The sequence below is a fragment of the Rhinatrema bivittatum genome, chromosome 16 (genome assembly GCF_901001135.1).
Source record: "Rhinatrema bivittatum chromosome 16, aRhiBiv1.1, whole genome shotgun sequence".
Classification (NCBI taxonomy): domain Eukaryota; kingdom Metazoa; phylum Chordata; class Amphibia; order Gymnophiona; family Rhinatrematidae; genus Rhinatrema; species Rhinatrema bivittatum.
In genome coordinates, this window is record NC_042630.1 from 14,445,961 (window position 1) to 14,517,735 (window position 71,775).

The 71,775-nt window shown below is 46.3% G+C and overlaps 1 protein-coding gene across 2 annotated transcripts; it reads right to left on the minus strand.

The window, feature by feature from the left end:
- Positions 1-1,104: 1,104 nt before the first annotated feature.
- On the minus strand, positions 1,105-46,505 carry GAL3ST4 (galactose-3-O-sulfotransferase 4). 2 transcript variants are annotated; one of them, XM_029580568.1, is made up of 5 exons: positions 46,025-46,505; positions 33,273-33,413; positions 10,418-10,531; positions 6,569-6,884; positions 1,105-2,634 (listed from the first exon to the last, which is right to left on the minus strand). In XM_029580568.1, the coding sequence occupies exons 3-5, from the start codon at positions 10,522-10,524 to the stop codon at positions 1,696-1,698; spliced, it is 1,362 nt and encodes a 453-aa protein (XP_029436428.1). In that variant the 5' UTR covers positions 10,525-10,531; positions 33,273-33,413; positions 46,025-46,505; the 3' UTR covers positions 1,105-1,695. The 2 variants fall into 2 exon arrangements, with proteins under 2 accessions (XP_029436428.1, XP_029436427.1); XM_029580567.1 differs by lacking the exon at positions 33,273-33,413.
- Between the last annotated feature and the right edge of the window lie 25,270 nt (positions 46,506-71,775).

A 71,775-nucleotide genomic window follows, 5' to 3' on the forward strand; every position in this document is an offset into this window, starting at 1 on the left:
TGGAGTTACCTACTCCTGTTTTAGTGAATCAGGACAAAGTCACCCAGCAATTTGCAGGCGATATCTTGTTATTGAGAAAAATTCATTTGTGGCTAGCTATCTTCAAGACTGTTTTATTAATAAGTCTGGAACATGGTGCAGATTCCACTCTTGCTGGGCACCTGGCAGTGCCACATGGAAGATGTGAGGAGAAAGCCAGAGATCAATGACAGCCTATGGCAGGGATCCCCAAAGTCAGTCATTGAAGGCCACAACACAGGTTTTGAAAATTTCTTCCATGAATATGCATGAGATCTATTTGCATGCACTGCCTCCTCTGTATGCAAAGAAATCTCGTGCATATTCACTGTTTGAAAAACCCAACTGGGTTTGGTCCTCGAGGACAGCACCGCACCAGAAGGCAAGCTGGGTAGATTATTCAGGGTCTTGAGGACCTTCCTGCTATCATCTTTTGTTTTCTACCTGTGGATCTTAGGATTTGAACCTAGCATCTTCTGACTCCAAAGGAGGGCCCCTTCCCATGGCTGAGCTCACAAGAGAATCTGATCGGCTTTAGCCAAGATGCTCACATCCTTCCCCCTTATCACTACACCTAATCACAGCCAAGAACACTATTTTAATAACTGAAACATTTGGATCAGACTTGGTCTTCTGACCATGGGAAAATACAATTCTGAAACATTACATTTCCTTTTGGCTTTCTTCTATAATGCATTAGTTGTATTTAAAGGAGGAACTTTTTTTCTCCTTGGTGCTCTGTTATTTATTAAGGGGGTAATTTTCAAAGGAGTTAAGCGCATAAATGTAACTACTATTGTAGCAATTTTCAAAAGCCATTTACTCACGTAAAGTGCACTTATGCGAATAAATCCTATGGACGATTCAATGGCATATATTGTAGCAATTTTCAAAAGCCCACTTACTCGAGTAAAGTGCATTTACATGCGTAAAACCCAGATTTACGCATGTAAATGCTTTTTAAAATCCGCCCCTAAGTATGGCAATGATCAGAATGGGGCATAAAGAGCAGCAATCTACCTTAGATATGATATAGCTGGCAGTTGTGCTGAAAAAACCTTGGATTTCCTTAAACATAATCCCATATGATGTAATCCCATATCATTTTAATAACACAATATTATAGATATGTACATTTTCACACACAGAAAAGAAATGTGTTTTGCAAGGTTCATTGTAGAGCAGTTCAGGGGGATCCCCCATCCTTGCCAATGTCTGCATGCCAGCTGGATCACATCTGTAGTTCCCCATCACAAGAAAATAGATTCAGTAACACAGAGAAAGAGAGGTCCCAGTGTTTCCTCAATTCTGGAGCATGCAATGCTCTCCCTCCACCAAGACTCTAAACTGCGCTGTATGCCTGCTCCCATTTGAGCAACAATTCAGTCTGCTACACATCTGGCTGCCAATGGAAGAGACCTGCAAAACTGCAGCTCTTAAATCCTTTAAGCTTGTTAAAGACTAAAGGCATCCTTTCCCCAATACAGCCATTCTCAAGTAAGTATTCCCAGCCACAGGTTTCACATTTTTAAAGGGTATATAGTCTCTAGATAATTTTCTGCTGTGTTCTGGGCCTGGTTTCTAATTGACAAACATCTCTGAAGTTAGATTCCCTCTGAATTCAGCTCAGTATGTGTCTCATAGTGACTATTCATCTTTTCTCCAAAGCATTTTTGATTACCTCACTGTTCTGTTATATCTGTCACTGGACTCCTGGTTTGCCTGAGGCAACGTAATTTGCCCTTCACTGCCACTCTTCCCTTGCCCCTTACTGTGTAATAACATTGTCTGATTTAGCAGCAGCTTTCCATCTGAGTTAGGCGTCATGGAAATATTGGTCAGAGGGAATTGCTTGGCATTCAACAAGTCCTTGTACTGCAGCTCTGGAGTCACCATGCGTAGGCATCTCTCTTTAGCCAAGGGGTCAAGATCTGGTTTTAGGACCCAACCCAAGATCTTTGCCTGCCCAGACTGAAAGGGTCTAATACTATCATCCTGAATGTTGTTGGCCTCTACTGGTTTGTCTCCCTGCACGCATTCCTTCATCAATTCCTTCTGCCGTTTCTGCAGCAGGAGCACTTTCTCCTTCATCTGTTCCCAACCAAGCTGTTCCACCTTTTGCCAGAATGTCCTGTTAAAGTGTGTGTAGAGGTACCAGTCTAATGCATTCCACTCTTTCAACTTCTCCACTGCTTGTGGGCTCAGAGCTTGCACACTGTCTTTGCTCCTAAAGTTCAACTTAAAGGCCACCACATCATCCAGCTCCCAGCACAGGGCTTCTTTTAGCAGTACCATGGACTCATCAAAGTATTCTGTTAACAGGATAAGTTGGAAAGTCCTTTCTATAGTATCTACGGCTCTCCTTGCATACATAATGTTAAACTCAGCATTGTTGTTAAAGCCAAAGTCAAACCAGAGCAGGTTGCGGGCATAGTGATTGTACGGCTCAGAGAGGATGTAGAACTTGAGTGGGTTATTAATGAAGGCCTCAAAGCTTGGCGCCTTCTTAAAGGCGGATGAGTAGGCTCTGTAGTATGTAAAGGAGGACTCGGCCATCGCCACTGGATTCCTCAGAATGGAAAAGAAGAACGAATACTCTGGCATCACCTTTTTCACCTGGAAAAGCAAAAGATGCAAGAAGTGGATTGTTGAATGAAGCTTTAAGGAAAATGGATATACTATCTAAAACATGTGAGGTGAGACTTAGGATGTGTATCCATCAGGGTTGGATTAAGACATGTTGAGGCCCTGTCAAGTTTAAGAGGCCCCATAGCATTACCCAAAAAAGTAAAACTTGAAATGTAATACATTTTTGGTCCCTCATAAACTGAAATTTAAACTTGAAATTTAGTACATTTTTATAGCATAGGCCCCTCATAATCTGAGGCCCTAAGGAAGTGTATAACTTAGGTAGTTTGTGCCTGAATCCAGCACCTAGTATTCCTTCATCCCTTTCTTATAAGGATACTGAAATAATAACCATAGAAAGAATTGCTGACCCAAGTTGATGGAAGGAGGACCAAAGAATGGGCAAGGCTTAAAACCAAGGAGGCATAAACATGGTTTTGTTTGCTAAGTGATGTGTGGCTCCAGTGATACCCATGGTGCCCTCCTGATGCACCACCATAGGACAGGTCTCTCTGCTGGTGCCACAGAGTTCACAATTAGTAAACATAGCCATGCAATCGAGAGAGGAGGCAAAGGAGGAAAGAAGGGAGATTTTATGGCACAAACGGAGATTCTGTAGCCATGACTGTGAAATCATGGCCACTGCCACCCTTTGATTAGGATGCTGAAGCCACGTACAAAGCAGCAAATATGGCATCCAAGATTTTTTATAATACTGTGTTAAAAATGAAACTGAATGATGTGATTGTATCAATCGTTGCTCGTTTTGTGACCTTGACCGATTTTATTATTGACTGATCTATATTTCATTTTCTATTGACCCCTAAGATCATAAAATATACAAATAAATAGAAAGGTTTAATAGAAATTGAACATGTCATAAACATATGTACTGTATATGTGTGTGTGCATATTATTAAGCTACAGGGTTACATTCATGTTTTTTATATTGAATGAATAGCTAGATTTTCCTGCAGATAAACAGGCTGAATTAGCCATGCTATCTGGGGATATCCCTCCAGGGGCAGATAGGAGGAGTTTCTCAAAGATGACAGAGCTTTGCTCTGTGTGCGGCTGCACATCCTTTCCCACGCGGCTCCATTTTCTCCTCAGTTTGTTCTTTCCATGCTGCAAGCTGCACGAGGAAGTTTTCTTCTCTCTTCAGAGAGCCCATTGTGTTAAAAAAAAAAAAAAGAAGAAGAAGAAGGAAAATCCCTCCGAGATCCCCTGGCTTTAAATTCTGCCAGTGCAGTAAGATTATATCTGCCATCGACAGGCATAATTACTGTTATTTATGCCTCAGCCCGGACCAGGACCAGGCAGCATGCCCCAGGGTCCAGTGCCAATGCACCGCCAAAATTGCCCGGCTGCATTAGGGGAACATTGGCTTCCCTGGATCTCAGCCCGTTGTTGTAACCACTAGGCCACTCTGTTTGCAATGATAAGCCTATGTTAGGAGAGAAAGCATAATAGAGAAGAGCAGTGGGTTTGTGTGGAGAGGGAAATCCAGCTGTTTCCAAAGGAACTGAAATGTGCTTTTGTTTGTAAAGCATTCTGGAGGCCGCACCTTCAAAAGTTAGTCTAGAGGGTGGCTGCTAAAATGGTCAGTGGTCTTTGTTCTAAGACTTAAAGAACTAAATGTACACCCTAGAGGAAGGGTGAGTTAGAGGAGATATGATAGAGACATTTAAATACCTCCAAGGTTTCCATGCACAGGAGGCAGGCTTCTTTCAAAGGAAAGGAGACACTGGAACAAGGGAAGGGTGGACTGAGGAGCAATATAAGGAAATATTTCTTTACCGAGAGGATAGTGGATATATAGAACAGCCGCCCATTGGAGATAATGGAAACAGGTATAGTATCTGGATTCAAGAAAACATGGGATAAATATGGGGATCTCTGAGGGAATGGTAGGAATTGTACAGCTGAACAGTTGTGTGGATGGGCAGATTGGATAGGCCGTGTGGTCTTTATCTGCCATCATGTTTCTGTGCTTTTGTTTCTGAGACTTTTTTTTTCTTGTTTGGACTCTTGCACATTCAGTACACATTGCCCACCACTAAGAGGACAATTTTTTAAGCCATTTACTTGGGTAAAAGGACCTTGGGCCTGGATGAAAATGTCCCTTTTTGCCTGAATAAAAGTAAGCATGATCTTCTGTGGCATGCAGACTACTAGCTGGACCGCGAGGAGGCGTTCTTTTAGTGTTCCTATGTGTTGGGGGCCGTGTTTAGGTCAGGAGAGGAAAATAACACGTTGCCATAACATTTTCATAAGTAAATGCACCATTGCCTTTCACCTTAGCCACCCGTGACAAAGAGCAGGTGCAAAGCATGTGGCCACTTTTAGCCCTTGTGCTTTGTGGCTGATCTCAAGGAGAAAGCATTCACGTGCATTAGAGTACCCATGCTGCAGGTGTCTGTGCACTGAAGGAGTCCTCGGAGTACTTAAAAGCAGCCCTCTCAGCAGTTGCTCCTCTGTGAATGTGGTGTCCCACCAAAGATATGAAAGCAGTGGTCTCTGCAGCTGCTCATTTGGAATGGGCAGAAGCCGCACTCTGAGCGAGAACACCAGGCTACAGCTCATGGATCATTCTGGAAAACGATGTTGGATGCTACAAGGCCCACCGAAGCATATTAGCCTCATTTGATGGGTTCGGGAGAAGTGGGGTAAGGAGCCCCTGCAATAAGAAGAGGGGAGCGATGACTAGGAGGAGATAGAGAGGGGGAGCTGCAGATCAAATCTAGGACTCTTAACATTGGATAGGTTACAAGGCTAAAGAAAGTGCATGACACTGCCAGGAGAGCAGAATCGCTTCCTGTCACCCCCTAGGGATAAAGTTTATTTTTGCCTCCATTGTAGCCCCCTAACAGGCTGATACAGAACGGTAGCCCCCATATGGCTGCGGGTTTTAGGCTCTATTATTACCCCTTATGCTGAAAGGGGTAATAGCGCGTGGAAAACACGCGGCCAATCACCCCGAAACTAATAGCGCTCATCACATGCAAATGCATGTTGATGAGCCTGTTAGTTATTTCCCCGGAATACTCAAGTAAAATGTGTGGCCAAGCACCGGGTAAGTGTACAGGAAAAAACTGCTTTTCTGTACACCCTCTGACTTAATACATAACGCCCCAAAAATAAACCCCCCCCCCCCAAAAAGTTCTTTAAAAAAAATCTGGCTGCCTGCTGGCGGGTTCGAAAACAGATGCTCAGTTTTGCCGGCGTCCGTTTTCCGAACCTGTGACTGTCAGTGGGTTCGAAAACGGACGCTCAGTTTTGCCGGCGTCCGTTTTCCGAACCCGTGGCTGTCAGTGGGCTCGAAAACAGACGCTCAATTTTGCCGGCGTCCGTTTTCCGAACCCGTGGCTGTCAGGGTTCGAAAACAGACGCTCAATTTTGCCGGCGTCCGTTTTCCGAACCCGTGGCTGTCAGCGGGCTCGAAAACAGACGCTCAATTTTGCCGGCGTCCGTTTTCCGAACCCGTGGCTGTCAGCGGGTTCGAAAACAGACGCTCAATTTTGCCGGCGTCCGTTTTCCGAACCCGTGGCTGTCAGCGGGTTCGAAAACGGACGCTCAATTTTGCCGGCGTCCGTTTTCCGAACCCGTGGCTGTCAGCGGGTTCGAAAACAGACGCCGGTAAAATTAAGCATCGGTTGTTGGACCCGTTGACAGCCGCTGCTTCCGCTAATGAGGCGCTAGGGACGCACTTGTGTCCCTAATGCCTCCTTATTAGCACGGGCCCTAATTTAAATACAGAATCATGCACCCGGGGGAGGTGCCTGGGCGTGTGTTGGGAGAGTGGGCGCTCAACATGGAGCGCCGGCTCTCCCGCAGGTTTTTTTGATTGGCCTGTAAGTTAGAAAAGAAATCAGAGCATATTGGACATCACTGTGATGGGGCAGGTTGCACCAGCACATACCTCGGGCAAGTTGAACCTCATATGGTGACAGAGGATATGGTATTTCTGCTTTGTCGCTAGGCTAAAGCCTTTCACATTTTTGGAGTGGAACAGATTCGGGTATCTGAACTGATAATTGATGGGTAGGGCAAAGGTGAGGTTGTGGTTGTCACCGAACCGATGGAGGATGTTCAGGATGGTGCTGCTGGCTGTCTTGTGCGTCTTGAGGAAGACAATGTGTTGCTTTGGCTGGCAGTTTTTCACATGTGATACCGCTCTCTCCTCCTGTAAGCTCCAAGTGGCAAACTTGAATCCATCCCGAGGCACTGGAGTGGTTCTGAAAGCAACCAATATGAGATAGTTTTGTTTAATGTTTTCATAGGAGAGGAGGTGACCAGAGCCGTTTCTGACACCAGCTGATTCTGTCAACTGGAACCATGCACAGGTCTTTCAAGGTTTTCAAAATATATCAGAAATAAAAATCACCAAACAAGTTGTATTTTAGTAATCAGCTTTCAAGAACCAAGGCCTGGGATCTGTTCATCTGAGAGGTTCATAGCAGATTACACCCATAATATTCACCTGGCCAAAGAAGTTACCAGAACATAGACTAAGATAGAAATAAAAACCATAGGTCCATTAGTCTGTCCATTTTTTCTTTCTGCAGTCATAAAGGGCCCAACCAATCTCTCCAGCTTTGTTTTAATTTCCAGTGCTTACCCAGGCTTTCTTGTTTTCTGATACTGCTTTTTGCCTCCCTAGGGTACGGAGGATACATATCTTTGGAAGTGGAGAGAATTACACTTTATCAGCTGTGACAGAGTCCTGCAAGGCAGGTATGTGAGTGAAAGGTTGTGGGAGGCTTTGTTCCCAGGAGTAGAAAGCCAAATGGAGGGACAACTGGGAGTACGTCTTAAGGTTGCTGACAATTAAGGCAACCTTCACAGTTCCCATTTCCATGTCATTGCTCAAGGATGATACCTTGTTGCTGGATGCAGGGCCAGTGAGTGCAGAGTTCTGGAAGGAAGTAATTGTGCACAGCCACCCACCTGAAGGCCAGTTGTTGCAATTGTTCAAAAAGCCCACCCCAAACCAAAGAGGTAACACAACCCTATGGAGGAGCATGTTGCTAACATACAGGCCGATACAGTAAAGCGTGGCCGCGGTTACCCTGCTTCTAACCCGCTTCTAACTCACAATTTGGCCGCGTAAGTCCAACCCGCGATTCACTATCCTTTTTAACTCATCCTTACCGCTTCTTTAAATCAACGGGTAACCCTCTCCGCCCGCAGCATGTATATGAGATGTAAACGCTCCGATTAGCTATTCCCTCCCATACAGCAATGTGCGCCCCGATTATCTCCTTTTTAACCTGTAGTTTTGCCGCGCGTTTAACCTGCTAACTTACCGCCTACCCTTACCCCTGCGTTAGTGTGGAGCGTCAGGTCAGAGAGATGAAATTTCATGGGCAAACGACCCCCTCACCCCCCGGGACCCTTACCCTGGTGTTAGTGTGGTGTGACAGCAATAGGCAGGCTCCGGTCAAAATCCCCCCCTCCCGAAGCAAGGCCCAGGGCGAAAATCGACATGTCATTAAAACAAAAGTAAATAAAGTGTAATAAAAGTAAACTTACTGCATGTGAATTTTCTTTGAACAGTCCTCTCTCTCTCTCCTCCTCCCGAGGCGCGTACTGCGGCTCCCCTGCCTCCCAGGGGGCAGCCGGCGGCGAAAGCGGCGGGCGAAAACGTACGGGCGAAAGCGAATGCATGTCCGTACGCGGCGGAAGCCGGCGGGCGTGCATTCATTCACTCTCCTTCACCGGCGGGCGTGCATGCATCCATCCAGCGGAGGGAGCCGGTGGCGAAAGCGGCTTCCAGCAGCCCCCGCCGGCGAAGGTGAATGAATGCGCGCCTGTGCGTGCAATTTGGTCGCTCAAGGCGTGACGTCACGACGTTTGGCGTCATGGTGTGTGACGTCGGCATTCGCTAATGCACTGCCTTGAGCGCCCAAATTGCATTCATTCACCTTCGCCAGCGGGGGCTGCTAGAAGCTGCTTTGGCTCCCCTGCCCCCGCCGGCAAAGGTGAACGAATGCACGCCTGTGCGTGCAATTTGGGCGCTCAAGGCAGTGCATTAGTGAACGCCGACGTCACACGCCGTGACGTCAAATGTCGTGACGTCACGCCTTGAGCTCCCAAATTGCACGCACTGGCGTGCATTCGTTCACCGCCGGCGGGGGCTGCAGGAAGCCGCTTTCGCCACCAGCTCCCTCCGCTGGATGAATACACGCCTGCCGGCGAAGGTGAGTGAATGAATGCACGCCCGCCGGCTCCCGCCGCGTACGGGCGTGCATTCATTCACTTTCGCCCGTACGCTTTTGCCCGCCCGGGAGGAGGAGAGAGAGAGAGGACTGTTCAAAGAAAATTCACATGCAGTAAGTTTACTTTTATTACTCTTATTACACTTTATTCACTTTTGTTTTAATTTTCGCGCTGCCTTGCTTCGGGAGGGGGGGAGAGGACTCGCAATCCCCCCTGGTACCTGTCATTTCAAACGTCATTTGAAATGACATTTGATGATCATCTCCTCTACAGAAATGCTGAACACATGTCCCACACACAATACATTATATTTCTTCAAATAGATATCTTTCTATAACTCCAGCTCATCTAATGTTTCTAAATGTCCACTCTACAATCACCCATTGTAAAGACTGTTTCCGGATCCTTTGATCTATACCAAATTAGTGAATCGCTTGTTGCTAAGTTATATTTATCTGTCACTGATTTCCCTTCCCTTATTAGGCATGTCTCAACTGTATAACATGATTATCATTGGTTTACTTGTTTTGTTTTTAATTGGTATATGTAATGTTTCCTCTTAATTTCATTTGATTGTAAAGCCTGTTGCTGATTTATTGTTCCTTGTAAACCGAGGTGATGTTCTTAACGTGCCACGGTATATAAAAAAAAATCACTAAATAAATAAATAAATAAATAAATACATTTGAAATGACAGGTACCAACGCACCCAGGATACTGTATAGGCGCTGTATAAAGTGCTCTATACAGTAAAATGGATTGCGCGGGCCTAACGCTTCATGAACGCTTCTTGGACGCGGCTTGCATTTGCAAGCTATTTAAATACAGTATCGAGCGGTAGGTGATCCGAACTGTGCGTGCGGCAAACGTGGGTGCGCCCGGCACTAACGCACCTCTTCCTACCGCTGCTTACTGTATCGGCCTGATAGACCAGGAGTTTGCAAAGCAGGCCATCTGCAAAAGGTTGCTAAGGTGAAGTTCTGAGGATTGGTATGGATCAGAGCTCCATACCTCCTGAATCCAGGTGGTTCTAATACTTAGGGAGTAGAAATCCAGCTGGAAAAGAGCAAGGGGGTGGGAGTCAGAAGCAGGGAAGGTAGCTGTTGTTAGGAAATGCAGTAGGAAACGCTAGGTCATTTATTTATTTTTTTTAATGAAGGCCTGACCCAGTTAAAAGAGCTCAAGAAAGACAACCAGCCCCACCTCATCAGGGACCAGATATTGTTCCAGTGTTTTAACCCAGTGAGGGGTAGGGGTTTTATTTTTACTGCCTTCTGTTTCTGTTTACCCTAATAAGAAATGTTTAGAGCACTATTAAAGGAAGAGGGGCAGTCTGCTTCCATAATACTGAAAAAAAAAGAAAGAAACAATGCCACGAACACTATCCAGAAGTGTGATACTGATTGCCAGGGAACCCACAGAGTGGCCAGAGGACACAGCTTTCAACCTGGGTGGAGCTGGTTATCAGGAAGTTTGGGAAGGATGCATTTTTGGTCCTTGAGACCCTTGTTAGTTTCTCAGAGTGCAGGATCTGCTGTGGCTACATTACCTCTTCTGGGAGTTAATACCAAGAATCTGTAGTGTGAAGCCAATGGTCATACACACAGCCACAGCTATGCAGAGCATCTGGATATGGCAACATGACAGCACCCTCATTCTGCGGCTGAGAAGAACCAAAAGAAACACAATTAAACCCCAGCCCTCCATCATGATAGGTAAGCACAGCTGTCATCCTCCCAAGACAGCCAGTAAGTGCGCTCCTGCTAAACCCAGCAAATCTTCCCATTTCTTTCATATACCTGATTGTAGGACATCAACCTTTCAAGAGCTTACTGCCCTCCTCATGTTTCCTGGAGAATCAATAGGAGCGCGCAGCGCCCATAGGTGATGTGGCGAGTGCTGTGGGACAAGCAACTTGGGGGGGGACGGGACGGGACGGGACATTGTCACACAGCAGAGCACATGGCCTATTCTTGTTCCACTCTCCCCTCAACACCATCGTAAAGAACTCGATGGAGGACTAGTGATTGAAATGGCCCCTTTCATCCTGTCCACCCAGACATGCCTTTTGGCCCCTTGCAAAATGGCCGAGCAGAGCTTGGCTAGACATTGTAGCATAAGGGGAGCCCACCCCCCTCACTCTCTTCCCCTTTAGCAGGTGTAAGAGATCCCAACCACTGTCCCTATTTATTCCTAAACATTCAATATTCTGCCTTTTTCTTGAGATAGTCTCAAGGCAGATTACAATAAGAAGTAAAGGGCATTAAGTGCATTGCATACGGTGAGTCAGGCCAATGCAATTATGAGTGCCCGCTTTCCTATGCATGCCCAGCCACCTCTCCTAGGCAAACAATGTATTATTTAAATGAAGGGTCACGCTAAAAAGGATGCACTAGTGACAAATTGTGTATCTCTAGCATGTCCTTGCCATCGGGTGCCCAGGAGAAGTGGCTGTTTATAGTTTATTACTTTTTTTTATATACCGACGTATCAGAAAATCCATCACATCGGTTTACAATGAGTAAACATAAAACAGTGAATATAAGACACTCAATAAATATTATTAAACAGTTAAGCGAACAATGTATAATTCTAAAACGGTATTAAAATTAACAAAGCAATATAAAATAAGTGCTAATGTCAATAAAATACATTAATTTAAGCTAAGAACAATAAAACGAGCATCTGTTTCCCAAACCCGCTCATAGCCATGGGTTAGGAAAACCGGCACTCAATTAATGGGCATCCATTTCTCTAACCTGACTGTAGGCAACACATTTTTTTCATGCTGCTTCCTGTGGTTCCTCCTACTTAATACTGGGACAGTATTAAGTAGGAGGAACCACAGAAAAGCAATATTTTGGGCTTATTTGTGGGTTGGTTTTTTTTAAACGGCTTGGAGCACGTAAAAGTTAACGCCAGCCCTGGGGCTGGCGTTAAGCTTTCCCTGTTAAAATGTGTGCATTGTGCGCACAGTGATATTTTGCATCGGGGGTAATAGCTAACAGCCTCACATACATGTATTTACATGTGATGAGCACTATTAGCTATGCTTTGGTTTGGACGCATGTTTTGGACACACTAATCGCCTTATTGCATTGGGTGTTAAGACGCATACAAGAGCTCACTAGCCTGTATGCTAGGCTCAGCTCATGATATAGCATCGGCCTGAAAGTGTAGAGAAAAAGTTCATGGAATAGGAATCTTGGATGAAGGAGTATCTGTAAGTAAAAGAGAGGTGTTACATATTATACAATTATATCATTGTGCAAGAAAGAGTATGGTAATTTGGCACCTAAAGGTGTTCTTGTGCAAAAAGGAAAGTTTAATTATCCGGGGCCTGAGGTGCCAGTTGGCTGCTGGCTTTTTAATTACAACCAGAGAGGTGGCGGCTGAAACACTACCAAGGAGTCCTGGAGTCAGCAGAAACATTTTCATTTCCCATCGATAGCAGGCTGAATTAGCCATGCTGTCTGGGGGAGCGTCGCAACCGGGTCAGAAGGCGGAGTTTTCTCAGTTAGTACAGAGGTTTGAACTCTGTACGGCTGCGCGGTGAGGTTCCCGCACGATCGCTGTTTTACCTCAGTCTCTTTTTTTCCGCGAGCAGGACTGCACGCGACGTGTTTCTCCTCATCTCTGAAGGAAGTTTTTCACTTTTTCAAATTTTTTTTCCCTTTTCTTGGCAGCGATGGCTCCTAAGCCATCTGGTTTTAAATACTGCCAATGCGGGAAAATTACATCTTAAAACTATCCCAATTAGCAGCCAGTTGGGCTTCTTTCTTTTTCTTCCCTTTCATTGAGATATTTAACTATTTTTAATTAGAGCTGCTTGCTGTTGTATTTGTGTCTGCCTCTGCCCTGCTTCATCATTCTCTTCACCATCTCCTTGGCATTCCCTCTAGCTCTAGGATGGAAGGCATGGTCGCCATGTGCCTGGCAGTATTCCAAACCTCTTTTTTAACATCCTTCAGAACCCCTGTAATGACTACAACTAGGGCCTACAAAAGGCTGCATCTAAGCATTGGCCAATGAACTCATTAGATGGGTCCAGTAGCCCCCTCCTTCTCCGACATGCCATATAATCAGTTACCACTGTCAGTCTCCTATCTATTAAACAGACATCTCTTTTACTTAAAAATATGGTCTTCCAAGCTTCAAATTGGAGCAGTTTAATGGACGTGTTTGCAGTCAACAGAAGTAGCGAGCCAGAAGCCCTGGTTCTTAAGATGTATCAAGCTCCTTAGGTAAACCCATATGAGGGTTTAGGGTTTAATTATTGTCAGGCAATGGTAAATTGACCGGCTGTTTATAAATGCAAATTGACTAAGGTTAAGTAAAGCGTATGCTAACCCCAGCAGCACAAGCTAGAGTCTTTCAGGACTCTTTTACTTCCTCTTTTGGTCTTATTCTGTGGTCTCTTTTCTTTCCATCAAATATACCTTGTTTCCTGTGTTTTCTAACTTTAGACACATACACCCTGTTTTGTTTTTTTATTTTTCCATTTCCCTGAGTTCATGTTTTAGTTCTTCATGTTATACTCTTGCAGCACATGTACCAGTATGACCCCCTCACCCCACCCTACACAGATTGTTGAAGATCTGCTATTCAGCTGTCCATGCTGTATTCATGCTGTATATGTGCCAGGGTGACGTCATTCCACCCCGCACAGGGCTCTGATGAATATCCGCTCGCTGTGCTGTATGCTTGCTTTACGTGAAACACTGTAATGCCTACATGGGACTCTGATGAGAGGACAGCACAGCACTCTTTCTGAATTACTTGAATTTGTGGTGGTGGGAGTGATGGTTACATAGGTGAAACTTTAAAAACATTTTCAATGTAGTTCTTTCCCCAAGACTTAAAATATAATCCATTAAAAAAAAAGTCAAATATAATCCATTAATAATTTTGTTCACTACCTCACTAACTGAAATACTTGTTTTTAATTTAAAAAAATTGCTAATGCTGGTGTTTTAACACCCTAGAAAGGGGAAGGGAGAGGATGAAACAGTCTCCAGGGTTTGCCGTCTGTGCGTCCCGTGATTCTGCAGCTGCCTCGGTGAATAAGTTCATTGGAATCTCATCTGTCACCGAATGTTTCCCAACTCATCTGTCCGTACAGTACAGGATGTGCACAAGACAGGATGGTTTATTTTTTTTTCTCTCTCCCTCTTTCCTCCTGTCTGTCTCATTCTCTCCTCCTCTTGCACTGCCTCTTGCCCTCTCTTCCCTTCATGTTTTCTTTCTCTTTTCCTCCTTTTTCCTTTTATTGTCTCACTCGTATGTTTCTCTGCCTCTTTGTCTTTATTTTTTCTCAGTCTCTTTTTATTTTTTTCGTGAGCTAGCAGTTTCCTCCTCTCCCTTTTCACTTCCAGCTCCAGGCATCTTCTTTGTGAGCTGTCAAACCCCTCACAGTTCCCTTTCTTCTATCTTGTTTTTTCCTTTTTGTTTGATGGGCAAAAGAAAAAGTAAGATTTGTTCTTACTCTGCAGAGCCTCCAATGGATACTTTTGTCCCACTAGCTATCCCACTGGGCTTGAGAATCCAAGGAAGACCTGCAAATGCTGGGCTTTAAGGGCCCAAGGAGGTGGCAGATCTAGGGTAGGGTTGACCTTAGCAAGAGGTTCAGTGTATCTGCGATCGTATGCCGTGGGTTGAAGAGTTGCTATACCAACATCAGTTTTTCCTCCTAGTTCACTGGGCATACATGCCATTTCTTTCATCATTGATCCATAGGATATCATCTTGGTGGAGACACAGAGGGCTGTTACTTGCACATATGGTACCCTTTCAAAATGTCTGTCTCAGCTGTGTCTGTTTACTGAGGAGATGGCCCAAAATCTTAAAGAAGAGGATGTAAAGCTAGGTGATCAAGACGGTAAGCTGCTAAATATGGAAGGCCAGATTTTAACCTTCTAGGGTGTCTTTTATCAAGGACAATTTTGTTTTAGAGAATGAGATGTTTTGGAAAATATTATAAGAAATCAGAATCTATTAATTTTCCCTAAGTCTAAGCTTTTTTGATATCAGAAGTTGTTAAAAAAAAAAAAAAGTGATTTAAGTCCTGAATGATTCTCCTGAGGTGGTTTTCTCTTACTAGATTCAGAAGAATTAGACTTGGCCACTTTAACATCTGTGAACAGTTTGGACAACTCAACCATCATAGAATCACAGCACAAAACACGAACACTGTGCGAGTCCGTAATGGACATGGTCCTCAGACACTCGGGGCATTTTCTAAACCCGGTTGCCATCGAAAAAGAGGGCAGGCGCGCGGTCGGTGACTGTTGGGCACCGAGAGGTATGCTGCCGGGAAGCGACCGCAAAAAACAAGCATCAGAGGGAACGGAGCGCGATGGGGGACCCCAGTGTGGGTGATTTTAAAGAAGGCAAACTTCAAATATTTGCGTGAGGAAAGTTGTGAGAAATTTCTCACAGAGCTCCTAACCGTGAGACAACTTGCTGCGCGGAAAAAAAGAGACTGAAGGGGGACCTCTGGTGGCCGCAGGTTAGTGCCCTGCTGGGCATGCCCAGTAGGGGCCAGTCAAAGTTCTAAAAACTCTGACAAAAGTGTTCCGTGACGGCTCCATCTGATGATGTCACCCATATGTGGGGACTAACATCCTGCTGTCCTGGGAGAACACCTATTACAGGTAAGCAACTCTGTTCTTTCAGAGAAAGCAATGTTGCTTACCTGTGATGGTGCTCTCTAAAGACGGCAGATCGCTAGTCACTGGAACCCAGCTGCCTTCCCCTGGGGAGTTCTGTTCCTTCTATAAAATTAGCTAGATGGGACCTGAGAGCGGTGGGAAGTTCCACTCGATACCTCTCACCGTCATATTTTACTTATTTATTTGCTTTTATATTCCGACATTCGTTGGTGTACATCACATCGGTTCACATTATAACAGGGTAATAGTATGACGGAAGGGTCGTACTATTTTTACATTGTAACATTAACATATGCGTAGGAACATTTTTACAATGGAACACAATGGAACACAGAGACATTACTTTGTACATTGCAACAGTTATGTATTACTTTATACATAGTGACCTTTATACATTACTTATTTATTTTATTTATTTAAAATTTTTATATACCGGCATTCATGTTGCAAACACATCATGCCGGTTTACATATAACAGGGGTGTACAGTGAACAATTCAATAACCTAATTAATAACCTAATTAATAACCTACTTAATAACATAGCAACCTTTATACGTTAATTAAACATAGTAACCTTTATACAATGAGGCTTTCTTGAGGTGTCTGTGAGACAGAGGAGGGGGGGGAGGGAAGAGGAGTTAGGTCGCAAGTTGGTAGGCTTTCTGGAACAGCCATGTTTTCAGTTGTTTTTTGAATGTTTGGAGGGAAGGTTCCAGTCTGAGGTGAGAGGGTAGCTGGTTCCAGAGGGTTGAACCAGCTACTGAGAAGGAGCGTTGTCTAGTAGAAGTCAGGTGAGCAAGTTTTGTATGTGGAATGATCAGGAGGCCTGTGTTTTGGGAGCGCAGGCATTTCTGGCTATGATGTAGTTGGGGAGGGTTTTTAGTCCATTTGATTTTTTGATCCCTTGGTGTGACAGATCCCTTGGTGTGACAGATGGCCACATCTGTAACACCAAGTGACATCTGTGACAGATGTCACAGGTGATGACATCTGTGACAGATGTCACAGGTGATGACATCTGTGACAGATGTCACAGGTGATGACATCTGTGACAGATGTCACAGGTGATGACATCTGTGACAGATGTCACAGGTGATGACACCTGTGACAGATGTCACAGGTGATGACACCTGTGACATCTGTGATGACACCTGTGACAGATGATCCCTTGGTGTGACAGATGGCCAGCTGTCTTCAGAGAACACTTGTTAAAGGTAAGCAACCTCGCTTTCTGAAGGTTGCAGGCCATAAAACTTGGGGAGGGCAATTATCAAAGTCATTTTTGTTTTGTCTGCAGAAATAGGGTGGGGGGTAAAAGTACCCAAGTCAGACATAGCATATATTCTTTTACCCAGGGCAGGGTCGGGGTGAGGAAGAATACATGCGGGGATTTCATTTTGCATCTGTTACAAAGTACCCGCTTGCCTGTGGCTGCTCATATTTTGAAGGAGAAACTCCCACAGACAGTTTACCTTTCATAGAGTTTATGGGCTCTACAAAATCTAGTTTTGTTCCACATGTGAAGAATGCATTTTGTCGTCTGGATGTGGGGAACCCGTCCAGTGGCTGTGCCCTGTCATCTTATGGTCTCACCACATGAGCCAATCTGGCTGGTGAGGTATACAAGAGGGGCTTTGTGATATCTCCAGCAAGGGAAATTTGTAGCTTGGGAGGCAGGAGTTTGTGAATATGAAAGCTCCTGTGCTATGTCATGTAGGTGCAATCTTTGTATCAGGCTGACAGGTGGTGTCTAAGGCTGTGAGGGATCCTGCATGAAACAGAATGGAATGCTTTTTCTTTTCACATTTTCTGGACCAGAGGTTATCAGATGAGGGGCTAGCCACCATTTAACAGGGTCAGCTCCACATCCTGAGCTTTGTGGCCATCTTCTCCCTACAGTAACTTAGAGCTGTTAGAAAGTGAGTTTAACCAGTAAAACCACCTGCTAAGGGTGGTTTGAAGTCAAGTGCAGGTGACTGGGAAAAATGTTTCTTTCCACACAGTGGCTTTTATCACCAGGGGGAGGCTCTGGGCTGACTTCACTAACAGGGCCTGTCTTGCTCTCTTTCTCTCTGTATCTTTATATTATGAACATGGATGCAGCCCTGCAGTCTCTGAAATTACAGCTTTCATTTAAGGCCTGCCCCAGAAGCTAGCCTTACAACAATAAGAGCAGTCAGACGGAGGTGGGAGGCAGGTAGCAGTGGGGTAGGGTAAAGTACGCCTTCTCGATTTCTCAGAAATATCTCTATGCAGTCCCTCCCTCAGCAGCTGAAATGCCAGAGCCATCTGCACAGCGCCAAAAGCAACGGGGTTACTCAGGTCTTCAGCATCGTTTCCCAGGCTCTCCGCCTCACTCTGGAATTTGAACTCTTCTGACGGGTCCATGCCCCCCTTAGCCTTCCCTTCCTCAGTCTTATTCAAGGCCTTGCAGTTGGGGAAGTGAACTCACATCTCATAATTTGGGACTCCAGTCATTTCATTCTTTATCTTGTTGGTGCATTTAGATGTCACCTTTTGAGTTTGTGCAGTATAGTTAAGTTTTGAAATGCCAGGATGGCGTTCCAGGAGTGCCTGCCAACTGCTCAAGGAACTGAGAACCCCAGAAGTCTCTGTAACCCTTACGAGCCTGTCAGCCCTCCTGTAGCAGAAACAGGTTGGGGGGGGGAGAGGGTTAGCCAAACAGATACTTGACAGGTGAAAGTTAAGGTTGCATCTGTCAGCGAAGTAGCAGAGGCTTATTTGTGCACTTTTCACCTCAGCCGGCTTTCCCTCACATCGCAAGGATTGGTGTATGAGGGCTCATTTACTTTCTTTGCAAAAGCACGGACTGCTTTTCCATCTGCCCTCCCCCCAGCACCTTCCTCTGCCCCCCCCCCCCCCCAAAGTGTTTCTGGCGCTTTGCCTGTCGCTCTGACTTACAGGACTGGGAGCAGACTTTGCAGCCGAATCTTCAACATTCATCACCAGCCTCTCCCCTCTTGTTTTTCCTCCCAAAGGTCTTGGAAAGGAGCCGGCATTTCTAAGAAGCTTGAGAGCACTCAGCATCGCATAAATAGAAGGATTAAAGAGAACAAAACTACCCGCAGTGTAAACTCCACCTCCCATCATTGGTGAATAGCAACATTAGGCAGCTTTGGACCAGAGAAAGACTACTGAGACCATTAGCAGATGATGGAGGAACTCATGAGGCCACTGCAACAAGGGTCTCCTGTAAGTTCCTCATACTCCAGGGCCCCAGCATGTGTACATCCTACAGATTTGCTTCTGAAACAGCCAGACAGGAGGAGGACCTGGGAGAAATTAATCCACAGCTGAGAGATCAAGTGAGATATTAAATTTTTATGACCAGAAATATATCTCTGAGAGTTATCCACATCCATCAGTGCAGTAGGATATCTATTGCTTCAAGCAGAAAACTCCAACAAAACCTATTTGAGCCTACTGTGAGGAAGGAGGTTGAATAAGGAAAGTTGAATTTTTATAAAGTTCTTTTAAATTCAGTTGTTAAAATTAATAGTCATCATTTTTCCGACTTGCACCTAGGATGTCAGCCCTTGAGCTCTCTGACTGTTTTGACTTTGTTCTGGGGCATCTGACTTGGCTCATTGCTAGATATCTCTATGCAGAACCCATTGATGCAGGAACTGCCATCTAAATTATGAACCCTCCAGTAATGTAGATGGTATGATCAGAGATCTCAAAGACATCAAACAGAGGCTACAGAAAATAAAAAGGCATTTCTACTGATCATTGTGGTCAAAGTTACCTTAGGTATCCAAGCCATAATACTTCCCAGGTCTGTTTATGCTTTGCTTTCTGTAACAGCATGCTCACTTTTTTATTCCTTAATCTCTCCAAAGTCTTAAGATAAATCTTGATCCTTGTCTGCATCAAGCCAAGTATTTGCTGCTTCTCTTGAGCTGCTTTTCCTCCTGGAGCCCCAGCAAGGTCTTCAAACAAGAAGTCTGTCATTCATTAACAACTACAGGATGACGGGGAGCTTAGAAATGCCTTAGCAGATGGGAGATGTCTGGCTGCAGCTACAGCTAAGGAAGTGATTGTGTGCACTAACAGGTAATTTCATTGCTCTTTAAAATGAACTCTGAACTCTCTGGGGAGGCCTGGAGTGTGTAGCTTTTGCATTTCACAGCCATTATGGGCAATTAATGAGCACATAATCTCTGATAATATTTTTGCATGGAGAAGTGGATACGTTGATGCAGATGGCACTTTTCAGCTCATGAAACCCAATGGCACAAAATCCCCTTCCAAGAAATGCAGTGTGGCAGATGAAGAATCACAAAGCTATTGAACTTAGATCTTCCAGAGCTACAAAGTCCCAATGCCATGTGGGGTGCAGGGATTTGGATCATATTGAGGTTATCAAACAATACTGCACATTTAGTGCTGTGTACTAATAGGTTGTGAGCATTCTCATGCTATAAAAGGCAGCGGCATCCCATACCATGTATGGATGATGCTAGGATATGATTAGATGACATTGCAGATGACAGCAGAGAAAGACTAATTGGCCTATCCAGGCCTTTCAGTTTTTCTGTTGTGTACTACTAAAGATATGACCCAACTGCCACCTATAGAAATATGACTGTGAGATATCACTCTACATCTCAAGTTTTGCTTATTTCCAGTTTATGAAAAAGACTGACAAGATTAATCGTGAATTATCCATCAGACCACCTTCTCCGCTCCATTCCCTCCCCACTACTTAAGTATTTTATTTATTTATTTATTTGAATTTCTATACCGATATTAGTAGGGACATCATATCGGTTTACATCAAAAACATAAAGATTGGAAATTACATAAAACAGGGTGGTGGGGAGGGGGAGATAGGAACTGTGAGAACGTAGATTAGGAAGTACATAGGAATCAGGCTACTCAGAAAAAATGAGAGCCACAACAGTTCATATTAAGCATAAAATTTGAAAAACAAAGGAACTTTGTACAAAGGTTCAGGGTGAGTTTGCATGAGAGGGTTCAGATATGTTTGCATGGAAGTGAATGGGGTGATATTATTCTTGGTAGGCATGTTTGAATAGCCAGGTTTTCAAATTGGCTCTGAATTTAGAGGTGCAAGTCTCGAGCCTGAGATTGGGGGATAGAGAATTCCAGAGAGTGGGTCCAGCAATAGAAAGGGCTCGTTCCCTTGTGGAGGTAAGGTGTGCTTTTTTTTAGTGAGGGTACATGAAGGGTTCCATTGCTGGAGGCTCTGGTGGATTTGTTAGATCGTAAGGGGCAGAATGGTTCGACGAGCCAGTTTGAATTGTGTGTGTGTATAGCTATGTGGGTCAATGTTAGGGTTTGCCATTCTAGGTTAGACCAAAGGTCCATAAAGCCTAGTATACTATTTCCAACAGTGGCCAATCCAGGTCACAAGTACCTTGCAGGATCCCAAGGAGTAGATAGATTCCATGCTGCTTATTCCAGGGATAAGAAGTGGATTTCTGAAACTCCACCTTAAAAATAGTTTATGGACTTTTCCTCCAGCTACACTAACAGCTTTCACCACATCCTCTGGCAATGAATTCCAGAGCTTAATTATGCATTCAGTAAAAAAATATTTTCTCTAATTTGTTTTAAATATATTGCTTAGTAACTTCATTGTGTGTCCCCTGGTCTTTGCACTCTTTGAAAGAGTAAACAACTGATTAGCGTACACTCGGTCCATTCCACTCATTATTTTATAGACCTCTTGTTGCGGTCTCGGTCGCCACGCTGGCGCCCGAGGCCTTACCTTCCTCCCGGGTCCCGGGGTGCTGCCGCGTTCCGCGGTCTCAGGACCCCGGCCGCCGCTTTCCGCCGCCGTTTGACTCTCCGCGGGCCTGCAGGGCCTCCGGGCGCCATGCGCCGACTCTCACGCTGCCGCTGGCGTGCCCTCACGGCCAGTCCCGCCCCCAGGCGCGCGCGCGCGACTGTCCCCCGCTTTTAAAGGGACCAGCGCGGGAAAACCCGGCTCCTCCCTTCTTTGACGTCAGATGCTGCAGGGCTATTTAAGCCCTGCAGTCCCTTCCCTTCTTTGCCTTGCAACGAGGTTCACTACTTCCTGTAGTTCTCAGTTGCGTTCCTGGATTACCTGTTACCCGCCTGACTCTGCTCGCCTGACTCCGCTTTGCCTGCTGCCTGCCTTGACCTCGGATCGCCTGACTCCGCCTGCCTGCTGCCTGCCTTGACCTCGGATTGCCTGACTTCGCCTGCCTGCTACCTGCCTTGACTCCGGTTCGTAGTTTCGACCTGCTTGTCTTCAGCCTGCCTTGACCTCGGTCCGTGATCCCGTCTTCTGCTTGCTCGCTGCCTGCCCAGACTCCAGACCGGACTCCACTCCTGGGTTTCTTCGTTCTCACCTAAGTCCCAGCGGTCCGGGTCCCTACGGGCTTCTCCTGGGGGGATCTCGGACTTCCAGGGCGAAGTCTCCTAAGTCCTAGCAACCCGGGCTCTCACAGCTCCTCTGGAGGAGTCTCGGGTTTCCAGGTGAAGACCCTCTTGCCCAGTGGGAGTTCTGCCTACCGACTGTTCCCTCGGTCCGGTCGGCCCAAGGATCCACATCCGGGTTTTCGCCAGCACAACAGTTTGCAAGGCCATGGATCCGGCAGACCTCGCCGGGCTACAGGCCATTCCGGGTTTGGCCCAGCGGTTGGTGCAGCAACAACAAGTCCTAGATTCCCTGGCTGCTACAGTAGAGCGGCTGGCGTCTCGCATGGATACCGAGCCCCCCGCGCCCGTTCCAGTACCGGCACCTGTTCCTGCACCACTGGTAACTCTTCAGACCCCTACGCAGCTCCCAGCGCCCTCTCGCTATGCCGGGGATGCCAAAGCGTGTCGAGGGTTTTTAAATCAATGTTATGTGCGCTTTGCACTACTGCCTAACCAGTTTCCTACTGATGGTACCAAGGTGGCGTACATTTTTGCCCTTCTGGACGGACGGGCCCTGAATTGGGCTTCCCCCATGTGGGAGAACAACGATCCTGCACTGGGGGACTTGAATCGCTTTGTGGAAGAGTTCAAAGCGGCCTTCGATGAGCCAGCACGACAGGCTTCCGCTACCTCAGAGTTACTTCAGCTCCGGCAAGGGTCACGGACTTTGGCAGACTACGCATTGGAGTTTCGCACCCTTGCCCACGAGGTAGGCTGGCAGGATGAGGCTCTCCGGGGTGTGTTCCTGGAGGGCTTAGCCGGTCGTATTAAGGATGAACTAGCAGCTCGGGACCTGCCGGAGACCCTGAGTTCCCTGATTGACTTAGCGGGTCGAATTGATCGGCGTTTGCAGCAGAGGGCGAAAGAGGGGCGCCCCTTCCGACGTCCGACGTCCGTGATTCCCAGGTCCTCGAATTCGAGTTCGAGTTCGGGGTCGCGAGGAACTACCTCTCCACCTGGAACTGCCGCCGACGAGCCCATGCAAGTGGGTCGTTCGTCTTTGTCTCCCGAAGAAAGGCAGCGACGCCGGGACTTGAGACTGTGCCTGTACTGTGGAGGAAAGGGCCACTACCTTGCCCAGTGTAAAGAACGGGCGGAAAACTCCCGCGCCTAGGTGTAAAGGAGGAGTGTCCCCTAGGCTGCCTTAGTCCTGCTCCTCAATGTACTATGCCAGTAACCCTGGAGTATCCAGGTGGTTCTTTCCTCACGCAAGCCCTTGTTGACTCAGGGGCTGGAGGCAACTTCATTACTAAAGACTTGGTGCAACAGTTGAATCTCCCTACGCGACCTAGGACTCCTGCCTTGCGGATAACCTCTATTCAGGGTACTCCGTTATCAGGGTGCATCTCCACCGAGATCGTCCCGTTAATTTTGCAGACGGGTTTGTTACACACTGAAGAGATTTCCTTGCTAGTATTGGAGAGAGCAGTACATCCGGTGGTTCTCGGGTTACCCTGGCTTCAGAAACACTCTCCTGTGATTCGCTGGAAAGATTTTCAGATTACCCAGTGGAGTTCGGAGTGTTTGAAATCCTGCCTCCAAGTGAAAAGATTCCAACGGATTCCGCTGGCCCACACCGTACCGGTATTACCGGCTCCGTATGCTGACTTTCAGGATGTTTTTTCCAAGGAAAAAGCGGAATTGTTACCGCAACACCGACCTTTTGACTGTGCAATAGAGTTGCTTCCGGGTACTACTCCCCCACGGGGACGAGTTTATCCCTTGTCTCAGCCAGAGACCCAGGCCATGTCCGAATATATCACTGAGAATCTGGCTAAAGGCTTCATACGCCCTTCCAAGTCCCCCGCCGGAGCAGGTTTCTTTTTTGTTGCCAAAAAAGACGGAGGCTTGCGGCCTTGCATTGATTACCGTGGGCTCAATGCTATCACCAAGAAGAACCGGTACCCGCTTCCTCTCATTCCGGAGCTGTTGGACAGACTCCAAGGAGCCCAAGTCTTCACGAAATTGGATCTCCGCGGCGCTTATAATCTGGTTCGAATCCGTCCCGGGGACGAATGGAAGACGGCGTTCAACACCCGGGACGGCCATTATGAATATCTAGTAATGCCGTTTGGACTGTGCAACGCTCCCGCTGTTTTTCAGCACTTAATGAATGAGATTCTGCGTGACTTATTGCATTCCTGCGTGATCGTCTATTTGGATGACGTTCTCATACACTCTCCGGATCTTGCCTCCCATCGGCAACATGTGAGACAAGTACTCCAGATCTTACGAGACCACCATTTGTATGCCAAGTTCGAAAAATGTCTCTTTGAACAAGAGTCGTTACCCTTCCTCGGGTTTATAGTGTCTTCTACAGGTTTCCGGATGGACCCCAGCAAGGTAACCGCCATCAGGAAGTGGCCCCGACCTGAGGGGTTGAAAGCATTACAACGCTTTTTGGGGTTTGCTAACTTCTATAGACACTTTATTCCTCAGTACTCCCGCTTGGTGGCTCCTTTAACCGCACTAACTCGGAAAGGGGCAAACACTCGCTTCTGGCCCGAGGGAGCTTGTGAGGCTTTCGAACTATTAAAGGAGGCGTTCCTCCAGGACACCTGTTTACGCCACCCAGATCCAACACGGCCATTCTTTGTTGAGGTCGATGCCTCTAACATTGCTGTGGGAGCGGTCCTCTCACAAGTCTCTAACTCCGGACATCTCCTACCCTGCTCCTATTTTTCTAAGAAGTTCTCCTCTGCCGAGTGCAATTACGGTATTGGGGATAAGGAGTTGCTGGCGGTCAAACTCGCGCTGGAGGAATGGAGACAGTGGTTGGAGGGCTCCCTCCATCCGGTTACAATTTATACAGATCACAAGAACCTGGAATTCCTTAACCAGGCCCAACGTCTCAATCCTCGACAAGCACGATGGTCCCTTTTCTTTAACCGTTTTAATTTCATTCTGAAGTACCGACCCGCGTTGAAGAATATACGGGCTGACGCACTCTCCCGTTATGAACTTCAGGAGGAGAAGGAAGACCTCCCACAACACATCATAGATCCCGCTAAAATCCAGTTAGCTAGCACCACAGTTTCCACTCTTGGACGAGTGGTGGTTTCCTACAAAGACCGCAGAAGGGTGTTAGCTTGGGCCCATGACTCGCTTTCAGGGGGTCACGCCGGCAGGGAGAGGACGCTCGACCTGCTTAGTCGCTATTATTGGTGGCCTCGAATGCGACAAGATGTCCGAGTATATGTTGACTCATGCCCAGTTTGTGCCCGGCAAAAACCGCCTAGTGGTCGGCCCTGGGGCCTCCTGCAGCCGCTGCCTATTCCCGCGGAACCATGGTCCCACATAGCCACGGACTTTGTAGTGGATCTGCCCCCCTCGGAAGGCAATACGGTGATTTGGGTAACTGTAGACCGTTTTTCCAAGATGATTCGCCTGGTACCCTTGCCTAAGCTGCCCTCTGCACCTGAACTCGCACTCCTCTTCACTACCCACGTCTTCCGGGCTCACGGTCTACCACAGAGTATCGTATCGGATCGAGGGCCGCAGTTCACGGCTCGTTTTTGGCGTGCCCTTTGCAGGAAATTTGGGGTCCAATTAAACTTATCCACAGCCTTTCACCCCCAGACTAATGGTCAGACAGAGCGCACGAACCGCACTCTTAAAACCTTCCTTCGCAGTTTTATCTCCGAAAAAGGAAGTAACTGGACTTCTCTCCTGCCTTGGGCAGAATTCGCCTACAACAACCATACCCATGCTGCCACTGGACAAACCCCTTTCCAGATTGTGTATGGACGTCACCCAAGGCCTCCTTTGCCGCTTCCGATTTCCATTCCATCACCTGCTGCCTTAACCACAGCACGGCAAGTACATCATCTCTGGAAGAGGATTCAACTCAAACTGACCACCGCAGCAAAAAGGTCCCAGCAGTATACCAACCGTCATCGACGACCAGCGCCAGTTTTTCTGCCAGGTACCAAGGTGTGGTTAAGCACTCGGAACCTCCAACTACCTAACCGCTCTCGTAAGTTGGCCCCTCGATACTGCGGGCCTTTTCAGGTTGCGGAGCGTATTGGTACCGTTTCCTACAGACTTCGCCTTCCGTCTTCACTTCGCATCCACAACGTGTTCCACGTATCTTTGCTGAAACCGGTGGTACTGTCCCGGTACCATCATCCTTCCACGGATGCGCTATCCTCCCCTACATCTTCAGAGACTACGTATCAGGTACGAGAAGTCCTGGACGTTCGCTTCCATGCCCGTCGCTGGGAATACCTACTGGCATGGGAGGGGTGTGGCTCCGAGGAAGACTCTTGGGAGCCAGCCCGGAACATCTTGGACAAATCATTGCTCACTCAATTTCATCTGGACCATCCTGGGAAACCTGGCCCTCGGCGGAGGGGGCGTAAGAAGGGGGGTACTGTTGCGGTCTCGGTCGCCACGCTGGCGCCCGAGGCCTTACCTTCCTCCCGGGTCCCGGGGTGCTGCCGCGTTCCGCGGTCTCAGGACCCCGGCCGCCGCTTTCCGCCGCCGTTTTACTCTCCGCGGGCCTGCAGGGCCTCCGGGCGCCATGCGCCGACTCTCACGCTGCCGCTGGCGTGCCCTCACGGCCAGTCCCGCCCCCAAGCGCGCGCGCGCGACTGTCCCCCGCTTTTAAAGGGACCAGCGCGGGAAAACCCGGCTCCTCCCTTCTTTGACGTCAGACGCTGCAGGGCTATTTAAGCCCTGCAGTCCCTTCCCTTCTTTGCCTTGCAACGAGGTTCACTACTTCCTGTAGTTCTCAGTTGCGTTCCTGGATTACCTGTTACCCGCCTGACTCTGCTCGCCTGACTCCGCTTTGCCTGCTGCCTGCCTTGACCTCGGATCGCCTGACTCCGCCTGCCTGCTGCCTGCCTTGACCTCGGATTGCCTGACTTCGCCTGCCTGCTACCTGCCTTGACTCCGGTTCGTAGTTTCGACCTGCTTGTCTTCAGCCTGCCTTGACCTCGGTCCGTGATCCCGTCTTCTGCTTGCTCGCTGCCTGCCCAGACTCCAGACCGGACTCCACTCCTGGGTTTCTTCGTTCTCACCTAAGTCCCAGCGGTCCGGGTCCCTACGGGCTTCTCCTGGGGGGATCTCGGACTTCCAGGGCGAAGTCTCCTAAGTCCTAGCAACCCGGGCTCTCACAGCTCCTCTGGAGGAGTCTCGGGTTTCCAGGTGAAGACCCTCTTGCCCAGTGGGAGTTCTGCCTACCGACTGTTCCCTCGGTCCGGTCAGCCCAAGGATCCACATCCGGGTTTTCGCCAGCACAACACCTCTGTCAATTCTCTCCTCAGCTGTCTCTTCTCCTGGCTGAAGAATCCTAACCTCTTTAGCCTTTCCTCATAGGTAGGGACCTTAAGAACATAAGAACATGCCATACTGGATCAGACCAAGGGTCCATCAAGCCCAGCATCCTGTTTCCAACAGTGGTCAATCCAGGCCATAAGAACCTGGCAAGTACCCAAAAACTAAGTCTATTTCATGTTACTGTTGCTAGTAATAGCAGTGGCTATTTTCTAAGTCAACTTAATTAATAGCAGATAATGGACTTCTCCTCCAAGAACTTATCCAATCCTTTTTTAAACACAGCTATACTAACTGCACTAACCACATCCTCTGGCAACAAATTCCAGAGTTTAATTGTGCGTTGAGTGAAAAAGAACTTTCTCCGATTAGTTTTAAATGTGCCCCATGCTAACTTCATGGAGTGCCCCCTAGTCTTTCTATTATCCGAAAGAGTAAATAACCGATTCACATCTACCTGTTCTAGACCTCTCATGATTTTAAACACCTCTATCATATCCCCCTCAGCCGTCTCTTCTCCAAGCTGAAAAGTCCTAACCTCTTTAGTCTTTCCTCATAGGGGAGTTGTTCCATTCCCCTTATTATTTTGGTCACCCTTCTCTGTACCTTCTCCATCGCAATTATATATCGCTACCTGGATGTCCCTTTGCCACCCTAAACTTAATATGACCAAACCTTCTTCCCCCTTCCCTCTTTTTCTGCCTCTGTAGATGGTATTCTCATCCTCCCAATTCCCTCAGCCTGTAACCTTGGGGTCATCTTTGAAGCCTCTCTCTTCTTCATTACGCACATTCAAAACACTGCTAAAGCATGTCATTTCTTCCTCTATAACATCACTAAAATCCATCCCTTTCTTTCTGAGCACACTAACAAAACAGTCAAATACTCTTTTATCATCTCACTGGACCATCTTTCTCCACTGTAATCTATTCAAAATTCAGCTTCACAACCTACCTTCCTTCAATGCTGCTATGATCATGTGACCCTTCTCAAGTCACTACATTGGTTCCTATCCACATCCACATACAATTCAAGCTTTTCTTACTCACCTATGAATGTATTCATTCTGCAGCTTTCTTCTTTCTTCCTATACCCTTCCTCATGAACCTTTGTTGAGCAAGTCCCTGTAATTTGTGCCTGTGTCTTCCACCACCAACTCCCTACTCTGCACTTTCCAACTTGTTATGCTGTAAGCCTGATGTAGACTCCCTGAGTTGGTGCATTATGCCCCTTCTCTGGCTGAATTCAAATTAAGTGTAAAAGCTTAAATCCTAAGCACTTCTCTACAAGTAAATATGCTTCCCATAGATTCTTGTTGGTTATGTATGTTTGTCTATACTAGACTGTAAGCTCCATGGAGCAGGAACTGCCTCTTTTCTGTGTCTGTACAGTGCTATGTATGTCTAGTAGTGTTTTAGAAATGAGAAATGAGCAGTAGTAATAGTTATGAAAGATAGTATTTCCAGGATCATAGTACTCCCTAATGCCATGCTGGAGTAACTCGGAAGTTATGCTTTCTGATGTCAGACCACACTACGCTTGAGCTACTGCCTGAAGGTTTGGCCAAGACTAACAAACAGCTATTTAAAAAAAAAAAAAAAAAGCAACAAAAAGACATTCCCATTTAGCGATCCAGTAAAAGTCCATCCAGTGTTTTCTAAACATCACCCTGTGTGACACACTAAATTGTATAACATCAGGAGTTGGGTGCAGCACAGATTAATTACTTCAAGGCCTCCTAACACCTACCCTACTGCTATGTTGAGTTGTAGCAGTTCTGGAGCTGAGCAAGACATGCTGGAAACCAACCCAGAGCCTCCAAGAAGCGCAGCCGTGCTCTCCCTTGAGTGAACCAGATAGACCCATAGAAAACTTAGCACGAATCTCCAGCACAACGTTTAATGCTGCATTCTGGAAGATCTGTGTATGGGTGAGACATGAGTGAAACTCTGGCGGAGGATGTAGCATATATTGGTCTAAAATTCTGTGAAGTAGCTTGCAAATTCTGGAATGCAGTGGAACTGGGAGGAATTTCAGACAGGGGCCCTGTGGCCTACCTTACTTCCCCACTGCTAAGGATCCTCTGTGCCAGCATCAGCCTCATTTTTTTCTTGTTTCTTTTGGCTTGGTATTTTCTTCTCTCACTTTCACCTAGGGATTCTACCCCTCTTTTAACAGACGGTCCCACTGTTCCTAGTCTGGTCATTTCAGCAGTGTTCCTGAGGCCAGGAGCTATGCACCAGGATGCCTTCCAGGACCTTTTGTTATGGGCTCTAAATCCAACCACCAGGTGATGCTCTTAACAAGAAGCCATCCTGTGGATCTGGCAGCTCATTCTGGCATGGAATAATATCCCAATGACTAAGAAACAGAGTCCAACCCTAGAAACCTGTCTCCCAATCCCATCTTCTCCACTGACTTTACTGAATGACCTTGAAAGAGCTCCTAGAAATTGCTGGCTGACAATGTCAACAGGCTTACCTCTGCATGCTCTCGTATCACAGACTCTGTTCTCTGGCTTTGCTGTCTCTGTCCTCTGCTGGCAAGGACCCTCTGTGCCTGTCTCACGGCTTGAATTCTAATCTTGTATTTACCCACCACCACCTTTCTGGAAAGATTGTTCCATTCACCCACCACCCTGTGAATTTCCAGACTGTCCACTTTGGGACAAAGTCTGTGCATACTTTCATTTTAAAACCTGCAGACTTTGCCCCTGGCTTTTTATTTTTTGTGGGAGTAGATTTTTGACAGAAAATAACATGCACAGACTTGTATAAATAAAATATCTGCAAAATATTTCCCAGTCCTGCACCAATCTTATGTACCCTCCCGGGAATGATCTCCCTTGATTGAGGCCCGAAGTATGTGCGTTGTGGAATATCGACTGGCCTCAAATTCTCCTCCCCCATCTTTTTACTTTCCTCGTTTTCTTTCTTCACTTTATCCCTCCTTCAGTCGCATATTTGAAAAAAGAAAAACACAATGTCAAATGATATCCAGATGTTTGTCTGTAAGAGGAACTGCTGCAGCCAGACCAGGGCATGATGTACATCCCTGTTTTTTGGGGTTTTTTTTAAGGCTGTGGAGAACTGCTAGCTAATCCCAGCAAGCGCTGGCTGGCAGCCTTCAAATAGGGATTACATGGAGCGGTGACAGGGTCGTGATTGGGGAGGAACCATGCCTGCTCCTCAAAACAATGCGGAAAATCACAGAGATCCCCGTCACAAATTGTCTTGCTTGTTTCAAGCGTAAAACATCCTACAGTAGAAAGAGACAAACGCAGTACAGTAGATGCACATCTCGTCTCATGCATATTCGCTGTGGCTATTCTGAAAACCAGACTTGCTAAGGACTCCTCTAGGGCCCAGTTGGGAGCCAAACCTATTGCCTCGCTTTTTCTCGTCTAAATGTTTCTTTACAATATGTGAGCCATCTGTATTTCTTGTTCTTGTCTCTCCATCCGTTCTACCTCTGTTTCATACTGAGGGCAGGTATCCTTCCCCACAGTAAGTCAGATGACTGTGCTTGCTAGTCATGGAGCTTTCCAGCATCCCTCTAGTTGAGTTCTCTGGGAAGGCCATGGTGGAGAGTTAGCCCGTTGTGCACAGAGCCATGGCATTTCATACTGCTCAGGAATGCCAGAAATCTGGTAGGGGTATTTGCATGGGCCTGTCCCTGGCCCCCTTCCCTACTAGGATAATTTAAAAGAATTATTTGTAGCTCTGGGGAAAAAGAAGACATTGTTTGCTTTAATGTTTTCCACGTTCTTTCAATAGAGTCCAGTGGCACACCAAAATCCATCCTGTTTTTATATCTGAAATACAAAACCTAAGTTCCTGATTTTTGGCTGAAGGAGAAGAGACAAGTGGATTGTCTCATTCCATCTAGTGTCCAGACAGCAGGGGAGAGAGTTCAGCAGTCACTGTAACCCCATTTGGTAAGACACCTGAGAAATTTCCACTTGCACATCTGAGTCATTAATCTTTACAGAGCTGAAAGGACCTTTATTCAGAAGAATGAAATCCAACTCTGGAAATCGGGCCAGTTCTTGAGACAGGAGAGGACTGTAATGCTTGGCACCTAAGGATCTTCGGGTTGAATTTCTTTCAAGTGTGCGTCTTTATTCCACTGCTGTCAATTCCCAGCAGAGCACTAAAGGCTCTTGCCTATTTTGTGTCTACGGGGAAAAATCTCCTAGTCAAGATCTACTTTTGATATAGCATAGTTACAAAAGGTTGAAGAGAGAGTAAATCAGAGGCTGAAAACTCAGGTGTGGCAGAGAGCAGAGCACATGAGTAGGGGGGGGAAGAGAGGAGGGGAAGAATGGTGAGCCAGCTGGTTGGGCTGTAATTATGTGCAATTTGAAAAGTAACAGCCACTCAATCAAGCAAGCACATTAAAATGATTATTATTTTTTAAGATGCACTTTAAAATGCAGCCCAGTTAATAGCTGATGAGACATTATGTTAGGACTCATCTCAGAAGGAGACCGGGGAATAGCAGGGACCTTTGGTTTACCTCTCTTACTGTCTGACACGCCTGTGCCCCATGTACAGAGTCAAAGGAAGCTATGTTAAGAATCATAAGGGAACACTGGGCGAGACATGATGGGGTAAAATTACATAAGAACAGAACATAAGAACCACCAGCTGGGTCAGACCGAGGGTCCATTGAGCCCAGCACCCTGTCTACAACAATGGCCAATCTGGGTCACAGGTACTTGGCATGATCCCAAAGAGCAGACAGACAGCTTCGAAGGCTTAGTCAAGATCTGCAAGTGGAAAAAGACTTGACCAGCTTAAGTGGATTTTCAGACACCTGAACAGCAGAATTCTGGCATGCATCTGTACATGCGAAGGGAAGGGAGAGAGCTTAGAGGCCTGTTTGTAAGGTGCATATCTGCATTTAAGTTTCAAAAATATCCACATGTACTTTGCACCTTCATTTCCAGTTTAAAGTACGCATGATAGAGTTTGAAGATAAGAGTGTCTTGTGGGGGTTATCTTGCAAGTTAGATACTTATCCATCATTGGCAGAATGATTATCCCCATATTAGCTGGATTGCAAATTAAACTGTTATGTGCAGTTTTGAAAAAAAATATATAAAATTTAGCTTATACGGTTTTGTTCCACTTGCTTTCCATCTGATTCTTATCATCCAAGCAGATATCAGTTCTTTTATAAACAAGAGGGAGCTACAGGGAGGCAATGGGTTAAAGAAGGCGAGAAGGATACACAATGAAGTGCCTCTTGAAATCTTATTTGAGGATTAGATAGCAAACAGATGGCCTCTTGGCTTTCCCTTCCCATTCCATGGGAGAAAAGTATGAATCACTAAGAACTCCAACCAGCACCAAGGGAGGGATGCTGTAATTAACACCACTGGGACAACCCCCACTTCCCTCCCAGATAGATCTCAAAAGAAGAAAACAGGTTCTCAGGATTGCACAAAAATCCTCTATCCACAGTCATCTGGAATGCTCCCTTATCTGTTAGAGTTGTTTGAGGGGAGGGGAAGCCCCTTTCACAAGCCTCTTTCCAAGGTCTTTACCCCCCCCCATCCCGACCCTCCCCCCTTTATCTCTGGAATTGATTCATAAATAAATTAAACAATCTCGCAAGCAGAACAGCCTGTGGCATTGTCCAGTTGTCTAATGTAAATTTTTCATGAATTACGGAACCCAGGAGATTGAACTGTATTTCTGGAGAAGAGGGCAGGGTGGATTCTGCAGCATCTATTCAACTTTCAGAAACATTTTAGCACAGATATAATTGCTCCAGTTTATCTTTTGAAGGGAGATGACCTCCTGTCTCACTGCTGAGTCCTTCTACATTAACCCCCCCCCCCCACCACCACCCCAAAAAAAAGAAACTTACTTTACCAGTAACACTTGTTTATTTTTTTTAACTGCAGGCGTAAACCTTGGGTGATAGCAGGTATGTAACTCCTTTACATCCAAGCATATGCACCAGAACAGACAAAAGAACAAAATAAATGGATGGCTGGGTAAATTTGTTACCTTGAGAATTCCAGAAACACCAGAATCCTTTGAGCCTCAACAAGGTAGAGCTCTCTTATCACTTCCTATGCTACCGTCCTGCCATCCAGTGCAGAGTTGCGAAGAGACAGAAAATATCCAAAAGAAAATTCTGTCGCATAGCTGAGAAAACAGCAAAAAAGAGAACACAGATTATGGCTTCCTTCAGTGGGACACTTTGCCTCTCTGCAGCTTTCTCAGGAGCTAAATCAGAAGGAACAGCCCAGAGATTAGTACTCAGTCCAGTGGATATGATTGATAATCACAGCTCCCTATTATGGAAAACCAGTGTTCCCTGTATGTACCCGGATCAGTCCAGATTCCTGGGTTTTGCCTCCCTGCCAGCAGATGGAGACAGAGAAACTTTCACTGACACTGTACATAACCCTGTGTGCCACCTGCAGTCCCTCCGTAATTCTCTGTCTCCAGCAGATGGAGGTGGTGCAAAACCTGTGGTTCTGAACCCAAGGCAAGCGAAGGCAGTTCTTCAGTGGATTTGTTCTCCCAGGGGGTTGCCAGGTCCTGGTGGGACCATCCCCCTGGTCACAGATTCAAGGACGAGCAGGAGTTGGGAACCCCAAAATTTGTTCATCAGGTCGCCGGGGGGACAGCTGGCTCACCAGCTCTCCCCCTTCAGCAAGGGTTTCAAGCAACCTTTGTCACTTCTTCAGGGAAGTATTTTGAGTTCTACCTTGTTTTCTGCCTTACTTCTTCTTAGTAAAGTTTTACCAAAAAAAAAAAAAGCAGAGTGGAGGCTGTTTTCCTGGCTGCTGGCCCGGTCGCGTTCTCAGCAGGAAGCAATGCGTTGTTTAAAAAAAAATATATATTTTCCTGCTCCTGTTTCTCGGCGCTCTCCCTTCCCTCCCCACATTCGTTTCCAGCGCCTGCCCCGCAGCCCACATCGGCAGCTCCATACCTCGTGCGAGCTGTTGTCTTCAAGCTTCACGCAGGCTGGCCAATGTACCCACTGCTTCCCCAGGGGGAGGGATCTTTGAGGGACGCGGCAGCAGTGCGGTAGCTCGGCCTGGGACGGTCGCCAGCTGCGAAGGAGCATCAGGCCGACCCATTCCCTCTCAGTGTGGGAATGGCAGCCATTTTGGGAGCTTTTCGTGCAGCGGAGGAAAAAGCAGTCGGGGATGGGGATCTCCCGCTCGCACTTTCTTCTGCTGATTGCGACCCTGAAGAGGCCCGGGGGGGCCTCAAGGAACCCATCTGAAGACGATTCTGACTCCCAGGATCTTGGGGGTCCTTCAGGTTTTCCCCCAACTTGTACTCCTAATGCACCAGGCCTTCTTGGCCAGTAGGGCCAATAAGTGGAGGGCTGCCCGGCGCAGAAATATCTGGCAGACGGTCTAAGAAAGCGCCCAGGGGGATGGTTCTGCCAGTGGCTACCAGGATTCGTAAGGTGAAAGCACCAGTGGTCCGGGGAGTCATGCAGGATGTCTCCTCGGAAGAGTCAGACCAAGGAGATGATCCTCAAGAGGTTCCTCCTCCGTCAGATAGTCCAGACCAGGTGGATGAGCCTGGCCTACTTCCTTCAGTGTGAGGAATTGGCTCCTCTGATCCCATACATCCTAGCGGAGTTAGGCATAGTGGATCTGCTAGCAGAGCCGAGCCAGGACACGGTGGATCTGGTCATGGCGGGCTTATGGGGTCCAGCCAAAACATTTCCCTTTCATGAAATGGTGAAGCAGTTGATGGCCCGGGAATGGGATACTCCTGAGACAGGGCTCAAGGTCAGCAGGGCAGTGGCCAAACTGTACCCCTTGCCTGAAGATATTCTGGAGCTGCTGAAGATCCCTAAGGTGGATGCATCCATCTCAGCGGTCACAAAGCGCATCACCAGACCCGTGGTGGGTGCAGCGGCTTTGAAAGATCTGCAAGATCGGAAGCTGGAAGTGCATCTTAAGAAAATTTTTGAGGTCTCTGCTCTGGGCATTTGAGCACCGGTTTGCAGCAGTTTTATTCTCCATATAAGGAAAGGCTGAAGAGGTTAGGGCTGTTCAGCTTGGAGAAGAGACGACTGAGGGGAGATATGATAGAGGTCTTTAAGATCATGAGAGGTCTTGAACAAGTAGACGTGAATTGGTTATTTACACTTTCGAATAATAGAAGGACTGGGGGGCATTCCATGAAGTTAGCAAGTAGCACATTTAAGACTAATCGGAGAAAATTATTTTTCACGCAACGCACAATAAAGCTCTGGAATTTGTTGCCAGAGGATATGGTTAGTGCAGTTAGTGTTGCTGGGTTCAAAAAAGATTTGGATAAGTTCTTGGAGGAGAAGTCCATTAATTGCTATTAATCAAGTTTACTTAGGGAATAGCCACAGCTATTAATTGCATCAGTAGCATGGGATCTTCTTAGTGTTTGGGTAATTGCCAGGTTCTTGTGGCCTGGTTTGGCCTCTGTTGGAAAAAGGATGCTGGGCTTGATGGACCCTTGGTCTGACCCAACATGGCAATTTCTTATGTTCTTATGTCCAAGCCTCAGATGGGTGCAACAGTTGCAAAGTGCCAGGGATCTGGAGCCCCAAGAAGCGAAGCAAGCAGAACACTTGGAGCTGCGGTGGCCTATGGTGCGGATGCTTTGTAATATCTTATTCATACTTCTTTCAGGACAATGGTGTCGGCGGTCTCGGCTAGGATGCTCTTGTGGCTGCGCAACTAGGCAGCGGACATTTCGTCAAAGGCCCAGCTCGGAGTGCTCCTTTACACAGGCAAGCTCCTTTTTGGAGAGGACTTGGAACAGCTGATTAAGCACCTTGGAGATAAGATGCACAAGCTCCCTGAGGACAAGCCAAAAGGATTTTCCACCGTCTGCTCTCTCTTTCGTGGGCAAAGTCGATTCCAACAGAGCAGAGCTCTGGGCGCAGACCAGGGAGAGGCCTCAGGGAGGTCTCAGTCTTGGTCCCAGTCCTTTCGAGGGTGCAGAGCAAACCGTGACGGCACCGGCGAAGGAGATGGTGGAGCCAAGTTCTCTCAATGAAGCGGAGCCAACCCACACCTTGGTTCCGGTTATCGGGGGCTGGCTGGCTCTTTTTTACCAGGAGTGGGTCAAGATCTGATTGGACCAGTGGGTTCTAAGCATGATCGAACGAGGCTACGAGTTAAAATTTGCTCAGCTACTCAGAAACCTATTCATTGTATTTCCCTGTGATTCTCCAGAAAAGAAGCTAGTCATTCGGCAGACCATCCAGAGGCTGCAGAGCCTGGGGGCCATTGTTCCCGTCCCCAGGAGGAATGCGGCTTGGGCCGTTATTCCATTTATTTTGTCATTCCAAAGAAGGACGGTTCTTTTCAGCCAATCCTGGACTTAAAAAAGGTAACTGGGGCTCTAAAGGTGCCCTGCTTCCGCATGGAGACTCTTCGGTCTGTCATAGCAGCAGTATGAACGGGAGAGTTTCTGGCGTCACTGGACCTCACAGAGACATAACTACATAAAGGGATCCAGCAAGACCATCAGAGACTCTTCCGATTCATGATCCTTGGGCAGCATTTCCAGTTTTGCACCCTCCCGTTCGGACTCGCCACCGTCCTGAGGTCTTTCACCAAAGTGATGGTGGTAGTATGTTCTTATGTTCTTAGTAGAGGTGGCCCTCTAGCGGGAGGGCGTGCTGGTCCACCCCTACCTGGATGACTGGCTCATCTGCACAAAGTCTGAGGAATTCTGCAAGCAGGCGGTGACAATGGTTCTACACTGCCTGAGATCCCTGGGCTGGGTTGTCAACCTGGCCAAGAGCCATTTTTCTCCTTCTCAGGTTCTGGAGTTCTTGGGCACATGTTTCCATACCCATATGGGCAAGGTTTTCTCTCGCAGGACTGGATTCTCAAGTTACGTGCACAGGTCTGAAGTCTCTTATGAACCCGAGTGCCTAAGGTCTGGGATTACTTGCAGATTCTTGGTTCCATGGCATCGACCTTAGATCTGGTCCCATGGGCATTTGCACATATGAGACCTTTACAGAGTGCGCTGCTATCCCACTGGAACCCGATATCACAACAGTTTCATCTCCCACTCCCACTTATGGGAGTCACCAGGTCCAGTCTTTCATGGTGGATTGGCCACGACCATCTGGAACGCGGGGTGGACCTCGAGATACCTCAGTGGTCTGTGGTGTCAACCGATGGTTGGGGGACTGTACATCAGGCTCAGTCAGTGCAGGACCAATGGTCAGCGGAAGAGGCGACCTGGTCGATCAATTGCCTAGAGACAACAGCGGTGCGGTTGGTTCTGGAGATATTTCTTCCCCTTCTGCGCAACCGGCCAGTCAGAATCCTCTCTGACAATGCAACAGCCATAGCCTTTTTCAGCCAGCAGGGGGGAACCAAGAGTTGGCCTGTAGCCTTGTGAGCGGAGATGCTAATATCCTGGGCAGAGCAACATCTGTCGTTGTTAGCGGTGTCTCACATAGTGGGGTCCGTCAATGTGCAAGTCTATTTTCTCAGCCGCCAACTTTTAGACCCCAGGGAGTGGAAACTCTCGGACAGGGCCATGGATCTGATCTCTCACAGGTGGGGCAAGCCTCACTTGGATCTGATGGCAACTCGATGGAATGCCAAGGCGCCCCGTTTCTTCAGTTGCAGAAGAGAACAAGGAGTGGAAGGGGTCGATGCTCTGGTGGTTCCTTGGCCGCACATCATTCTACTTTACATGTTCCCTCCATGGCCTCTAGTAGGCAAGGTAGTCAGGAGGATAAAGGTTCACCTGTGGCCAGTAATACTCTTGGTGCTGGAGTGGCCGCTGCGGCCCTGGTTTGCGGATCTAGTCAAGCTAGCAAGGGATGGGCCCCTGAGGTGGGGTCATTCTGCCAAATCTTCTGCAGCAGGGCCGTATATTTTTTGATCAAGTGGATCGTATCTGTCTAGCATCTTGGCTTTTGAAAGGAGGCAGTTAAGGGAAAAGGGCTATCCAGAGGCAGTTATTACTACTCTGCTGTGAGCTCGTATGACCTCTACTTCCTTGGCATATGTGCAGGTTTGGAGGATCTTTGAGCCTTAGTGTACAGCTCGGGGATTTGATCCTCACTGCGCTTCAGTTGCCACAATTCTTTCCTTCTTGCAAGGCGGCCTCGAGAAGGGCTTATCCTTTAAATCCTTACAGGTCCAGGTCTCGACCCTAGGATGTTTGAGGGGCAAAATTCATGGTTCCGCTTTGGCTGCTCATCCGGTCATAGTCCATTTTCTCTGAGGAGTGAAACATTTGCAGCCTCCGGTGCGTCAGATGTGCCCTTCCTGGAGTCTCAATTTGGTTCTCAAATGTTTGTGTGCTGCGCCCTTTGAGCCGCTTAAAAGGGCCCCCATGATGGATCTAACCTTAAAGGTAGTGTTTTTGTTGGCAATTTGCTCAGCCAAGAGGGTATCTGAACTTCAGGCATTGTCCTGCAGGGAACCATTCTTTGTATTTCAGAGTCTGTGGTCTCCCTGAGGACAGTTCCGTCCTGTTTACACTTCTGTCCTGTTTGCCAAAGGTAGTCTCAGCCTTTCACTTGAGTGTTCGGTGGAGCTTCCAGCTTTAACAGGTTTAGAGAATGATGTTCCTCATACAAAAGAATTGAGGTGCCTAGATGTCAGAAAAGCCTTGTTGCGATATTTGGAGGTGACAAATAGTTTCAGATTGTCGGATCACCTCTTTGTTTTATGGAGCGGTGCAAAGAAAGGCCAAAAGGCCTCCAAAGCCACTATAGCGCGTTGGTTGAAAGAAGCCATTGGTTCTGCTTACTTGTGTTACGGTCGCCCAGTTCCAGAGGGGTTAAGGGCTTATTCTACCCATTCTCAAATGGCTTCCTGGGCGGAATGCCAACTGGTTTTGCCGCAAGAGATCTGCAGAGCAGCTACTTTGAAGTCTTTACATATTTTTTCCAGACATTACCGTTTGGACGTCCAGGCTCCGGACGTGCACAATTTTGGCAGAAATGTTCTTCAAGCAGGACTTTCGTGGTCCCACCCCAGTTAGGGAAGCTTTGGTACATCCCAGGAGTCTGGACTGATCCGGGTACTTACAGGGAAAGGAAAATTGTTTCTTAACGGCTAATTTTCATTCCTGTAGAACCACGGATCAGTCCAGACACTCGCTCACTGGGGAGTTTGGGAGTTTTCTTGCTCGATCTGTGGTAATTCTGATATTTTCCTGAAGAATGGCATAGGTTTTCAATAATTTTGTTACAGTGTTCTTTCTAAATAGTTTTTTTCCCGATCCCCTGCTCGTTCAGGGGTACATAGTTAGTTTACAAAAAAGAAAGTTGTTTCTTGGTTAATGAATTCTCTGCTTGGGTATTGTGAGATACTGAGGAGCTGCAGGTGGCACACCGGATTATAAGGCGGTGCCTGTGAAACTTTCTCTATCTCCATCTTCTGGAAAGGAGGCAAAGCCCAGGAGTCTGGACTGATCCATGGTACTACAGGAACGAAAATTAGCAGGTAAGAACTAATTTTCCTTTAGCTGCAGCTTTTCCAGGAATTGTAAATAGCTGCACTTCACAACACGATCTCATTGGTAGCCAGGGGCTAGAGTTGTGAAGACTAAATCTTTGATATGTCTTGCTTTCCTTCTGCAAGGGAGTCAAGCTAGACCCCCATCCTGATTTGTCAATTTATATCAATACCAGTAATTCACCAGAGATGAAAGAAAAAGAGTCCACATTAGGCACCTGATCTATATATAATCTCACACTTGATATAAACCATGTGCTGTCACGACACAGTGGAGCACGTGCTGGCCTGTAAGTGTAATAGGGAGTGCATTGCGGGTAGGTAGTGAGCTAAAAAGGTCCCTTCTGACATTGTAAGCCTAGCACCCAAGCCTTCACACTAGTGGAAAACCTGAACTACATAAATTGTTTTCCCCATGGCTCTGGTAGAATATTCAAGTGACCACAGGAAAAGAAAACAGGTTTCCAGCTTGCGATCCGGCGTCATATGAAGTAGTTGCAGAGCCAGAAAGCAGGAATTCAGTGAGGAAGCTGCAGGACTTTGGAGACATGTCCAGACTTGCTAGTACGGGAACAGGGCTACCGGTCAAGACATTGGGCGATCACAGGGAGATCCTGTCCTTTTATGAAGTCAAATGCATGTTTACTTAGGTTTCATGACCAACTGCTGGGTAAATACCATTGTAAGGATTTATTAATTATCTCATTCCCTGAGATCTGAGAGGAAGTGATTGCTGGAAGTTCCACCTGTCAAATTTGCACACTTCAAAAGGATGATGAGAGCTTTCTCTGTTGAGGCACCACGTCTTTGGAACTCCTTGCTGGATAAGCTTCCGATAACTGAATGCAACAAATCCTTTAGAAAGGCTCTCAAGACATATTCACCCAAGCGTTTAACCTTAGAGAGGTCCGATGGACATGCAGTGTACGTTTGAGATCTTTACACTAGCAATTGATGGCTTGCAAATGATACATTTTTTTGAAGTGGCTTAGTTTATTTTTGTTAATTTATGTGTCATTTCTATGTTAAGTTATGATTTTAATTATTAGTGTTTATATATACTCCTTCTCGATCTTCTTTGCAAGGAGTGCAGATTATAAATCAAATGTAAATGCAAATTTCAGGCATAGCGCATTAAATCCTTTGAAAATTCTCTGTCCCACAAGGCAGCAGCTTTTTTCTTTATAATCAAAACCACAAAATGATTTGTGATGTTATAAGTGATTTATTATAATAAATCAGTTTGTGGTTGAACAACTCTTTCAAGGTTTCTTTCCATTGGTTCGGAGTTTAATTTGCTTTCCAGTGAGAAATCTGTCATTGAAAAGTTTACAAAAGCTTATGATCTAAAGCTCCTCATGTTTAACTAATCTTTTCTTTGTGAACCTAAGGGGTGTTGCTGTGCAATCATCAAAAAAGCCTCGTGCAGACATCCCACTGATAAAGGCAAAGTATGACCATAACTGAAGAAAGGGCTTAGAAGGAGCTTTGTTTTTCAATCTGCTTCAGTTATATTTTTTGTGGCCTTGCAGTTTCCTCCTGTGCCTGCAGTTCAATCAGAACTAGTCTCCACTGGACTATGGTGCCCAAGAATTTTCATTCACCCCGCATTTTTCCCCTGTTTTTCATAAACCCCTCTTCCTCTCACACACATACACCTAACCCAGCCATTATAGTCCTGATCCTCAGCCAGGGGCTATAGATCACAGCTCTCTTTGACCTGGCATGTGTGCCCCTTCCTACCCCCAAGTTCAGCCAGTTGGTGTCTTACCCCTTGGATAGAGGGAAAAGGCTCTGAATGTCCCCTCCATGGCACTCCCCCCCCCCCCCCCCATCCCCAGCCTAGGGAACAGAAAACAACCTGAGAATCGAATCCAAGTCCTTCCATATGACACTACCACTGACCTATGGGGCCAGTATGGAAGGAAGTTTCTAAAAACAGGAGTTATGGCCTTTTTATTTTGATTCAAAATAAGTGTAAAACAGGTCAACTCTGGTCTTCAAGAGTTACAAGCAGGCCCGTTTTTCAGGATTTCCACATTGAATATGCATGAGATGGATTTGCATACAATGGAGAAAGTGCATACAAATCTATCTCATGCATATTCATTGTGGATATCCTGAACACCAGGCCTGTAAGGCTCTTGAGGATCGGAGTTGGCCATCCCTGGCATAAAACATAAAATAAAGATAAAGAAAATTAGGGAAAAAAAAAGGATAGGCAACAGTACCAAAACTAGAAACAATAGAACAGGAAAGTGGATACTTTGCTCATTCTAGCTACAATGTTTGTTTTAAAAGTATAAAAATATTAGTGGGAGATTAAAAACCTCCAAACATTTAAGCTTATTGGAGAAATAATCTCCAGTGAACAGTTAAGTGTACTTGCTATCAAGTCCTTTTGCACATCATCCCTCTTCAGCCCTACCTCCACAGAAAAACAGATGTGAGAAGATATTAAGAACATAAGAAATTGCCATAAGGGTCAGGCCAAGGGTCCATCAAGCCCAGCATCCTGTTTCCAACAGTGGCCAATCCAGGCTACAAGTACCTGGCAAGTACCCAAACACTAACTATATCCCATGCTACTAATGCTAGTAATAGCAGTGGCTATTTTCTAAGTCAACTTGATTAATAGCAGGTAATGGACTTCTCCTCCAAGAACTTATCCAAACCTTTTTTAAACCCAGCTACACTAACTGCACTAACCACATCCTCTGGCAACAAATTCCACAGTTTAATTGTGCGTTGAGTGAAAAAGCATTTTATCTGATTAGTTTTAAATGTGCTACATTTATTTATATTTGTATTTATTTCTTTAACGGCTTTTAATATACCGGCGTTCGTGGGGCACATCACGCCAGTTTACAATAAACTTAAGAAAAGAGGAAATTACAAAAAACGGGGCGGGGGGAGGGAGCAGGCGAGAAAGGGGGAGGGGAGAGAGAGAGAGAGGAAGAAGTGAGAGCAGCATAGAAAGGTAGAGAGGTGTAACGATAACAGAGTAACTTATTTACAGTAATGTGTTAGATACATGCTCTTCATGGAGTGCCTCCTAGTCCTTCTATTATCCTAAAGAGTAAATAAACGATTCACATTTACCCATTCTAGACCTCTCATAATTTTAAACATCTCTATCATATCCCGCCCTCAGCCGTCTCTTCTCCAAGCTGAAAAGTCCTAACCTCTTTAGTCTTTCCTCATAGGGGAGCCATCCCACCATGCCCTTTATCATTTTGGCCACCCTTCTCTGTACCTTCTCCATCGCAACTATATAGTTCTTGAGATGCGGCAACCAGAATTGTACACAGTATTCAAGGTGCAGTCTCACCATGGAGCGATAGAGGCATTATGACATTTTCTGTTTTATTCACCATTCCCTTTCTAATAATTCCCAACATTCTGTTTGCTTTTTTGACTGCCTCAGCACACTGAGCCAATGATTTCAATTTATTATCCACTATGACGCCTAGATCTCTTTCCTAGGTGGTAGCTCCTAATATAGAACTTATTTTTCCCTATATGCATCACCTTGCACTTATCCACATTAAATTTCATCTGCCATTTGGATGCCCAGTTTTCCAGTCTCACAAGGTCTTCCTGCAATTTATCACAATCTGCTTGTGATTTAACTACTCTGAACAATTTTGTATCATCTGTAAATTTGACTACTTCACTCACAGTATTCCTTTCCAGATCATTTATAAATATATTGAAAAGTAAGGGTCCCAATACAGATCCCTGAGGCACTCCACTGCCCACTCCCTTCCACTGAGAAAATTGTCCATTTAATCCTACTCTATGTTTCCTGTCTTTTAGCCAGTTTTCAATCCACGAAAGGACATCGCCACCTATCCCATGACTTTTTACTTTTCCTAGAAGCCTCTCATGAGGAACTTTGTCAAACGCCTTCTGAAAATCCAAATATACCACATCTACCGGTTCACCTTTATTCACATGTTTATTAACTCCTTCAAAAAAGTGAAGCAGATTTGTGAGGCAAGACTTGCCCTGGTAAAGCCATGCTGACTTTCTTCCACTAAACCATGCCTTTCTATATGTTCTGTGATTTTGATATTTAGAACACTTTCCACTATTTTTCCTGGCACTAAAGTCAGGCTAACCGGTCTGTAGTTTCCTGGATTGCCCCTAGAGCCCTTTATAAATATTGGAGTTACATTAGCCACCCTTCAGTCTTCAGGTACAAGGGATGATTTTAATGATAGGTTAGAAATTTTAACTAATAGATCTGAAATTTCATTTTTTTAGTTCCTTCAGAACCCTAGGCAAAGAAATCGTTTAATCTTCCCACGATGGCCTTATCTTCTCTAAGTGCCCCTTTAACCCCTCGATCATCTAACTCCCTCACAGGCTTTTTGCTTTGGTTATATTTTTAAAAGTTTTTACTGTGAGTTTTTGCATGTTCGGCCAACTTCTTTTCAAATTCTCTCTTAGCCTGCCTTATCAGTGTTTTACATTTAACTTGCCAATGCTTATGCTTTATCCTATTTTCTTCTGTTGGATTCTTCTTCCAATTTTTGAATGAAGATCTTTTAGCTAGAATAGCCTCTTTTACCTCAACTTTTAATTATGCCAGTGGCCATTTTGCCTTCCTTCCACCTTTCTTAATGTGTGGAATACATCTGGACTGTGCTTCTAGGATGGTATTTTTTAACAATGTCCACGACTCTTGCACTCTTTTTACCTTTGTAGCTGCTCCTTTCAGTTTTTTTCTAACTATTTTTCACATTTTAACAAAGTTTCCCTTTGAAAGTTTAGCACGAGAGCCATGGATTTGCTTACTGCCCCCCTTCCAGTCATTAATTCAAATTTGATCATATTATGATCACTATTGCCAAGCGGCCCCACAACCGTTACCTATCTCACCAAATCCTGTGCTGCACCGAGAATTAGATCTAAAATTGCTCCCTCTCTCGTCGGTTCCTGAACCAGTTTGCTTCATAAAACTGTCGTTTATTCCATCCAGGAACTTTATCTCTCTAGCATGTCCCGATGATACATTTACCCAGTCAATATTGGGGTAATTGAAATCTCCCATTAATACTGCACTAACAATCTGGTTAGCTTCCCTAATTTCTCTTAGCATTTCACTGTCTGTCTCACCATCTTGACCAGGTGGATGGTAGTATACTCCTATCACTGTAGTCTTCCCCGACACACAAGGGATTTCTACCCATAAAGATTCAATTTTGTATTTAGTCTCATGCAGGACCTTTATCCTGTTCGACTCTATGCCATTCCAGACATAAAGCGCCACACTACCTCCCGGGTGCTCCTCTCTATCATTGCGATATAATTTGAACCCCGGTATAGCACTGTCCCATTGGTTATCCTTCCACCATGTCTCTGTAATACCAAATTGCTATGTCATCATTCACTGCTATACACACTCTCTCTCTCCCATCTTACTTCCTGATATTAAAGCAAACCCCCTCCCCTCCCCTTCTCCCCCCCATCTCTCTTCAGCTGAATCAGGGTAGAAATTTGCATCAAGCTGTGAAAGGACGTGGATCAGGAAGGGAGCAACGAAGATGGTTTACAGTTTTTAACTAGGAAAAGCACAATTTAGGAAATCCCATCTAGGAAAAAGCTCTGGGGATTTTGGAAATGAATCCCTGTGCCCATCCTCTTTCCTCTTCTCTCCCATTTCTTTTCTCTCTCTCTCTGTTTTTCTCTGTTCTTTTTTCTCTCCTTCCTTTTGCTTTTCTCTCTCCCTCCTTTTTCCTCTCTATTACCTTTTTTCTCTTTTCTCTCTGTTCATTTCTCCTCTAGCTGTATTTTTTCTTTGCATATTTTGATCTCTCCCCCACACTTTACTTCTTTCTTTTCCCTTCTGCTTTCCCCTTCCTCTTGTCTCCCTCCCAAGTCCCTTTTTCCCTCAGATCTTTCTTTCCGTTCCCTTTGAGCTGGAGAATCTGGCAGCTGCTCCCCTCCTTGCTGACAGTGCAAGAGGATCCGCTATTTAAAACTAAGCTCAGACTAGAAAAACAGGTCTGTTCTCGGGCACTGGAGCAGATCCGTCAGGAATATCATCCCATCCAGGTGCGACCCTGGAAGCTGCCTCTCTCTGGCCTGGGGGCTGGGAAGGGGGAAGCACTGATGGGTGCCAGACATTGTTTCCTCCAATCCCCTCCCCCCCATTCCTGTGTCCCTACCCTCTCTCCAAATTTAACCCTTTCTGATCCATGAAAAAATGAAACATCTTGGCAGACTTTGGAGAAAACCCTCAAGTTGCAAGTTTGTCCTCCCCCACCACCTCCTTACCCAGAGAAAATCACTCACCTGAGGGGTTTAGTGGCGAGGGGGGATGGCAACCACATTTCTTCTAACGGCTTTCAGACCTTCAAGTTCCTTGGAAGTCTCCAGGAAAAAGACAGCTCTGCTAGACCGGGGTCTCTAAAACACTTGGGTGCCTTGCTGCAGACCTTTTGCAAAGGGTGTGCAGAAAAACTTCTGTTTTCATCTCTTCTCTCTTTGCTTTTGCCCTCCCTCCTTTTCCCTGGTCTCCTCCCACTTTTATTTTTTTGTACCTCCTTCTTTACTTGCGGTCTGCTTCCTTTCCCTCTTTCTTCCCTCTCTCTTCTTTTTCGATCCCTTTTTCCTCCTTTTTTCTTCTCTACTTTTCTTGAACTTTTTCATTCTTCCCTCTCTCTCTCTTCTCTGTTTTCTCTGTGCATTAATCTATGCTCTTTATTGACCCCAAACAGCAAGGAATATTCTGTCTGACTCTGGATTCCTTCCTAACAAAAAGCCAATTGACTGCAAGTGCTGCAATGTGATTTACCAGGAGAAAGCACTCCAGGGTTGGGGAAGACAGGAGAAGAGGGGTGGAGCTATAGTTAGAGCAGGGAGGAAACCAGCATGCTAAAAAAAAACAAAAAACCCCCAACAACCCTTCTCCCATCTCATCCCTAAACACAGCTCTTAAATGTTTTCCATGTTGTCTGGGGTTGGGCGTGCCACCTGATCCCAGGTCCATCCTGACAGGTTGACCCAGGCCTGGTTTTGCCCTCACGGCCTTGATGGGGCTTGATAGCTCCCATTCCTCTGGGGAAGGAAGGCCTGCAAGTCCGTCAAAGCCATGGGAGGGGGGAAGGGAATCAGAACTGTTAGGGCTGGCCTGGGTCAGCTGGCCACCGTTTTGCACGGGGTTGCCAGCTGGCTGCCTGTCATAAAGGGCAGGCTGATGTCATCCTGTTTTTTGCCCTTTGGCATGCAGAGATTTGGGGGTTCTAATTTTTCCCTTAAAATTTCCTTAAAATTTGAACTACACATCCCTGCATGCCATGGGGCAGAGCCAGGACTGAATCAGCCTATTGCTTATGTCATGGAACTAGCTGGCAGCCCTAACTGGGGACAGGAAACAGGGAGTGTTTAGGAGGGGAAAATCCCTCTTGGCATCACATAACACAGTCTCCATCCTAAATAGGGACCTTCAGTTGCTCTGGATTAGCGAGGGCAGGGGAAGCAGCTTTGCTTGGTTTCCCCAACCCAGTCCTGGAAGCAGACATAAGCAAACTGGATTAGGCCACAGTGAACACGTAAGAGACCGATTCGCATATACTGGACCTCTGGTGCATGCTGAGCTAGCTCCTGCAGTTTTCACTATGGATATCCTGTAAACTAGGCTGGTGAAGGAATGCCCTGCTCCAAATAAAGATGTTTTCCTCCTATGGGACTGCATCAGTTACCCCCATCCCTCCCTTTCTCTTCTATTTACAGTCCCTGTAGCGCTGATGGTGGACCCTTGGCCCAAGGTGGGGTTGATGCTACCCGCAGGGCAAGCCCTACGGGTCCCCACCATTCAGGTGGCGGAGCAGGCTACGAGATAGAGGCCGACTAGAGCTTCGCCAATACCAGCCCATGTTCCCCTTAGATTGAGCCCTTGGGTGCTAGGGCCGGCTGGACTTAGGCAGGCCTTCGTGTGACGACTCCCAGTTGATGTAGACAAGGGTACGCCAGGAACCAGCAGAGGTATTGGAGGGCCGAGGACAGTCTGGATGAGGCAGGGTTCCAAAGACCCAGATGCCAACAGGAACAGAGGAGAGCAGGGGGCGTCCAGGTAAAGATAGGCCGAAGCCTAAGAGGCCAGGTCCATAGGACACAAGGAGAATCCAAGGCAAGCTGGAGTCAGGGCAGGCGGCAGGATGGCACAGTACTGGAAGCAGAGCTGAGGTCAGAGCCAGGAGATCAGATCAGACGAAGAAGGGTTAATACCAGAGAATCAGTCCAAGCATAGTCCAGGCGAAGCAGGGGTCAATACCAGAGAATCAGTCCAAGCGTACGAGGAGCAGACGAAGGAACAAACAGGGATAGGAACAGGAGACAGGAACGATGACAGGAACTAGGAATGATCACACGAGCAATCGTGGAGATCTGTTGCCAAGGCAGGGAATAAGTGGCTGGGCCCTGCCTTATATACAGAGGCCCAGTGATGTCATCATCTGGGGCCGTGGGCTACTTTCCCGCCGCAGCCCCTTTAAGAGTGCATGAGTTGCACACGCCTAAGCCAGGGCCCAGAGGTAGCAGGACGGCGGTGTCACTCTGGTCCGCTCGGGGAGAACTGCCAGGCGCAAGGAGGAACCGTGCAGGAGTCAGAAGTGGCAGAGGTGGTTGCAAGCACTCAGGGACTGAGGCGGCTGCCCACTGCCACAAACGAAGGTGAACCGGAGTTGGCAGCTGGATTCCTGGGGTGAGTAGGCCTCTCTGCTTTGGTTAGTTACTGTGTGAAAATACCTTGAGGTTAGTGAGAGGAAATGAACATAAGAAATTGCCATGCTCGGTCAGACCAAGGGTCCATCAAGCTCAGCATCCTGTTTCCAACAGAGGCCAAACCAGGCCACAAGAACCTGGCAAATTCCCAAATGGACAAGTGACCCCAAATAATAATTTAGATAAGATGCTGTACATCCACACTCTGTCTTCCCTGTGCCCTCCGTCTGCCCTAGTACCCTGACATAGACAGAGGCTATGCATGGCAGCCGCTCTTTAGCGGGCCAGCAGAAGAAAAACATTCAACTAATGTCCTTTTCCTGACAGCCCAGTGAAGCAGCTCCAGTCTAGAGGCACAGAGTTTTCACTGGGCCCCTCCCTCCTCCCATTTCTCTTGCTCTGTGCGTTAGTTCTACACTTCATGTCTTTTCTGTTCGTAGCTCCATGGTACTTCATGTCACAATATAATGTAAATAATGTAAATAATTAATCCTAACTGCTCGGTTATCTTACTCTATTTCTCTCCCCAGTTATATGACCCTTGTTGTAATGTAACTTTTGATCTCTTCACACTTGTTTATTTTCCGTTTTTTGTTCACACCCCCTTGTTTTATGTAAACCGGCATGATGTGGTTTCTAATCACGAATGCCGGTATAGAAAAACTCTAAATAAATAAATAAATAAAATGTCTTTTCTGTTCGTAGCTCCATGGTACTTTTCCCCGGCTGCTCTGCTTATCGTCGCCAAGGCTCGGGCATAGCTTAGGGAATCTTAAGCAGAGCAAAACACTGGAACCAAGGAGCTTCTTCCTTTTGATTTGACTGTTTACTTGGTTGTAGTGTTACCTTGGGCTTTTATTTGGAAAGGCCGGTTAAGATTAAGAATGAAAGTCACTTCGCCTTGCATATTTTCATTGATTAGATCATAAGCTCTACTGAGAAGGGATGATCTCTTATGTTTTGTTTTTTTATAGTGCTGCAAATATAAAGCAGCTCCATAGAAGTGTCATGGTACCTGTAGTATTCTCCAGAGTGCCAGACATTGATAACACTTGTAAACCTAAAAAAACTAGGAGGAAATCTGGTATTACAAACATAAACACAAAAGCAAATATTGCACCAGATTATCAACAATATATTATACAATTATAAATATTTATAGAAAGTGAAAAGGTGACTTCATATAGCACAGTGCAATACTTGCACTTATAGTGCTACATGTTTCTCCATTAGCCACATTAGCTTCTTGGTTTTTCTTTGATTTTTCGTCACTTGAAATGTTTGTGTGGGTGATCCGTTATCAATGGAGCTTTCCCTGATGCAGCCAAATGGTGAAACATGATCACATTAGGTCTACAGACATCCAGCTCCTCTCAAAATAAGTTCGATATGACCTCACCCCAACATTTTGTGAGATCTTAGAATCTTTTATAGAGATTATATGCTTCTATACTTTTTTACAAATAGCACAGGACACTTTGCATGAAAATTCAAAGAAAAAAAAAAGAAAATAAGAGATATAGTGTGGCTAATGAAGAAACAGGTAGCACTATAAGTGCAAGTATTGCACTGTGCTATATGAAGTCACCTTTTCACTTTCTATAAATATTTAGGGTCACAATTGTATAATATATTGCTCATAATCTGGTGCAATATTTGCCTTTGTGTTTACATTGATAATACTTGTGGTAAGAGGAGTGTCCTGCCTATTTGCTTTTAGGGATGAGGATGACAAGGTGGGGATGAGGGATAGGCTTTGTGTACTCCCCCAGAACAGAACGTTTGTTATGTGCAGGACGGCTTGCCTCACACACATTCCACGGATGCAAGGTTTGCTTATACTCACAGAACTGGACAATGTTAAGAATCAAAAAAGAAAGAAAAAAAGGAGGCCATATGGGAAAGAAAGAACATCCTGTTAAAAATCAGTTTTCCTCACGCGAGGTCCATTTTCGTGGTGGTATCCGTACACTCCTGCATCTAGCCACTACTGTCCCAGAATTTGAAGTGTATTAAGCAGTTCTTAGAAATGTAACTTTTCAGCAAGTTGACAGCCTGAAACAGAAGCTCTGGCATCAGGAATATAGCATTGCCCACAGAATGGTCCCACACGGTCTGCGTTTCAAGTCAGAAATAGTCTCAGGTGTTCTTCCTTTCCTACTTAACCTCACTTTAACTGGGGGTTTTACATTTTTTTGCATAATTATATTTGATATTTTTTTGTTGTAATTTGTTTTTATTGCTATCTGCCATGCACAGAAGTTGGTAATATGGCGGACACATTTTTGTAAATAAATACATTATATCTCTTTCTGCATGTGCATCTGCAGGTGTGGGGTATCTGTTTTGGCTTTCATTTTTGAGTGATGAATTATTTAAAACACCACCAAAAGTTATTGTAGCCTCCTCTTCTAGGGGCACACTTAGTACCAAGGCTTAGTCCATCAACAGTCCCATCTAAATCCTTCTATGAATTCTATGAAAGGACAGACTTCCAAGGCATAGTGTAAGTCTCTTTTCCTATGGGTGTGTGCCCAGACTTTGTCTCTCTGCTCTGGTGAATTGCCAATAAACGTTCTGGACACAATAAATAGGGTGTGCCAAAACTAAAAGTATACTGTTTAGCTTGTTCAATGGAAATTAATTGATACTAGCTAAATTTGCTCCTTGTAACATCCATAAACACAGCAATAACTCAAGGATTGGATAAGTTCTTGGAGGAGAAGTCCACTACCTGCTATTAATTAAGTTGACTTAGAAAATAGCCACTGCTATTACCAGCAACGGTAACATGGAATAAACTTAGTTTTTGGGTACTTGCCAGGTTCTTATGGCCTGGATTGGCCACTGTTGGAAACAGGATGCTGGGCTTGATGGACCCTTGGTCTGATCCAGTATGGCATGTTCTTATGTTCTTATCTGTGTCCATGGTCCCTTAATCTTTTCCCAAGGTCCCCTGTACTCCCTTGGATGGAGTATCACTGTAAAGGATTTGCCTGTCCCTTAAGGATCTTACTTGCACAATACCTATTTGACTTCATCCTTAGGGGCATGGACATACATTTTAGCACTATTAGACATTTCCGCAGCCTTTGACACTATCAACCACCGCACACTAATCGACAGGCTGTCGGAAATTGGCATCTCTGGGATCCCCCTCCTCTGGTTCAAATCATACATCAGTGACAGAAATTTCAAAGTCAAAACTGGAAATCACGAATCCAAACCTATCAGCATAATACGAGGCATACCCCAAGGCTTCTCCCTTTCCTCCACACTTTTTAACATCTACCTCTTGCTCCTCTGCCATTTCCTCGTAAATCTCGGTCTCCCGCATTTTATATACACCGACGATGTGCAAATTCTCATACCTATCACTGACTCTTTATCCAGTGCACTAAAAAAATGGGAAACTGCACTCTCTTCCATCAACAGCCTACTCACTCAACTCAATCTAGCGCTAAATACTAATAAAACCAAACTCATGATCATTGCACCACATCTCAACCCCTTACTCACGTCCGCCAACACCCCCCCCCCGTCCCTCCCAGCCTTCTTGCAAAATATACAAGATCTAGGCATTACCCTTGACACACAATTCAACCTACAGAAATTCATTAACTCCACCCTCAAAGATTGCTACTTCAAGCTCCACACTCACAAAAAACTTAAGCCAATCCTGCACCTCAACGATTTTACAACAGTCCTTCAGTCCCTCATCCTATCCAAACTAGACTACTCAAATGCTCTTCTCCTAGGTCTTCCTAAAAACACTATAGCCCCCTTGCAGCTGCTACAAAATGCCACTGTGCGCATATTGACCGGTACCCGCAGAAAGGAACATATTACTCCTATTCTCAAATAACTCCATTGGCTCCCCATCGCCTCAAGAATTCATTTTAAGACTCTCACCCTCATACACAAAGCCATCCACAACCCAAATATGCTCTGGTTTACTGACACTCTTCAGCTACGCTCCACTACAAGACCCACCAGAACACCCTATCTTGCAACTATACACACCCCCTCCCCCAAACTCTCTCATCTCACATCCACCAAACAACGCTCTCTATCCTTAGCCGGTCCTACACTTTGGAACTCTATGCCCACCAACAATTGCCTAGAAATTTGCCCAAAAAAATTCAGACAAAAACGTAAAACTTGGCTGTTCACACATGCCTACACCTGATACCTACCCCTCCCTCCTTAACTATGCCACCCCCCACCAGATAATCCCCTGAATCTTCCTTACCCCGCTGCCACACTTTACCTCCTTTCCATCTCCCCCCCTACCAGCTTCTCACACGTAATGGTTGTATATAATGTCTCGCAGTTTTTACTGTACGTAATGTCTTTTAATGTTTGTACATAATGCCCTCCTAACCCCTCGCTGAATGCTTGCACATAATATCGCCTTAGTTCCAATTGTACTAACCGTCACAGTTCCTATTGTACTCACTGCCGTTTAATGATTGTACATAATGGGGTAGATTTTCAGACGAGCGCGAATAGCCTACTTTTGTTTGCGCTCCAGGCGCAAACAAAAGTACGCTGGATTTTAGTAGATACGCGCGTAGTCGCGCGTATCGGCTAAAATCCTGGATCGGCGCGCGCAAGGCTATCGATTTCGTATAGCCTGCGCGCGCCGAGCCGCGCAGCCTACCCCCGTTCCCTCCTAGGCCGCTCCGAAATCGGAGCGGCCTAGAAGGGAACTTTCCTTTGCCCTCCCCTCACCTTCCCCTCCCTTCCCCTACCTAACCCACCCGCCCGGCCCTGTCTAAACCCCCATCCTACCTTTGTCGGGGGATTTACGCCTCCCGGAGGGAGGCGTAAATCCCCGCGCGCGAGCGGGACTCCTGCGCGCCGGGCCGCGACCTGGGGGCGGGTACGGAGGGCGCGGCCACGCCCCCGGACCGCCCCGGGCCGTAGCCACGCCCCCGTACCCGCCCCCAAAACGCTGCCGACACGCCCCCCGCAACGCCGCGCGCTCCGGCCCCGCCCCCCGACACGCCTCCCGACACGCCCACTCCGAAAACCCCGGGACTTACGCGAGTCCCGGGGTTCTGTGCGCGCCGGTGAGCCTATGTAAAATAGGCTCACCGGCGCGCAGGGCCCTGCTCGCGTAAATCCGCCCGGTTTTGGGCGGATTTACGCGAGCAGGGCTCTGAAAATCCGCCCCAATGTCTTTTTGCATTCAACGATTGTATATAATATCCAATTATTAATCCTAACTCTACCCCTACCTTATTTCCTTCCTCTGCTCTCCCCACTCCTCCACCTCCCCCCCTCCCCAGTTTTAACATCAGTTTCACTGTAAAGCCATGTTGGCTGCATTCTTGTTTTATGGAAACCGATGTGATGTTTCTAACGAATGATGGTATATAAAAAACGTTAAATAAATTAAGTAAATAAATTAAATACCTGGGGCCAATGCTTGCTCCCTCCTCCAAAACTCTCCTCTCCTATTCTCCTGGCTGAAAATGATAGAAACATAGAAATGACGGCAGAAAAGGACCAAATATTCCATCCAGTCTGCCCAGCAAGCCCATAGCAGTATCTGCCGCACTGTGCAAGTTACCCTCTTGCTTATCAGTTTCCTAGACCGTAAAAGCCAGGGCCCTCATCAGTTGCCATCCGAATCCAATTCCCACCCAGCCCTCCCATGGAAGCAGAGAGCAATGCTGCTGCAGCACCAAAAGTACCAGACCCATTGGTCAAGGGTAGTAACAATTGCATCATCAAGTTACCCCCCATGCTTATTTGTTCCCCAGACCATAAAAGTCAAGGTCCTCATTGTTTGCTGTCTGAATCCAATTCCCCTTTTCCCCTGCTACTGGAGCAGACAGCAATAATAGAGTTTAATCAACAGTATCAAGGCTTATTGGTTAATGGTAGTAACCACTGCACCAGCAAGTTACTCCCATGCACTCTTTTCTTCATTTCCATCCTCTAGGGATCCACAGTGTTTATCCCATGCCCCTTTGAATTCTTTCACCGTTTTTGTCTTCACCACCCCCTCTGGAAGGGCATCACCACCCTATCTGTGAAGAAGTATTTCCTGGCATTGGTTCTGAATCATCTTTCCTGGAGTTTCATTTCATGACCCCTAGTTCTACTGATTTCTTTCCAGTGGAAAAGGTTTGACGATTGTGCATCATTAAAACCTATCTGAAGGTCTGCATCATATCTCCTCTGCACTTCCTGTCTTCCAGGGTATACATATTTAGGTCCTTCAGCCTCTTCTCATAGGTTTTCTGATGCTGACCCCACACCATTTTGGTCGCTCTTCTTTGAACCGCCTCCATCCTGACTTTATCCTTTTTGAGATACGGGCACCAGTACTGAAAGCAAAACTCCAGGTGAGGTCTCACCAAGGACCTGTACAAGGACATCACCACCTCCTTTTTTTTTTTCTTACTGGTTATTCCTCTCTCTATGCAGCCCAGCATTCTTCTGGCTTTAGCTATCACCTTGTCACATTGCTTCACCACCTTCAGATCAACAGACACTGTCACCCCAAGCTCTGTCTTCCAGTCTGTGCACATTAATCTTTCACCGCACATCACATACAGTTCTTTTGGATTACCACACCCCAGATGCATGACTCTGCACTTCTTGGTATTGAATCCCAGCTGCCAAATCCTCAGTCTTCAAGCTTTCTTACATCACTTTTCATTTTATCTACTCCTTCAGATGTGTCCACTCTGTTGCAGGTCTTAGTATCATCCACAAATAGACAAACCTTACCTTCTATTCCTTCTGCAGTGTTGCCCACAAAGATATTGACTAGAACTGGTCCCAAAACTGATCCCTGTGGCACTCCACTTAACACCGTTCTTTCTTCAGAGTAGGTTCCATTTACCATTACTCGGTGTCTCCTGTCAGTCAAGCATTTGCAATCCACACTACTACCTTGGCACTCATTCCCAAGCTTCTCATTTTGTTCACAAGTCTCCTATGTGAGACCATATCAAAAGCTTTACTAAAATCCAAGTAAATCACATCAAATCTTTTCCCTGATCCAATTCTCTAGTCACCCAATCAGATTTGTTTGACAGGACCTGGTGAATCCGTTCTGCCTCGGGTCGAGCAACCCACTGGATTTTAGATAGTTCACTATCCTTTCCTTCAGCAGAGTCTCCATTGTAGGGGTCCCAGGTTCTTTTTCTTCTCCTTCCAGTTCAGGATTCCCACTGGTATGCAATCCTTTCCTTCACAGCTCTCTCAGATAGCACTGAGATCTTTTGATCCAAAGGATCCAAAAAACTACAGACAGAGAAAAAAATCCTTTTTATTCCCTCACTCCTCACTTGGGCAAGAAACGTGGACAAAACACTCCCTCCAAACATGTTATGGATTGTCAGTTTAGTGGACCCTTGGGCTGACCTGCAGGATACTGGGAAAGGTATTCAAAAGTCTCTTGTATACCACAGGCCGGGAGGCAGATGTTCAGGCTAGAGTTAGAGGTGCTCTTCACCCTGGAAGCTGGTACTCCCCCGGGAGGAGCCCGTAGGGGCCCGGCCGCTGGGACTTAGGCAGTAGTGGATCAGGACTGGGAACTGGAACCAGAGTAGGTCAGTACTGTAACGGGGCTCAGGTTCTGGAACCAAGCAGGTACTGTAGCAGGCAAGCAGGAACCAAGCAGGTACTGTAGCAGGCGAGCAGGAACCAAGCAGGTACTGTAGCAGGCAAGCAGGAACCAAGCGATTAGCAAAGCAGGGTGCTCCGGGGCACAGCGCAACAGGGATCCGGTAGGTAAGCCCGTTGCAAAGCAAAGACTGGTTGACCGCGGCCGGCTTATCAAGGCCGCGGCGTCTGACGTCAGGGATTGGGCGGAGTCACCACTGGTGAGAAACGGCCTAGAAAAGCGCCCAAGTGGCGCGCGCGCCTAGAGACAGGGCATCCATGGAAGGCCTCCCGGCGGCGCAGCCCTCGCCGGGACGCCACCGAACAGGACAGGAATTAGGCCAGCGAAAGCAGGAACAGGTCCAGAAACACGGAGGTAAGGGTCTGGTCGCGGCGCTCGCAGCCAGAACCGCAACAAAACAAGCACTTACATATACTATGGATGAAACTCTCCTTCCAAACCAACATTTACATAGACCCTTTTTACTAACCACTGGATGTGGGTCAGCAATTTGATCTCTGTACTTCCTGTTCAGCAATTGTGTTGAGCCAATAGTAAGTGAGAATAGGAGAACTACAAAAATGAGAAAACTCCAAAACAAAATACCACCCTGAACCTAGGAGCCACCTGCTAATATGCAGGCAGGAATCAACTATTGCAGCGGCCTCCAGGGGGAAGGCAGGGAGGTGGTACATTCCTATGCCCTGCACTGCTTGGTCCTAACCATACCTGTGAATTCTCCGGATTTGACCCAGAGACTCCAGAATTCTAATGGAATTGCCAAGTCTCCAGGCCAACAGCTGTAATCTCCGTGTGCCCTGCTGTTGCTTCGCTAGTGAAGTAGCCTATTTGAAACCAAAGGCGCCCTGGCTGGCCAAAAAAACAACTCCACCCCCCGCGTCGTCCACAGATCGGCCTACACGGGCCAATAGAATGCCTCCTTCCTTTTCCCTGCCCTGTGACCAATCAAGACCAATGCTGGCAGGCAGGAAGAGAGGAGGCCTCCGATTGGCCTTGGGAATAGGAAGAAGGGAGGAGGCCAATAGCAGAAGCAGCAGTAGAAGATGCTGCTGTTGTATTAAACCCCCAGGCCTGCTTGTCCTTGTTCTCCTTGGTTGCTAGTTTAATGGAGAGGGGAGGGGCCTTGACTGGTAGCAGAATGGCATTTGTTATCTGAACAAATTAGCCCAAAGCTTAGTTTTCAAAATTCTACAGTAGTGGAAATGAGCGAACCAGTGTTTTACGATGGTCTGGAGCTACGGTTCTCAGCACAGCATGGGGAATTCACTTAGCAGGCATTAGGCCCCTCAAGATCTGTGGTTTTTCAAAATGGATTTCTGGTTTTAGACAGGGGAGGGTGGGTGTTTTATGACCTAGTTATTTAGTTTTTTATTTTTCAGAAATCAGTGAGAGATCATATTACCTCCTTTTCCTCCCTTCTCCCCTCCAACCTCCTTTGGACCCCTGGGTTATATACACAGGACTTGGATAATTACCCTGCCCTCAGTCCCAGACCTTTTCAATCAGCTTCAAGTTTTTGCTGTCTGCTTTTTCTGCCCGAAGGGCTTGGGATAGGACCCTACAAGAAAAGCTGAACTATCTCCTCTGCGAGCCGAGGGGCTGGCTCAGTTGTTGCAGGGCAGAGGGGGAATTTTTTTCCTGAGATCATTCCCATTCCCGCCCAGTGACTGCAGTTTTACACAAAACAAAGAGTATGCTGAGCAAATGAATCTTCTCATGAGAAGCTGTTTCTCTCGCTATATAATTATCTGCGAGCTTATGGAGGGTTGGAGCTGGCAATCACCAAACTGATCTGCACAGTGGTTCTTCTTTCCAACAAAACCCCCAGTAAGCCTTGTACTTTATCCCGTAGAGCAAGCAGATTCTACTATAACAAGCGTTCTTTATAACTGGTTAAGTTTATGGTCTCCCGCACTCTTCAACAAGGACCACTCTGTAACAATATTTATCAAGTCAGATGTATCACACACACACACACACACAGATCATGCATAATCCAGGGTTTGATGGAAGCCATCAGAAAGAAAGTGGATACATACAAAGCCAAGAAAAGCGGAAGGAGCAACGAGTTAAATGATGCACGTTAAAAAAGAAAGGCGAGTTACTGTGTGCACTTGGGGAAAGGCTAGTTTAGAGAAAAGCAGGGATCCAAAACAGTTCCTGACCAAGAATGGCATTGCACATGCACATATGATCAGAGTCAATTGGGGAAGCTGGGAGAGATGGGACTGCCCCTGTGCAAGAAGCATCTGTCTTGGGAGGAGGCGTCTGTCTGTCACAGAGGCCTTCAGCAGTATAGCAGAGTTCTCCCAGCCATGGCTGCCCCGGAGATAAGAAACATCAATTGTTTCATTTAACTTCCCAGATAGCATGTTTTCCAAAGTTCTTCAGATCATCCTAAAAAAGAAGAGAAACAGAGGGATATGATAAAGACATTCAGATACCTCAAAGGTATAAATAAGGCACAAAAACCGGTGTGATATGTATATTATACAGGAACATCGGTATATAAAAATAATAAATAAATAAATAAATAAGTAGCAAACCGTTTCCAGGAGAAAGAACTATAAAGAGAGGTCATAATATGAGCCTGGAAACAGGATAGACTTTGGAGTAGCATCAAAAGATATTTCTTCACAGAAAGGGTGAAGAATGCATTCAACGGCCTCCTCGGAGAGGTGGTGGAGACAAAAACTAGCAGAATATAAGAAAGCCTGAGATAAGCAGAAAAGATTCTTAGTTGTGAAGAAGTGGAGTCAGCTTGAGTCTCTGGTACTGCACCAGGAAATAATTGGGCAGGCTGATAGGGGCCTTATGGTCCATATCTGCTTCACATTCTCTGTTTCAAAAATGACAATCAGTGTCCGGTTTTCAGAATATCCTCAATGAAACGTAGAATACGAGAGTGGCTCGGTTCTCTAGTGTATGCAGGTGTATCCTGGACATATTCATTGTAGCTATCTTGAAAGTCTGACTAGCTGTGGGGTCATTCAGACAAGGCACTGAGTGCAGACTGAGGCAGGGTTAAATAGGCAGAGCTGCTGAGTTATGAGATCACCAAGACTAGAGCTGGAAAGAGGGTAGAGGCAGCTCCTGGAGGACCTCTGGTGGTTGGGAGGCTGCATGATAAGCAGAATCACAACACCTGGTTTTACTTCCTGTTGCATGAAATGGGGAACAAATCCAGGATTGGCTCAGCCTGTCCTGGATCACCCAGAGCCATTTGGAAACCCGGAACGTCAGGACCTTTCTCTTACAGAATGAGCCAGCAGTTTGTGTACTCCCACTGGCTGGACACGGAAATGCCAATGATATTCTTTATTAATCTCGCCCACACCTGTGCCCCCCTTTTTCTGCTGATATACCCAAAGGCATTCTTTTAAAAAAGAATGCCAAAAAAAAAAAGTTAATTTGTCTTGGTTAATGGTAAACATTTCCCTGGGGGAGAGAATGTTCTAGTTTTGCATATCCCTCTTCAGTAGTGCGGTATTCAATTTCTGACAGTTGGTGGGAGTGCAGCGATGCCTTGGGAGGTGTATGTCAGCCCTGATCTTGTCCTGAAAGAGAGAGGCAGCAGGTTCTAGCTCTCTAGTACAGAGGAGGAGGTGATGGTGAGCTGGAAGATCAGCTTCTTGGCCTCACCATCACGCCATAGGAATCAGGAGGGGAGGCTGTGAAGCCTTAAACTTCTTCCTTGCAACCACAGAAGCAGGATTCTCAGGTTTGGAACCCCCTGGAGGCACACCTACCCAGTCAGTTTTCAAGATATCCATAATGAATATGCATGGGATTGATTTGCATACATTGGGTCTCAATGTATGCAAATCCATCTCATTCATATTCATTTCGGCAATCATTGAAAACCTGGGGGGCCCTCCACCATTTGTTATCCTGTGCTTTAGGATTGGCACAGGAGACACTGTCAGCATTGCAGTGGGTCAAGCTCAGCAGTATACTGGATTTACTGTGCTGAGGAATCTGTGAGTAGGCTCCACTTGGACAAAGGAATCCCTGACTGACCTGTAACCATGTTCCTTTGGAAGGGGAGCAAAAACCCCTGTGTTTAGGGGCAGTGTCCACAAAGCACACACTGCTGGAATTAGCCACTTAAGTGGAGTACATTGGAATTTTTTTCTGCCCCAAAGATAAACAAATGCCCTTTGTATCCTGGTGCCAAAAATCCAAAAGTTGAGCTGGCTCCACTGCCTTTCTAAGATACAAAAACTGAGAAGAGTGGGATATCTGATCCCCAAAAACAGGAATGGCTTGTGATTGAAGTGTATCCTGCAAAGTACCTCTGAAGAAAGTTCAGGCAAATCCTTGGAACTACCAAGCATTGTGTGGTGGCAAAACCGAGTGAAGTGCTCTCTCAGTTGGAGGTCCAGTTCTCCATCTTTGTGTCCTACTGAAAAGAACTTTTGAGTCCGTATTTTAGCCACTGTCCAAACACTTGGCTACATGTACATGTTAGACGTTTTTGAGTAGGAGAAACTTTCAGAAGCTGCTAACCCTCATGATGTGTTAATAGGCTAAAGGAAATGGAGCTACTGTTTGGGCTCTTCTGGGTGTAACCTCATTTTTGGGTGGCTACCAACCACCAATGGGGCTATAAAAGATTTTAATGTCTCTTTGGGCCTGGAACCACTCCTGACTAGCTTTTTTTACAGTCTCTTTTCCCCAGGGTCTGGATCCTTTATCGTGGGGAGGGAAGATAGGTCTTCAAGGCCCGGAGTGCCAAGGGTGACTTTACTGTATCTTTGTTTTTCCTGACAGAAGGGGGAACATTTTTTTTTAATTTACTTTTTTTAATTATCTCTTTATTGATTTTTTTTTAACAAAAACATTCAAAGTATCCACTTTGAAACAGTAATATGGCATTACATGAAGATAAAATAAAATAAATTTCAAATACAGGAAATTGATCAAATAATAGTTTCTCCAGATGTAACACCCGTTAGACCTCTAATAATAAGGGGGGTGGGGGGGGTGGGTGGGTACAGCAAAATAAGGAGAAATCAGGAAATACATATTTCTAGAATTGCATCGTATAACCATGTAATTTACTCTGGACCAGTAACATTAATACTTAGATGATGTAAAGCTTTCTTCCCTTCCACAAAGCTTTTTAAATGTTCTTGTTGGGAAAAGATATATGTGTCCTCGTTATATTTCACGATGCATTTGCATGGGAAGCGTAAAACAAAAGTCGCTCCCACAGCAAGCACCTCAGATTTTAAATTAAGAAATGCTTTTCTTCTCTGTTGTGTTGTTTTGGTGACGTCTGGATAAATTCTTACAAGAGCTCCCATAAAGCTTTTGCTGGCCTTTTTAAAATAGGCCCGCATAATATCTCCCATATCCTTTTCATTAAAAAATGAAATTAGGAGCGTAGATCTCTCTGCGATCTCATAAGCTGATGACTCTAAGAATTCCGTTAGATTTTCCAGAACATTTGGGGTTACAGTTTGTCTTTGCTGAGTCTTGCGTAGAGGAAGAAAAAATACTTTATCCAGAGGAGGAGTTCTTTCAGTGGTAATTTCCCAAACTTCTAAGAAGTATCTCTTTACAGTCATTCGAGGTAACTCTTCTACCACTCTGGGAAAATTCAATAACCTTAAGTTTAAATGCCTCGCAGCATTCTCTAAATTTTCAATTTTTCTGTTAATGGCCCCAATGTTCTGTACCATGGTTGCCTGAACCGTTTTTATATACTTAATTTCTTCCTCCACTTTCTGAAAATTTTCTTTTACCTCCAATTTAGATTTCCCCAAATTTTCATTTAGCAAACACGTCTGAGAGGATAGGACACCAATATTTGTAGAACATACAGTTAAAGACTTTGCCAGGCTTGATGTTGGAGACCATAAGGCCTCTAAAGTCACTACCTCCGGTTTCTTAAAGTTCACCACTTCGCTGGGTATAATAGGGATAATAGAAGACAGGTTCTCACCGCTTCTGTTGTCTGAATTCCCTTCCAATTCCAGCACTAGGCCTCCAGCGGCATTTTCTCCGGTTCCTTCGGGTGTCCGAGCACCTTGCTCCCACGACGACGCCCCCTCTGCTCGATCAAGGCGCTCATCCACATCAGGGCTGCCGGTCGGGCGGGGCGTCGAGGTTTCGCGCTCAGAAGGAGGTAGTCTCTGATCTGGGCTGAGAGAGTGTAACTCCGAAGTCTGTTCGTGGTCTCCCTCCACAGAACCTGCAGCCGGACTACTCAGACCCTCTTCCACTGGTTTGACGGCGCATTGCGGGATGGTTTTCTGCCCCGGGGGTAGCAAAGACGTCGAGGGGTAAGTTCTCTGCTTCCCCTTTCGTTTAGGAGCCATCACAATCAGGAAACAGGTCAAATTTTAGGAAAAAACGCCGGAGCAAGTTCACTATGCAGCCGACTACGACGCCATCTTGACTCCCCCCCCCCCCCCCCCCTCAGAAGAAGGGGGAAATTTACTTTCCTTGTGTGTGCTGTGAGTGCCACAAAGAATACACTGGAGCTTTTGTTTAGTGTTCAAAATAAAAGACTTTATTGTGAGGTAAAATATAACACAAAACTCAGTCCTTAGCACCACAGAATGTTGTCTTTGTTTACAGTCTTTACTCATTCTGTCTGTTCATGGGTCTCGATTACCATGGCTAGGGCCTACCCTCCAGGGCTTGGTCAGGTGGAGTTCTCAAGTGGGCAGGGTACCTTTAGTTGGGCAGGATAACATCTTCTAAACACGTAGTAAAAGATGTATAAGCTGTCTCTGCACAAAGAGTTAAAATTTCTTTCTCCTCAGAGGTGAAGACTCCAGAATGGGTGCCCTCAATAGTCTCAATCAGCTCTTACTCACTGTTAGATGGTGCTTCTTCTTCTATCACTTTATTGAATCCTTAATGGGCAGGATCTTCCTCAGGAACTAGCAGCTCCAGATGTTCCTTTGATGGGTAGGAAGAGGGGGCAGCCAAAATTTCCTCCTGAATCTCCCAACAAAAATTATTTTGTCCCCTAACTGAGGCAAACCACCAGAAGGTCCTGGCACCAGGTCACTACCAGTCCTCTGTCCTCACTGAGGTGGCAAAGGGGCATATTTTCCCTAGCCTGGGACTCCCAGAGAGAGTGTTCCACATTCCCTTTCCCCAAGCAGTGTCTAGTGTTACTAAAGCTCTGTTGTTAAAGCTGGGAATTAGCAATCTGTTATTAGAGCTCTGTTGTTAAAGCTGAGAGATAGCAATCTGTTATTAACAGAGTTGCTGGAAATAGCAATCTGTATTTATTTAGAATAGTTGTGGGTGGATCCTTGGACCAGTGGCAGGTGACCACGCCCTCGGGGGAAATCCCGAGAGGGACCACTGGTCAGGCTTAGTGTAGGAGACAGATACACACTAGTTCTTTTATTAGACAATATGTTAAGAACATAAGAACATAAGAACATGCCATACTGGGTCAGACCAAGGGTCCATCAAGCCCAGCATCCTGTTTCCAACAGTGGCCAATCCAGGCCATAAGAACCTGGCAAGTACCACTAAGTCTATTCCATGTTACCGTTGCTAGTAATAGCGGTGGTTATTATCTAAGTCAACTTAATTAATAGCCGGTAATGGACTTCTCCTCCAAGAACTTATCCAATCCTTTTTTAAACACAGCTATACTATCTGCAATAACCACATCTTTTGGCAACAAATTCCAGAGTTTAATTGTGCGTTGAGTGAAAAAGAACTTTCTCTGATTAGTTTTAAATGTGCCATATGCTAACTTCATGGAGTGCCCTCTAGTCTTTCTATTATCCGAAAGAGTAAAAATCCAATTCACATCTACCTGTTCTAGGCCTCTCATGATTTTAAACACCTCTATCATAGCCCCCCTCAGCCGTCTCTTCTCCAAGCTGAAAAGTCCTAACCTCTTTAGTCTTTCCTCATAGGGGAGCTGTTCCATTCCCCTTATCATTTTGGTTGCCCTTCTCTGTACCTTCTCCATCGCAATTATATCTTTTTTGAGATGCGGCAACCAGAATTGTACACAGTATTCAAGGTGCGGTCTCACCATGGAGTGATACAGAGGCATTATGACATGCCTCTGTATCGCTCCAAAGGTGACAGAGGTGGCACTAGTGAGCTGGAAGCGCCCAGCTGGGCTGTAGTCCCTCAGGTACTGGAACAGCGATCCCAAGGTGCCTGAGCTGTAGAGAAACTAAGAAGGTGAGTAGGCAAGACATGCAGAGTTCAGGAACAAGTCCTTGATGGTAACACTCACACAATAGTCTCTTGAGGCAGCCCAGGAGTTGGTATGCATTAGGCCCTCGAGGAGCGAGTACCTTGTTCCAGGGAAAGCTCTGAGAGTTAGATAGAAACTCACTGATGTTATAAGCCAACAAGACTTCTTTGTAAGCAGTATATCAAACCACCAAAGGTGGCAGTAGTGAGCTGGAAGCGCCCAGCTGGGCTGTAGTCCCTCAGGTATTGGAACAGCGATCCCAAGGTGCCTGAGCTGTAGAGAAATTAAGAGAGTGAGTAGATGGGATATTGCAGAGTTCTGGAACAAGTCCTGATGAGAACACTCACACCATAGTCTCTTGAGGCAGCCCAGGAGTTGGAATGCAGAAGGCCCTCGAGGAGCGAGTACCTGGTCTCAGGGAAAGCTCTGAGAGATAGATGGAAACTCACTAATGTTGTGAGCAGCGATGACTTCTTAGCAGAAGTGGTATTCAGGAGCTGGTCTGGGACGTGGGCCCTCGAGGAGCGAGTACCGGTTCCAGACTGCGACCTGAAATGAAAAAGAGAGAGCGAGGTCCCGAGGAGCGGGTACCTCTAGTGAAGTCCGAGGAGGCCAGAGTAGCTAGGTTTGCAGAGAGCGAGTCCCATCCGCGACGATACCTGGAGGTAGCGAATCCCATATCTTGCTAACTCGTCTTGTTAGCGAAAACTGAGACCTTAAATATCTGGAGCTGATGACGTCATCTCAGGGGGACGCCCCTGAGGTTCGTGCCAACGCTGGTACATCAGTCGGGCCGTGCGCATGCGCGCCCTTAGGCATCTGGTCAACATGGCGGCTTGCAGCATCGAGCCGGTCCGGGAACGCTGGAGGAGGATGGCCTGGAGACGCCGCAGCAGCTAGCCTTCCATCAACCCCGAAGGGAGTCGCCAACGAGGTAAGGTGGGCGGAGTAGAGACGTCGGACAGCGACGGACACAACATCTAGTAGTCACATCAGGCTTCTTGCGTCTTTTTTTAAATCCCCAAAATAACCTAGGATGTAGTCCCTACCCACCAGGGAGTGGATAAGCAAGGCAGATCCCCAACTTTTCTCACAGACTTCAGGCATTGTTTGCCTGAGCCTTAAGAGAAGGCCCAAAATCAAACTCAGGAAAAAGGCTCCACCACCTCCTATAACTCAAAAACTCAACTATATTATTTCCCAGAGCTCTCAGGAGAGAGCTGCTTAAATAATCTAAGTTGCAGTGACAACTCCAGCAACTTCACAGGGAGGGGCTGTATAGAATGGTTCCTCTCCTCACTATCCCATTCTTCACCCAGGGCAACTACTGGTAATGCCACCCAGAGGGACTATTACATGGGTAACTTGTAATCCCTGTTGTTGGCAACTGTTAGAGACAAGATACTGGGCTTGATGGACCTTGGTTTAATCCAGCATGGCATTTCTCTGTTTTTATATTCTAGGGTATCTTGTGTGTGTAACCACAATCCAGGCCAGGTTCTTATGGCCTGGATTGGCCACTGTTGGAAACAGGATGCTGGGCTTGATGGACCCTTGGTCTGACCCAGTATGGCATTTTCTTATGTTCTTATGTTCTTATGTTCTTAACCCTATCTAAGGTCACTAAAGAGTCTTTTACTAGAGGGTTCTCAGCAAGAGGTCAGTGAGGTCTATTTTATAGCGCAAGCATCCTCTCTGTTAAGGAGGGGTTGGAGTGGGGATTCTATCAGTGTCATTTAAAGTTTGAATAATAGAAAGAGGTAGATAGGTTTGTGCATAGTGAGAGGTTCTTTCCCCCAGAGGGGATGGGTTGTTGTTAGGGCCCTAATTAGGAGGCTTGCACAAGTATCTTAAGGGAGAGTCTGGGAGAGAGAGTATGAGGACTCCTGAGGCATCAAAGGAAAAGGAGATAATTGAATCAGAGAATTGGATAAAGATTTCTAACTCTCTGCTGGGGAAGCTCCAGGAAAAGGTTTACTTTGGAACATGCTGCCCTGAAGACCTTCAGACTGAATGTAGAATTTTTGGATCTCTTACTCAAAGAAAGCTGATTGAAGAGTGAGGGTCGCTGAGGATGTTATTTTTTGGACTGTATCCAGTTATCTACTTGAAGATTTTTTTTTGCCTAAAGATTCTGACTGTTTTTTTGGATTTACAATAAACTTCAATTCCTCAGCAAAACAGGTAGGTCAGTCCCCACGAGTGGGTTATGCACCTCTGCCAGCAAAAGCTGATGTCAAGACCATATAGTCCCGCCCCAACATTAACCCGCCAGTATTCTTCATCTCCAGCAGATGTGGAAATGCATTTCCCTTTGGGGACTGTCTGTGAGTAAAAAAAAAGAAAAGAAAAGAAAAGAAGAATGAAGTTGAAAGGAGATATTGGAAAGAAGAGACATCTTTTCATGTAGATAAGCAGCTGAATTAGCCATGCTGTCTGGGTACGTCTTCCATGCCACTAGGTGGCGGAGCTCTCTAAGTCTCTCAAAGTCTTAAAGCTAGGTGCTCCCTCCTGTATCCTGACAAGATTACCTCAGGTCCTCAGTCAGTTTTTTTCCGCGCGATGTTAGGCACACGGAGCTCTTTCTTCAGAGATAAATTCCTATCTGTGAGGAAAAAAGTCTTTAAAGTTGTAAGAAAAAACACCACAGGTAACACAACTACAGAATCCACGACGTCAGATGCCTCGTCCAGGATTAAAGTTCTGTTCCTGTGGCAAGTTAATGTTGGCCTCAGATAGCCACATCTCCTGCCACTTCTGCGTCGGGACTCACAACCAGACGACTTGTGAAGACTGCAGGAGAATGTCTCCTCAGGACCGGAGGCAGAGAGAACATAATGAGCTGAGATCCAAGACTTCGGGCTCTTATGCCTCTTCAGAAGTCTCTGTCCGATCAGTTCCAGCTCCAACACTGAAGAAGAAGTCCCCCTTGAAGCAAAGGGCCTCTTCCGTCGAGCCCCTCAGGTCAGGTCATCGACTGCTAAGTGCCAGCCAAAAATCGACTCCGAGCTCGGGAGATGCATCGGTGGCATTGCGGCCAACATGCTTACCAACGCGGGCATCGAGATCGACGCATCACACACAGTGGCGCTGGCTTTGAGCCAAAGCATCGAAGCACCGACGCACAGGAACAGATCGATGCACCGACGCATCGAAGTACCGATGCATCAATGTATTCAACACAGAAACTCCCTAAGAAGCATCACTCAGGTCACAAAAGATGCAGAGAGGCTTCACCAGCACTGGAGATGAGTTCTCGTCAACCCACATCTCCACTTCCTATTTCGGACTAGTCCCCGCTATCACCTGGGACACTGTCTCATATTTCCATTGACTCCAAGGGTGCTGACGATTCTCCTTCACCACAAGAGGATCTACTTCCACCCATCCTTCCACCCATCGTAAGACCCCCACCAGATCAGTCTACGTCAGGGTTGGCAAATCAAGCTATTTCTCAGATTTCTACTCTTCTGACTCAATTTCTGCAGTCAATAGAGAAATCTAATTTATCACCACAAACTGTTTCCTTCCATACCACAAGCAGATCCGGTACAAACCGATAAAGGTACCTCCAGCGCCACGGGACGTATGAAACCTCCCAGGTCTCACTTGGAGGATTCCTCTTCCAATTCATCAACTGGTTACCTGTCTGACCAAGATTGAAATGCCTCCGGAACCTATTCAACTCCAGAGGACCTTACCTATTCTAAGTTCATAGAACAGGTTGGTCAATTGCTTAACATACAGATCAAGAGGGTTCCGGATCCTCGTAAAAGAAATGGCTAGGTATCCTAAAAGATTTTTGGCATGCCAGATGAGCCAGTGGCCCTCCCACAACACACAGCTTTGACAGCTTTAATGGAGAAATCTTGGGATACTCCCTTGACAGTTCCTCCAACATCTCGCCAAAGTTGACCTTAAAAATACAGAATGAAAGATTCTCCTTTCTACATTGCTGTTCAACTTCCACACCAGTCAGTGGTAGTTGACGTTGGCGATGCAAAAGGCACGTAAATCCAGGAATCCATTCCAACACGCCGCCGACTAAAGATAATTAAGACATTAGAGACTTTGCAAAGAAGTCATATTCCTCTGCGATGCTTAATGCCTGCATTCAAAACCATCAGTTTACATAACACAATATCTCTTCGGCGAATCTACAGGCATTGCAACTACATCTTCAGCACATCCTCTGCAGACACTTCCTGTTGCGTTTGTGCCTCTTCTCGCCCTTGCTCCACCCTCTCTACCTTTGTGGCGACTCCCTTCGGCTCTGACAGACAGATGCTGCCGTGGCTTCTCCTTGCCTCTTGGTCGCGGTATCCCCGGGCTGGCTTGATGCTATGGATCCGCCATGTTTCTTATGACGTAAGGGCGCGCGCACGCTCCAGACTTTATACCAGCAAGGGCGCGAACCTCGGGGGCGTCCCCCCGTAGTGACATCATCCATTTTCAATTTAAAAGGTCTTTGTTTGCTAACCTCAAACGAGTTAGCAAGGAACTCCAACAGGACTTGCTTCGGCAGTCCACGCTACTTGCAACAACGATCCGAGTCAGCAAGGGGAATCCTTCTCCACTGCTCGGCCTTTTCAAACTTACCAGAAGTACCCGCTCCTCTGGGGCTCCGCTCTCTCTCTTCTTGATTTCAGATTGCCAAGATGGGATCTGGTACTTGCTCCTCGAGGGCCTACGTCCCTGAATACTCAGAAGACTCCTCATTGCTGGAAGCGATCGCAGACGTGAACTCTGTGAGTTCTATTGCAGATAGGAATCGGTACTCGCTCCACGAGGGCCTATATTCCTAAAGCTCTGAAGACTCCCTTCTGTCTAAGACGTTATCACAGGTACAGAGATCGTGAGTTATATTGGCAAGATTGCAGATAGGAACTGGTACTCACTCCACGAGGGCCCATGTTCCTAGAATCCTTTACAGACTCTCTTCTACTCTAGAAGTCATTTCATATACAGCTATTGTGAGTTCTTATTAGACTGTTTATAGGAACCAGTGCTCGCCCACGGCTCCTGTTCCCGAATGTACTGAAGACTCTCTGTGGCATAGAGACCATTGCAGACATCTACTATTGTGAGTGTACCATCTTCTACTAGTTGTATCCAGCATACCCTGTCTACTCGCTACTTATAGTCTCTCTCTCTACAACTCAGCAACCCAGAGATTACAATTCCAGTATCAGAAGGACTTCAGCCCTGCCGGGCACATCGACTCATTACTGCCACCACTGGTGGTTCAGCTTCCAGTGTTTATTTCATATTCCAGCCTAGCCAGTGGTTCCTCTCAGGATCTCCTCCTGGGGGCGCTATCATCTGCCATCGGCCCAGGGATTCACCATTTCCTCTAAGTGGTCATTCCTTACACTACTAGCAGCATTATACTGACTGTCACTCTGAGGGAGCCAACCACTACCGACCACTAACCCCACTTATGGAAGTATTATATATATAGCTAGCTCCTTTCCTTGGAGGAACAGCATTGTACTGATTTTTAACTCCATAGCAGATTGGTACAGATTGCTATCTCCCTAACAAGATCCACAGATAGCTACTTCTCTTTCTATGGGACTTGCCAGCAGCCTAATATATAACAGATTGCTACTCCATAGCGGAAGCATGATAGCTTGCTATCTCAGTTGCGTAGTATAATAGATAGCGAACTCTGCCCTCCTGGCGGGCACATCTGTACAGAGTGCTAGCTCCGCCTTTGGAATATACATATTGCTAGCTCCTCCCCTCGGAGGAGCAGCATTGAACAGATTGCTAACTCCTCCCTTTACAGTAGCATCCAGCAGCAGTTCGCTAACAGATTGCTAACTCCGCCCTCCTGGCGGGGTGAGCGCTAACAGATTGCTAACTCCTCCTCTCTGGGGAATTGAGCGATAACACTTCCTTACCTCCTCAATACTATAATCTTGAGGAAGGTTTGTGTCATTTACTGAGATCCATCTACGAGGGCTTTGATGTTTCGTCTAAGACTTCAGCAAATGCCTTGGCAGCCAGACGCCTCGCATGGTTACGGTCTAGTGCCATAAGAGACGATGTCCACAACAAGTTGGCAAATTTACCATGTCGTCCAGAAAATTTGTTTGGAGATCAGTTCACTGATACTGTAACAAAACTCAAAGAGCAGAAAACGTCAGTTCTTTCCTTAACATCGCTGCAATGTCCAACTACTTCATGACGTCAATATTCTGCTTCGACTCCTTATCGTAGGTCATTCTATAAGACCTTTAAGCCTTATACCTACTATAAGACTCAGTACAATCAGCCATCAAGGCAACAGACTTATCAGCAGCAGCCACCTTGCCAGCGTACTAGAAATCATAGACAGCCATGGCAGCAATCCGATCCCTCAAACCCGCAAAGGCCCAGTCAGGTTTTTAAAGATTATAAAGCCACCGTCACCGCCTGTCAGAGGAAAGTTGTCCAACTATCTTCCAGCCTGGAATCATGTTACGTCGGATCAATGGGTCTTATCAATAATACAGCAGGGCTATGCCTCAAATTCTCATCTCTCCCAACCCTCCCACACTGGGTTTCCTCAGAAACCATTCGTAACTCACAAGAAACATATCCTTCAAGAAATCCAACTTCTCCGCAGAATCACTGCATCCAGGTGCTACCTTCCTAGGGATGTCATCAAGGAGTTTATTCCCAATATTTCCTAATTCCAAAGAAATCAGGAGGTTTACGGTCCAATTTTGGTCCTACGTTCCCATCAACAAACATCTCCACAAGGAGAAGTTCAAAATGTCATCTCTCAAGTCCATTCTTCCATTTCTTCAACCCAGGGACTGGATGTGCTCACTGGACTTGAAAGATGCTTATGCTCACATACAGATGCAACCCAGTTCCTGTTGTTACCTTTGTTTCCAGGTGGACAACCATCATTTCCAGTACAAGGTTCTTCCATTTGGCCTAGCTTCGGCACCCAGGGTTTTAACCAAATGCATGGTAGTGGTGGTGGTGCGCCTTCGGCGACAGGGAATGCAAATATTCCCCTATCTAGATGATTGGCTCCTAGTAGCATCCAATCCAGCACTACTATGGACAAATCTTCTACGAACAATTTCTTGCCTAGACAATCTAGGACTTCTGATCAATTACGAGAAGTCGAAGCTGGAACCCACTCAAACTTTACAATTCATAGGAGCCTGTATCGATACGATCCAAGACAAGGCTTTCCTACCTCACCCGAGAGCATTAGCTCTCTCCACACTGTCTACAACTCTACTTCACAGTGCAACAGTACCAGCTTGACAAGTCCTCACTGTTCTGGGACACATGGCGGCAGCCATTTACATGGTTCCACACACACGCCTTCATATGCGCCGCCTACAATGGAGTCTAAAACTCCAATGGACTCAATATCTACAATCATTGTCCATACCCATTTCCTTGACCAACAGCATGAAGCGTGACCTACAATGGTGGTTGCTCCCACTAACACTTTCATCGAGTTCCCCACTG

Excerpts from the sequence above, each read along its gene's own strand:
- GAL3ST4 (XM_029580567.1), bottom strand. The coding sequence starts at position 46,062 with ATGTGGTTGCCATCCCCCCTCGCCACTAAACCCCTCAG. Across the intron at positions 10,532-46,024 it reads CTCGCCACTAAACCCCTCAG|CCGCAGAATGAGGGTGCTGT; the intron begins GTGAGTGATTTT and ends GGTTCTTCTCAG. Across the intron at positions 2,635-6,568 it reads TGAGGTTCAACTTGCCCGAG|GTGAAAAAGGTGATGCCAGA; the intron begins GTATGTGCTGGT and ends TTGCTTTTCCAG.